This window comes from Chenopodium album, chromosome 7 (genome assembly GCF_948465745.1).
Source record: "Chenopodium album chromosome 7, dcCheAlbu1.1, whole genome shotgun sequence".
Lineage (NCBI taxonomy): Eukaryota > Viridiplantae > Streptophyta > Magnoliopsida > Caryophyllales > Amaranthaceae > Chenopodium > Chenopodium album.
The window spans coordinates 67,710,993-67,766,455 of NC_137840.1; the positions used below are offsets into that span (position 1 = coordinate 67,710,993).

General features: G+C 36.3%; 6 protein-coding genes across 8 annotated transcripts in view; 2 read left to right on the plus strand and 4 right to left on the minus strand.

Moving 5' to 3' along the window:
• The window catches only part of LOC145639259 (uncharacterized), a 2,428-nt gene extending 539 nt beyond the window's left edge, over positions 1 to 1,889 (plus strand). Inside the window, exons 1-4 of the mRNA XM_081690448.1 lie at positions 1 to 193; positions 969 to 1,061; positions 1,255 to 1,322; positions 1,446 to 1,889. The exon at positions 1 to 193 is cut by the window's left edge and continues 539 nt beyond it. Of these exons, the coding sequence (XP_081546574.1) occupies positions 1 to 193; positions 969 to 1,061; positions 1,255 to 1,322; positions 1,446 to 1,599 (508 nt within the window). The 3' untranslated portion in view covers positions 1,600 to 1,889. The remainder of the gene's footprint in view (positions 194 to 968; positions 1,062 to 1,254; positions 1,323 to 1,445) is intronic.
• Positions 1,890 to 8,105: 6,216 nt separating this feature from the next.
• LOC145639261 (uncharacterized) lies at positions 8,106 to 11,016 on the plus strand. Of its 3 annotated transcripts, none has more exons than XM_081690450.1 (8): positions 8,106 to 8,227; positions 8,447 to 8,510; positions 8,663 to 8,909; positions 9,519 to 9,671; positions 9,860 to 9,965; positions 10,083 to 10,197; positions 10,532 to 10,595; positions 10,679 to 11,016. In XM_081690450.1, exons 2-7 carry the CDS (start codon positions 8,463 to 8,465, stop codon positions 10,571 to 10,573), a joined length of 711 nt encoding a protein of 236 aa, XP_081546576.1. In that variant the 5' UTR covers positions 8,106 to 8,227; positions 8,447 to 8,462; the 3' UTR covers positions 10,574 to 10,595; positions 10,679 to 11,016. The 3 variants fall into 3 exon arrangements, with proteins under 3 accessions (XP_081546576.1, XP_081546575.1, XP_081546577.1); XM_081690449.1 differs by having other exon boundaries at positions 10,745 to 11,016; XM_081690451.1 differs by having other exon boundaries at positions 8,121 to 8,207; positions 10,745 to 11,016.
• A 578-nt stretch (positions 11,017 to 11,594) lies between these two features.
• On the minus strand, positions 11,595 to 16,078 carry LOC145639258 (5'-adenylylsulfate reductase-like 4). Its single transcript, XM_081690447.1, has 4 exons — positions 15,417 to 16,078; positions 13,139 to 13,326; positions 12,926 to 13,050; positions 11,595 to 12,370 (listed from the first exon to the last, which is right to left on the minus strand). Exons 1-4 carry the CDS (start codon positions 15,594 to 15,596, stop codon positions 11,907 to 11,909), a joined length of 957 nt encoding a protein of 318 aa, XP_081546573.1. The 5' UTR covers positions 15,597 to 16,078; the 3' UTR covers positions 11,595 to 11,906.
• Positions 16,079 to 20,089: 4,011 nt separating this feature from the next.
• Positions 20,090 to 31,907, minus strand: LOC145639254 (uncharacterized). The gene is made up of 4 exons (XM_081690439.1): positions 30,932 to 31,907; positions 28,929 to 29,070; positions 25,834 to 28,848; positions 20,090 to 20,892 (listed from the first exon to the last, which is right to left on the minus strand). Exons 1-4 carry the CDS (start codon positions 31,843 to 31,845, stop codon positions 20,536 to 20,538), a joined length of 4,428 nt encoding a protein of 1,475 aa, XP_081546565.1. The 5' UTR covers positions 31,846 to 31,907; the 3' UTR covers positions 20,090 to 20,535.
• Positions 31,908 to 32,098: 191 nt separating this feature from the next.
• Positions 32,099 to 32,497, minus strand: LOC145640559 (uncharacterized). Its single transcript, XM_081691814.1, has one exon. It carries the CDS (start codon positions 32,495 to 32,497, stop codon positions 32,099 to 32,101), a length of 399 nt encoding a protein of 132 aa, XP_081547940.1.
• A 2,307-nt stretch (positions 32,498 to 34,804) lies between these two features.
• On the minus strand, positions 34,805 to 36,166 carry LOC145640560 (uncharacterized). Its single transcript, XM_081691815.1, has 2 exons — positions 35,298 to 36,166; positions 34,805 to 35,216 (listed from the first exon to the last, which is right to left on the minus strand). Exons 1-2 carry the CDS (start codon positions 36,164 to 36,166, stop codon positions 34,805 to 34,807), a joined length of 1,281 nt encoding a protein of 426 aa, XP_081547941.1.
• Positions 36,167 to 55,463: the final 19,297 nt, after the last annotated feature.

Sequence of the window (55,463 nt, forward strand, 5' to 3'; positions counted from 1 at the left end):
TGTGATATGTTGTGCTGCTGTTTGTATGGAAGAAAAAGATTTAGTTGAAGGGAAGTTTAAGGTTAAGGATTTGGAAGATGCTGCTGATATTTTGTTGCCTCAGACTCCTGAGAAGTTGAAGGAGCTTATGAGTTTTACTATGATTAAGCCTCCTAAGATTGTTCCTAATTGCTTTCTCAATGATTTTATTCATGTAAGTTTAATTTATTTGGACCAACCCTTTTTATTTTATTTTTTTATATGATCAATATTGATTTGTTTTTTCTTGTATGATCTAGAGTAGATTAGGTTCTTGGTTATATTCCTTAATGAATATGCCAAAACACTTAATGTGGTTGATCTTTCTACATCTGTGCACTCGGGTGTACCTAAAGTTTTGATCAGTAGAAGGGCAATTATGGGTAATCTTACCGGGTGTATAGTACTAAATTTAAATTAATAATTACATGTTTTTTGGGGGGTTCAACAATGTTTTAGTGATTTATACTTTGTGATTGACTGATTGTGGTTGATTCACACTGTAAGCACATACATGAAGCTAGGTTGAAGGTTTGGTAAATGGTAGACACATGATATGACATAGTAGATCTAACAATAGTGAAATGTAAATTTTGAGGTCAAGATTTCAACTTGGACTAAAAATGTTGTTGAAATTACATTCACATGATTTACAAATTTAGCTGATCCACTCTTCTATAATTAGAACCTGTTAGGTTTATACATTGAAACTAATCTTGTTAACAAATTTTATATTTAGTAATTATGTAATCCTACATACGAAAACTAATGGTTAATGTTCCACATTGGAGAAGACAATAGATAAACGTTTGCTAAATAGAATATACAAAGGTGGTAGTTAGTTTCTAATGTTGTTAGCTTGAGTTTGACTAATTATGTTGGAGATATATTCTGGAAATTTCTGGTTATTTTGAACTTTATCTAAAGTGACAAGGGCATTTTCGTGGCAGGCCATGTGTACAGAACATTGTCAAGAGAAAAGGGAATTAATCCGGGCTATTCCAAAAGACCGAAAGATCTCCGAAATTCCTAAAATCACTCAGGTTTACTAAACTACTTTTGTATTCTTTATGTCCAGATTTAGTTGTCACATTATTATTTCACGTTACACTACCTGTGTGACAGCTGATTTTCGATAGAGTTATTTTTTCTTTTCTTGTTATTGGATTAGTTCGTGTGGATAATTTGACATGAATATGAAAATATGTAAAACGGTTGAATATTCTTGGGGTGCAGCCTACATTGATAATCTGGGGAGATCAGGATCAAGTATTTCCAGTGGAATTTGCTTATAGGTTGAAAAGGTATGTATAAATCAAAACCAAATTGTTTAGCTTAATCATTTGCTATTTTGCTCTGTTTTTTAACAGAGGAATAGTATATGATCTTCTTAGAATCTTGGTTAAGTATGGTTTCTCAATATGCAGCCATCTGGGAGACAATGCTCAGCTAGTGGTTCTAAAGAAAGCCGGGCACGGTTTCAACGTCGAGAGGCCTAAGGAGTTCTACAAGCACTTGAAGGCTTTCTTGATCGGTTCCCAAACATCTCAACATAATCACTCCAATAGCAATGGCAAATAAATGAACACAAAATTCAAGTGGTAGATCGGCTTTCGCCTACCAGAGCTTTTATTGATCAGTTGTTCACGAGTATTTGACTGATAATTTACATTCTTAATTGTGATGCATTTAACACAAACACTAGGCCACTGCCTAGCTAATTAGCATCACCAATTCATTGTTGTTATAGGCCATAGAACTGGAATCTAGGATGTTCTGGGGCAAGCTATGCATCATCTATCTCTTGTAATAACTTTGTACATACTTCTATAATTATGCCTACATATATAAAAGTATCTAACTTTTTTTTTTTTTTTGAGAACAAGTAATCGGAGTCTTATATTGATAATGAAAGCTTGTCCATGAGTACATAAGGAGCAACCTCACAAGGGCTTTGGTTCTCCCAAATTTGTTCACTACCAAAAGGAATTAAGCGAGCAAGATTATGAGCAACTACATTGCCACTTCGCTTTACATGACTCCAATTAACAGAAGAAAGAGAAGAACTAAAGAAAAGTATATCATCCAAGAGAGAATCAAGATCAGAGAAATATATAGAGCCTTTGCACAGACGTTTGATGAGGACTTCACAGTCGGTCTCGATGATGATATGCGACAGGTTGAAGCGTTTGGCTAGCCTTAATGCGAGCAGCACGGCCTTCCCCTCGGGGCCAGTGAGCCCTGTACCTGCGAGAGGCAGCGAATAGAACCTCACCCTCTTGATTCCTGGCAACCACACCCGTTCCAATCCACCCATCTTCAGCTAATGAGGCGTCGCAATTGAGCTTGACTGACCCATCTGGTGGAGCTCTCCACGTCTTTGAGCTACTGCAGGGGTGTTTTCTAATCCCTCCATAAATTTTCTGAGTAAGACAAACAATCAGTAGCTAGACGCGAGACACGATCAACAATTGTGGGGTGATATAATTCCTTCGCATTAAACACCATTTCGTTTCTTCTGAACCATATGTTCCACAAGAGAAAGGCTCCCCTACATTTCTTCTTGTTGTCTAGCTTGGACCATGTGCCAATTAAGTCTAGAAAGGTCATACCAGCAGGCCAAAAGGACATCTCTACACAATCACATTCCACCCATAAATTACGAACAGTTGGGCAATCAAAGAGAGCGTGGCAGACGGTTTCAGGACAACCAGCACACCACGGGCAGTCCGTTACCTCAGTCATGTGTTTGTAATTGAGGTAGTCACGAGTAGGGAGGGTACCTGTGCAAATTCGCCAGAGAAAATGTCGGACTTTGGGGATGACATCCATGCTCCAAATTTCAACCCACGCCTTGTGAAAATTATCGAGATCACAACCTTTCCCGAGCATATAAGCAGTCTTAACTGAATAATTACCATCCATCGAAAAGGCCCATGAGATCGAGTCGGTGTTGCCAACAGAGCTTAGGGGCAAAGCAAGGATGCTTCGCACCTCCTCCTCACTGAAAATGCTCTCAATACGAGGGATATCCCATTCCCTTGAGGCGTGGTCGATCAGGTCACTCACATATGTGACCTCCTCCGAGTGAGGAGTAGAGATAAATCTACTCTCACCATTGCAAATCCACGGGTCAGACCAAATATTCACCAAAGTGCCATTGCCAATGCGCCATAACATGCCTTCTTTAATCAAACTTTTTGAGGACCAAATGCTACGCCACGAGAATCTCCCACCAACACCAAGATTTGCATCAAGGAAACTCTTTCCCTTATAATACTTAGCACTGAGTACCTTGTTTAAGAGGGAATTCGGATTGGAGGCAATTCTCCAAGCTTGACGCCCAAGGAGCGCGTCATTGAACACTTTCAAATCTCTAAACCCCATACCCCCTAAGCACTTGGGAGTACAAAGATCCTTCCAGCTCTTCCAGTGAACTCTTCTTTTAGCATCGTCATGACCCCACCAAAATCTTGCCATCATGGCATGAATTTCATCAATGACTCCAGAGGGAATTTTGTAAACACCCATAATGTAAGTCGGGATAGCCTGAATTATCGACTTTAGAAGCACCTCCTTCCCTGCTCTAGAGAGAAATTTTTCCTTCCAACCCGACATTTTCTTCCATATCCTATCCTTGAGGGCTGCAAAGATCATCTTCTTGGATTTCCCGATTATGGTCGGCACTCCAAGATATTTATCATGATTGTCCACTCTTCGCATTGCCAGAATCCCCAACAACTCATCTTGGACTGTTGTGCTAACTCCCCTGCTGAAAGAGACTTCCGATTTTTCATAGTTAATTTTCTGACCGGAAGCTTGCTCATATATGTCAAGAATTTCGACAATTTTTGCACACTCCCTTCGGTTAGCTCTTGCAAAGAGGAGACTATCGTCCGCAAAGAGAAGGTGAGAAATAGTAGGGCCACTCCTACTAGCTTTAGCCCCATGAATGGAGTTATCCTGTAAAGCTTTCCCAAGTAAACCTGAAAAAGCATCAGCCACCAGAATAAAAAGATACGGGGATAAGGGATCACCTTGACGGAGACCCCGGGAGGGAACTACCGAGCCACAAACATTGCCATTGATTATAAAAGAGTATTTCACCGAAGTCACACAATCCATGACAATATCAACCCATCTGTCCGCAAACCCCATTTTCAGAAGCAGTTTTTCCAGAAAATTCCACTCTACTCTGTCATAAGTCTTACTCATGTCGAGCTTCATCGAGATCGTTCCTTTCTTTCCCTTACTCTTCATTTTCATGGTATGGAAAATTTCCAGAGCAATAAGAGCATTATCAGTAATAAGACGCCCCGGAATGAACGCACTCTGATTCTCCGAAACAATGTTAGGGAGAATTGATTTAAGCCTCATTACGATGGCTTTTGAAGCAATTTTGTAGAGCACATTACACAGAGCAATAGGCCTATATTCAGACATCGTAGTAGGGGACTGGACTTTCGGGATCAAAACAATGTTAGTAAAATTAACAGAGCTAATGGACTCATTACCCTGCAAAACCTTACTAACGAACCCAGCAATGTCATCACCAATAATATGCCAAAATTTCTGAAAAAATATAGCATGCATACCATCGGGACCAGGAGCCTTACAAGGGTGCATCTGATTGAGAGCTGCAAAAACTTCGTCCTTTGAGAAAGGGCGTAAGAGCTCTGCGTTAATCTCATGAGTAATTAGGCTTTCAGTTGATTCGAGGACCTTCTCACAAGCGTCATTCGAGGGAGTACCAGCCGAGAAGAGATTTTGGTAGAAAGACTGAACCACCTTTTCCAAATCAGCTTCCTCCTCACGCCAAACACCATCAGAGTCAAAGAGACCCAGAATACTATTTTTCTTTCTCCTCTGTGAGGCTTTGTGATGAAAATATTTAGTGTTACGGTCTCCATCTTTAATTTCTGACGCCCTCGACCGAAGATACCAATAAGCTTCCTGTTTCTCCAAAAGAGCATCAAGATGCTTTTCAAGAACGGCACACCTCGAGAGAGAATCATCAGTCACATTTTCACTCTGAGCCTCCTTTAGAGCTTTTTCAATTTTGTCAATTTGCGTTTCAAGACCATTGAATTTCTTCTTACTCCAAAATTGCAGCCCACTCGCCACAGACTTTAATCGGTCCTCAATGCGACCATGAACCCCCTGCCACGAACCCCTTACCACCTCTACACACTCATCCTCCAACAACCAACAAGTCTCGAATCGAAATCTCTTCTTTTTCTTTTTCTTCTTTTTTCTATGCGCCCCAATCCTTAGAAAAATTGGAGAGTGGTCTGACTTTGAACGAGGCAAATTTTCAACAACCAGATTTAGAGCAAGATTAAGCCAAGGGCCGTTAGCAACATAACGGTCTAATCTCTCTCTGATAAGGGTGTCGACAGTCAAGCCTTTCTCCCAAGTGAACCACTGGCCGACATAATTAAGGTCCCAAAGATCACAGTCACGCAGAGTATTACGAAAATCAGTCATATCCCTTCGTTCAATATCTGCACCTCCTTTCTTCTCATCATAGGATAAAATCTCATTAAAATCACCTCCAATAAGTAAAGGGCCATCATAATTATCACAAAGATTCCTGATCAGAGACCAAGTTTTGCACTTATTAACAGATTCCGGCCAGCCATACAAACCAACAAAACGCCAAGTCAAACCAGAGCTAATCTTGACATCCCCACACACATGATTATGAGAAAAAGAAATAAGAGAAAATTCTACATTATCATCCCAGTATAAACAAAGGCCACCAGACCTCCCAACACTACTAACACCAAAAGCATAAGGAAAACCAAAACGAGTTTTATTATTCTCAGCAACAGCTTTATTGACTTTAGTCTCAGACAAAAATAAAATATTAGGGGCTACAGAATTGCACAACTTACGGAGTGCTCGAACTGCACGAGAGCTAGCCATCCCTCGGCAGTTCCAACAAAGAGTATTCATTGGAGTTGGCGGGGTTGATCCATGTCAACCTCCGCCGGACTAGAAGAAAGATGAGCCAACCCAGAGATGGATTTAATCCGCTTCCCAACTGTTGCCTCAGTCTTATCCTCTTTAGGACAATCAGAATTCTTTCTTTTGCCATGTAAAACAACCTGCTCTTCCATCGAAGTGTCAAGATATCTATCCACTCGCTTCCAAGTTTTCCCCGGGGGGATCCCAGACCTCTTATCCATCGGTGTAGCTTCTGCAACTAGAGATGAGGGTGGGGTTATTGACTTAAAGTTACTCGGTTGCTGCTGCTCAGAGTTCGAAGGGAGAGGATCAGCTGTGATTGCAGGGTGTGTCACAGCCGTGATTTGAGGAGCCACTTCTTGCAGCCTGGTCTCCTTGAGTACCTCCTCAGAGTTATCAACACTATGCTGGGGAGAGAAAGCAAGCTTGCGTGCTACACATGGGGGCATCTTGCGCACCACTTGAGGGTCATTGTAGCCTGGAAGTTTGGTTGGACGAGAGCCTTTGATGCTAGAGAGCCATGCTTTTTCTCTTTCTCGCTCAAAGATAAAAGTTCTAGCAGGCTTCTTGGGTGAAGCGCCAAGCCATGGGCCATATTCATACACTACTCCATTCTTCACCTCGTCCTCATCTACGAACTGGCATTCGAAGTCCGTATGGTCCATTCTGCCACAGTAATAGCAAAAATCCGCAAGACGTTCATATTGAATGGAGCACCACTTCGAAGAACCAGGTCCATTGCCAATTTTAATCCCTCTCCGCAAAGGTTTGGTTATGTTAACCCAGATTTTTATTCGAAGAAACTCATCCCATCCAAGAGGATCTGAATTATGAAAATTCAATGAACCCCCCTAAGTGTTCTCCAATGTCATAGGCAAAGTCCGGGTTTCGTTTATTAAAAGGGACATCCCTTACACGAATCCAGAAAGGGGAAGTGTCGAAACGAACCTCAGATGGCTGCTCATCGCCATTAATTTCAGTCAACAGTAAGAGCTTCTTGTCGAAGAACCATGGGCAGCCTTCCATGGCTTTCTTCTTGTCGTCCTCATTGAAGAATTGAAAGACAAACAAATTTGTCTCGACCATCCTTGTAGCTATATTATTCCTAATCTTCCAAACATTCAGCAGAGTCCTTTTCATCGCCTCGACGTTGAAAGGCCTCGTTGTAAGGAGTTTCCCTACCAAGGTTAGAGAGATTTGAGCCTTGGTATCGTCATTCAAACCAGCATCTATCTCCTCTCCAATCACCTTATTTTCGTCCTCCGTCAATCTTAAATTCTCCAATTCATCTAGGAGTTTCGTTCCATGGACTGTGGCAGTGATTAAATCGAGAAAAGGGAAGAAATTGAGGAAAAAGCAGAGGAAAAAACGAAACAGAGAACCACTAGAGCGAAACCCTAGACGAGGGACGAGCGCAACCCTAGGCGAGGGACCTTAAAGTATCTAACTTAAGTTGCTATTGCTAAGAATTTTTTTTGTGTCTAAGGCAAAGCAAGTAGCTTCCAATGATAATGCAAGCATAGACCATATTCAAATTTTCTAAAAGTTATTGGTTGTATATTAAACCTGGGTGCTTAAAGACTTGTTTGGTTCAACTGATTTTGTTTGAAATGATTTAATATGAACTTATTTTATTTAAAATTATCTAATATACATATATTTTTTTTCTTGAAGTAAGATTTACAAAAATACAAAAAAAAAAAAAAAAAAAAAAAAAAAAAAAAAAAAAAAAAAACCCTCTTAATAAGTCTTTTAATCAAAATTAGAAATTATCATAAATTTTCTAACTTGAAATTATCTTTTAATCAAAAGTCAACACATTTCTTTTAATTTTTTTTTTTTTTTTTTTTTTTGAGGGGTCTTTTAATCTAAAATAGAGGGAATAAATACATTTGGATTTAACCCCAAAAAAAAAAAACACATTCTTATATGCGGCTGACCGTTATAGGGTTACTTCGTTAGTGTAATAGGATTACTTTATCAGTGTAGTATGGTTAGTTGGTCAATGGTTACTCGATCAATATTATAGTGATTATTTGGTCATTTGAAAAAAAAAAAAAAAAAATGTAAACGTGTCCACTTTCATTTACTAGTGCATAGAAAAGGCGCGAAACTGAGAAAATGTACACTAAAATTCGCTCTCATCTTCCTTTCCCCTAATCCCCAATTTGGCAATTCCCCCAAAACCCTAGCCTAAGATTTTCCAATTAAACTATCGGGCGAGCCATCGATTGATCTGGTATTGATTTCTCTCCTTTGCTGCATTACATCTGGCTAAATTTATTCAATAATTATGTTTAATTACTCTATTAATCTCTTAGTGTGTTGAAATTGGACAGTTATAATGTATTTAATTTCAAGTAAAATTTCTTCAAAATGCAATCACATTCATAGATTATAAATCAAATTTTTTAGGGTATGATTCTCGTAATTTAAGGTTATTCCTTTTTTGTTTCAGCTAGTTTGTTTCAGGAATGAGTACTGCGGTTGAAGATCTTTCACAATTTGATTTGTCAGATGAGGTTTTTTTTTTTTTTTTGTTTTTTCTTCTTTTATAATTTATTAAAGCTACCCCTTTAATACCATTTGCCCTAAATTGATGAATCAACAATTCAATTTCACTGTAAATTCGATTGTAATTATGTATGTCCTGTATTTTTTGGGGGTTTTGTAGGAAAAGGATAGGCTTGTTGCTGAGGTAATTCGTTACATTTTATTTAAAACTCACCAAAGCTCGGGTTGCCCGATTAAAAGGGAGGAACTTACTCAAATTGTTACTAAGAATTATCGGCAGCGAGCCCTTCCTGCTGCTGTTATTGATAAGGCCAAAGAGAAGCTTGCTAGCATTTTTGGTTATGATTTGAAGGAGCTTCAACGTACTCGTCCTCCAGCCAAAAATCAAACTCGCTCTTCGCAACTTAGTGAGTGTCGAATTACGTTTGTTTGATGTTTTATTTGTTTAGTGTTAGTATGTTTAGTGGTTTTTTCTATTGCATATCAGAATGGATTATATTTGACATGTTAGCTAGAGATTTGATCAATTGTAGTAGTGTATAGTTAAATATAAGAGTAACTAGGTGGGTTATAGTTTTCGATTTATGTGTTTGGTTTCAGAGAATGCTCTATTGATCTGTTGTAAATAGTAAATACCCCTTGTGTATCATTTTGTGATGAAGGTGAGAGTGAGACCTTCATATTTAACAACAGAATCATCCATGTTTTGAAAAGTGGAAATTTTTTTGTTTCTATGGTGTGAATATATCTTTTGTAAGGGTTGTAGTAATGTTTGTGTTAGAGAAGTTTCAAAGTTGGTCCTTAAGGCGGCATAAATTACATCCGTTATTAAGATCATTTACCTTAACCTTTGAGGTCTCACTGTGAAACAATCTTGTGCAACACTTGCCTTATGGTTTACATTAGCAGTGTCGTCCTCTATCATTCTTTTTACAGTTTTTTTTTCCCATATTTTGTGTGCTTTTGTTCCCCCTTTTCTGGGTGCTTTTACTGAGTATCTACCTCATTTGTTGAAGGTGCTGCTGATATGAGATCGTATATTGTCATAAGTCAACTGCCATCTAATGTATATCAGAAGCATGTTGAGGATATTTCTACAGCACACCTGACAGGATTCACGTTTGTAATTATCAGTGTCGTACACCTTGCCGGAGGGAAAATTTCAGAAGGTTCGCCGTGATTTTACTGCTTGCAAGCTTGTACTATTATGTCCTGTTTATGATGCAATAGTGGGGAATTTCTAGCCTTTACCCAAACTTCAGAACTTGCCACTGTAGTCCTTAGAGATTTATCTCTCCCCAAGTTTTTTATTTTTTTCCTATACTGGCTTTTGATTTCATAAACTTTAAATTTTCAGAGAATCTGTGGCATCACATGAGACGAATGGGACTGCAAGAAGCTGATGAAAATCATCCAGCCCTTGGAAATGTCAAGGTCTCACTGGAAGCACTTGTACAACAGAGGTTGGTATTTGCTTGATTGTGGAAGAAGAAAAATGAGTAACTTTGTTTCAGCAGGGTGGAATGCCTTATAGTCCTTATTCATTGGTTTATTATAAATCTTCGTATTCTTATTTCCAGGTATCTTCAAAAGGATAAAGTTAACGGTCCTGAAGGAACCACTGTTATGTATGAGCTTGCTGAGAGAGCATTAGACGGTGAAGTTAGCCAGAAAATTAAAGAGTACATATCACAGGTACACCCTAGTCGACTGGTGGCATTTTCCTTAATGTACTATAAATGTCTTGCTGTACCTTTTTTCGGATCCTTACTGGCCATTCCCCAATGAAATTTATGTGATCCTCTTCTTAGCTGTCTGATATTGTCTAATACCGTAATTGTTGCATCTTGACTGTAGTATAAGACGTAAGTGTGCATTTTTTTTAACAGTTGTCTTATTGCCATTATTAATCCCTTTTGATTGTTCATTGTTCAATATCCAACATATTGTACCCTAATTCATGTTAGATGTCTCTTGGCACGTCGTGCTTTCCAAACTGCCTGACAAATATTGTTCTCTTTGATATTAGATTGTAAATAGGGATCTTGGGACCGTTGAAGTTGATGATTAGTGAACATAAATTGTGTTTAGAGGTATGTCTGATATTACCTTCTATTTTCGATGTTATGTGTTTACCTTTGCAACTCCTGTTTACACTATCTTTTTCTTTACGCAGTCATTTCCCATTACATTTTCTCAGAATTAGTTTATTGGAGACTGATCTGCACTTTTGTGCACGCAGAATTGGACAGGCTCAGGCAGAAATGCTGCTAGAAGCCTAGAATATGTGGATTATGTAATTTCAATGGTCAGGAGGAAAATCAGATCTTTTTGTCATGAAGACTCCTGTATTTATAGAATTTCTGGGACTTTTGTCTTATGAATTGATTCAAGTATTGCACTTTAGACGATATACTAAGCAATCTTCTCCTTAACCATGTAACCTTTACATGTCCACGTTTGTCTATGCATGTTTCAGCCCGTAGATTTAATGAATGAGGGTTGTTAAGCTCATTTTCTCACTCCAATCTTACCTTTTACTTGCGCATATTTTGCATACTTCCAGAATGATGGATCATTCATACCAAGTAGTTGGGAATTTTGAGATAAGCAAGCTGCAATACCTGTAATAAAATCTACTCTTTGCAAGCTGTCCGAAGTAGTTTGGGATAAGTAGTTTGTTTTGTGCCAGCTCCACTCCAAACAGTTGAAGTAGGTCAGCATGATTGGGGTGGTTGCAAACTTGCAAGTAAGTAGGCGGTGTTTCAAAAAAAGTGCAAGGCTGAAGATGGAACAGCAATTCTTTGCACTTATAAGATCCCACGGAGATAACTTGCATTTAATGGAATGCAGCTGCGAGGTTTAAAGTCTTAATAGCATCAAAGTTGAAGGATGAACATAGCATATGCGAAAGGCCTTACAGAGAGTGCATGTTAGAAGATTATCATCAAAATTAGCAGCAACTACTTGCGATAGTAACAACTCAAAATCATCGGGATCAAAGTTGAAGGATGAACATATCATGTGCGAAAGGCCTAACAGAGAGTGCATGTTAGAAGATTATCATCAAAATTAGCAGCAACTACTTGTGATAGTAGCAACTCAAAATCGTCAGGTCATATAGAGAAAATTGGAGATACAACATAATACTCGTACAATACAGGAATTGACACTGTATCTGTGTTGAACTATTCACATATGGGATATGCCACTTCTTATCCTCAATCTCCAATTATGTCATTACAATGGAACACGGACAAAGAAGACTTCCTACATATTTCATTGAGAAGGCCCCCAAACAAGAACTCCCATCACCCTCAAGGTTACTCTGCTTTGTGAACCACTAGGGGAATCAAAATAAAAAATTTAAAAACGAAAAAGAAAACTGGGGTGGACTCAACATCTTAATGGCTAGCACTGATTGTCCCACCTCTGCTGGTGCTCGCATCACCAATGGCAACTGCAGAAGCGAGTGACTTTGATGCCCATGCCCTTGCCCTTGCATTTATAGCACCTTCTTGAAAATTGGTTCCCTTGCAAGGATCCCTCATGAAATTGAACAATTGCTTTGTTCTATTTAGGAAACGCATAGGGTGCTCCCATAAAGGCCTTATCCTCACATGTTGCACATATCTTCTCCAAGTAGAACGAGCAATTTCAAGTAAACATGGGAATAGGAGATACATCAACCTCAGAAGCACAAATGTGGTGGCTAAAGCCAAATATGTTTCTTGCCGAAGAAGGTTCTCAGGAGATCTCGCCCATGAGAAAGGGCAATTTTCTGGCTCACTGTTTTCAATACTTGCACGATTAGATAAATCTTCAATTTTCTCCAGCGGTAACCGGTCCCTAGGATCACTTTTAATTCCTGCAAAAAGATGTACGGAGAGTACCATAATTATAAAGCATCCCTTCATTTTAGGTAGTCCTCAGATGTCCATATCTCCATAAATTAGTCCACTTATCAGTTGTGTGAAATTGATCAAGAAATGAAGCCAACCAATATACAGAGAACAATGATGGGCCATTATGGGGTTTTCTCCCATTTAACCTTCAATGTTTCCTTATTACCCCTTTTCAGACAAAGGAAGAGATCTGACTTGAGGATTTAGTTAGTGCTACTTTTTTTGTTTGAAAACGTGCACAGTAATCCTTTTTCTTTTAATTCTTTCACAATGTCAAAAATTATTATGATAGTGTATCTTGGACTTAGGACAGATAATTGTCATCACCCTGACATCAGATTGGGCACAAAACATAAAACAAGGGATTTACGGATAATTTGAGAAAGAGATTCCGACACAAACAGATCCAAAGCTTATTTAAAAAAAAAAAAAAAAAAAATACAATGCAACATGAGGACCTAAGCCAAGATAAGATATTAGGTAAAGTAATTTTAGCAGCATTGGACAAAGAACCTTACCAGTGACATCACTATAGAAAGCGACAAGTGAACCAAGACTACGAGAACCACGATAACGAACACGCATGGTGGAGTTCAGAAGAAAAAGGGTAGGAAAGCCATGAACTCCATATTTTGACAGTATGCTGCACAAAAGTCATTGTTAGATTTGTTACACATGTTGCAAATAATCTTTTAATGTTATAAACATGAAGCCTTGATTTGAGTCCAAACCTAGGTCTGATGGATGATTCTTCAATCGCAAAATGAGGAATAGATGGATACAAGGAAGAGAGAGTTGAAAAGCTTGGTCTGAAGTTCCTAGAGAATGGGCACCAAGAAGCATAAAACAAAACAGCTACATAGTCTTGATTGAGACTGTACACCAAATGCAGTGCCTTCTGCAATGAAACTTCATCTCCCTGAAAAAACAAATGAAAGAAAGAACTATTAGATATGGTGAAGGTAGCCAATACGCAAAAAATAAATAAAATAAAACTTGATACATGTAATGTAGCTATATAAACTCTATATCCGGTTATAAAAAAAAATTCATCAGCTAAGAGCAAAACTAGTTTATGCCCTTAAGCATAATGCATGCAAGGGTCATGCTACAGCACATGACCCTTCTCATATCCAATCACAAGCAACATCCTGCTTAAAAAATGGTATGGAAAGGCCTTATGTAGCAGTTGAAGAGCCTTCAGCAGATTGTATCAGCAACTGGTTTAGCAACTTAATTTCCAAATTAAAATTAACCCTATTAGTAATTTAAATGAGATAAACATCAGTAATGTCACAATCACCCAGCCTACCCTTGAAAATACTACCCATTGAGGCCTCCCAAACCAGGCGCAACAGAGAATTTACAGAATAATAAGCAAGGGAAAAAGAGATGATGTACAATGATAAAGAAACAAAGTAACTCAAACACAAGAGAGAAAGCTACAAGTATGTTGAAACACGCACTGAATACATTCCAACAACCTTTTAAGGAAACACATAGTAAACATAGCCAAAGATACCAAAAATATTACAGCAAAGGAGATATTTTTGTGCAAGCAATCACAGACCAAAGTACAGCTGTAAACAACAGGATCTCACTCATGACCTAGATAAATAGACCTCCATCACAAGAAAGAAACCAGGGCAGAGGTTTGGTGGTATTCTGTTCTGTATTAAGGAAATTAAAGTCACACCCAGTATCCTGGATACTTTATTTAGGAACATGAATTTTAAGTTCTCCCAGGCATGCACTAAACAAAATTGATAGCAGAAGTGCACAGCAGAAATTAATGGAGCCTTCTTTAATTTAGAGCTATGACAGACATCCAAATTTCCCACTCAAATCAAAGTAGTGTAATTAAACTGTAAAAAAGACGACAAATGGAAGATGAGTAATTACACCATCATAGTGGTGTAGCACACAACAATGCTACACCACTATTCTGCTACAAGAAACAGCCAACACACCTTTGTGGAAATTTTCCTAAATCAATTGGTCAATAATTTTTTCTGTATATTCTTATCAAAGAAAACACAATGTTTCTTAAAAATTGCATAAGCAAATAATCCATCAGATCATGATAAGATGACATATGCGTCCAGTGACTTCAGTCCTTTATATTCTATGTATACAACTTCTTTTTCAGCATCTTCCTTGTTCCATAATCACCCTTACACTCTAAACTAAAAGAGAGAGTGGGGGAAAAAGGGCAAAAAGCCCTTGTCCCTCCCCCCTCCCCCCCTCTTTCTTAAACCTTCTCCAAGTGTATAGAGCCATTGAACACCTCAAAATGTAAAAACTATAGCTCCTCCAAATCCTTAATATGTTAGTTCACTGTCCTCACTTATTCCACTCATGCTTTAGACAGGAAATAGGACCTTTTATCTCCCAACTTTTCAAGCAAATGACATACAAGTCTAACTACACTAACAAATCTTCTCTAGTCATCTGACAAGAAGTTTGGAGCATTGTGGACAACCTTCAAACTGAAAACTTATCTACCTATTGGGACAAAATACTTAACAACAACGAACTGGCAAACTGCTAAAACTTCAAATATACTCATACACTCGTGCTTCGTATATAATTTATGCATACATCTATCAATTTAGCAGCACATTTTTTGTTATCCAACAAGCTAGCGTTACAAAATTTCAATTAGCTCTGCTTCAAAGTTCAAGAACTATAACTCATTAATTTTCCTTGGATCCGGATCATTCAAATAGTTAACATGAAACAGGACCAAAAATATGACCTTCATCACTTACCGACAAAACCCATATCATTAGTCAAACTTAAATTTTGCTAAAAAACAGTGTGTCCAAAACCAAACGGCAAGAAAATAATCATACACAATCATCAATTTCAAAATTTGCAAGAAAAAAAATCCCCAAATTAAAAAGAACAATACTTTTATTATACCAATACAAATGAACAAGATTAAGGTTAAAATTGATAAAAGACGAAAATTAAAATAATAATAATAGTTATAAATAAATAAAATACCTCAATAACAGCAATATTGTAGGAATGATGAAGATCGCAAATGGAATCAGGAAACCCTAAGATCGCATCAGTAATCGAGGCGGCAGGACAATAACCCAGCTCAGAAACCCTAGCCGAGTCGCCATAAATCACCCCGCCGAAAACCAAAACAACTAAAAAAACACCCCAAAACCTCTTCATCCTTTAATTGATCATTCAGCCCTTATTTAATCCCTAATTTTAATTTCCCCAAAAAAAGAACCCTAATTTAGGAACCTATATGTCACAAAATTAATCAATACATGAAACCCAGAAATTAAAACCCAAAAAAAATAAGGGAAAAATGAAAGATGAGAGAATTAGGGTTCGAAAACCCAGAAGAAAAAAAAAGGGGGGGGGGGGGGGGGGGGAATTTATTAAAAGAAAACAAAAAAGAATAAAAAAAAGAGGGGGAGATTGAAAGGAAAAATTAATGGAGGAAATGAAATGTTTGGGAAAAAGAAGAATAAGGGAAAATGATTCCAAAAAATCCTTTTAGGAAACGAAAGATTTGGGGTTCTGAGAATAAAATTTTAGGGGATTTTTGGGAAAATTTGGGTTGTTTGGTTCACAATGGTTCAAAACTCTGTCATCTTTTTAATTTTCTCTCTCTTCAAGATGTTGGAGTTGTATGACCTACTGAAATACTGACGATAATGCTTTTTAGTAATTATCTAAAGTCTACCTAGCTGACTTTTACGGCTGTTTATAGTGACACTATTAATTACAAAGTGCAATTTTATAAATACTCCATAAACTTTATAAATGCTCAAAAAAAAATTTGAGTGAGGATTCTAATTTTCATGTTGATTAATCTGTTGTTAAACAAGTGTAACATTGGTATGAAGAACAAATCTTTAATTTTACTCGTAGTTTATATGTTTTGACTTTTGACACTATTTTTACATTTGATTTGACATATTCGTCATTTTTATGTAAGCCAAAAAAAAAAAATTGTCAAACTTAAGCCATGTTCTCTTCAGCTTATTTTCGATTCAGCTCCAATCAGTTCAGTTCCTAATTTCCCTCTCTTATAAAATATTCAGTTTAGTTCAGCTCTAATAATATGTTTTTTTTTTTTTTAATATAGCTCTAATAATATGTTCAGTTCAACTCAGTTTAGTAAATCAGAATAGGCATTATTATTCTAATCAAATATGCGTCTCCTAATAAATTATAGAGCAGCGTGTCTTAAAAGGTGGACGAATTCTAATCACTCATCCTAAAAATAAATAAATAAATCTTGTTTTTCATATGCACATTTGCCAATACAATGTTTTCTATCAATAATTGTAGTTAATTAAAACTAAAAAAAGTTTATAAAAATTTTATATGCACATACATTAGAACTAATCCAATAACTTTTTTTATAATAACAATTGTTTTTTAATTCTTAAAAAATGAAAATTTGATTTTTATAGTGCAATAAATTAAAGTGAAAACTTTTTTGTGGGTTAAATTGTAGTCATGAATAGTACGAGTAGAATAAAAAATTTAAATATTAATACTTACTGTACATAATATTAGTGAATGGTCTACATAATAAATAAATACAGTGATGCAATCAATTGTGGCGACCATAAAATAAAAGTGTGTTGGTAAAACTAAAATAGTGATTATACTCAATTCATATTCATCTATGTTTCAATTAGGACAAATCACATGATTATTCTAAGAAATACAAAGTGTCTAAGCTAATAGCTAGAAGGTTTAGGGCCTGTTCACATTTACTGAACTGAGCTAAACTGAACTGAACTAATTGGAGCTGAACTGAACTGAACTGAATTAAGTTGAAATGAATATTTTATGAGAGAGGGAAATTAAGAGCTGAACTGAACTGAACTGATTGGAGCTTAACTGAACTGAAATTAAGTAAATGTGAACAGGCCCTTAATATATTTTTAAAGGTGTACCACACAAGTGAACTATTTTTAGCTGGTCTTTATTATTAGACTTAGGGTTTGTTATGTTCAGCATAATTTTAGTTCAGTTCAGTTCAATTCAATTCAATTCATGTCTTAATTTCTTTCTCTCATAAACAATTCATTTCAGCTCTATTTAGTTAGTCCAGTTCAATTCAGCCCCAATCAGCTCAGTTCAGTTGTTTTTAGTAAATCATAACAGGCCCTTAATTAGCAATTTATTTTACTCCCCTCTAGTCTCCAAGTTCTCTTCCAATTTGACTTTATAGGTGAGAGAATCACCATCAAAACAAGAAAAAAAAATATTTAGAGACGGAGAGAATAATTATTTTGTATGGAAAAAAAAAAAAAAAAAAATCGCATGTACGATTGAACTAAACGAAACACAAGCTTTGTTGTTAAAACTGCTTTCGAGGTACGTAGACTTTCAACAATCAAACCAGACAACAGAGAATGGAATGATCTTTGTTAATGTAATTATATCATACAAAGTATATGGCGTTGAAAGTCTTCATATTACATTCATTATAAGCAACTACCGTTGCTAAATTATTTATGTTCAATCTCTCTTCTGTCATACCAAAACCCTATATGCCATATCAATGGACAAATTAATAAATTCTTTATTCAACTTCTATATTGTTCTTCCACATTAAAATATAGTGAAAAAAAAATTCCAAGATCATTTAGTTTTTCAATATACTTAGAATTGAACTGATTTGTAGAATTGGTCAATTCCAAGATATCTAAGTTCTCTTTCAAGTACTCCTAAACTTTTTGTTTCAGATAAATAATGCACACGGACAAAAATATATAATTATGGTTAGATATCTTAGAATTGACTGATTTGTAGAATTGGTCCGTACAAAGCTAAAAAAAATATTTTACATATCATGAGATGGATCCATTAATTTATAAAGAGACATTAAAAGCTAAAATACATTTTATTTGCCTAGTTACCCCTAATATGAACTTAATTATACTTGCCACATTTTATTATCCGTTATTTAGATTTAGTCAGGCGGAATTTTATTGATTTGTCTCAATTAGTGATTCAAGAAAATCAAATATTTATGATTTCTACTACGAGTAATATTTATGTGCAATTGTGCACGATCAAAACTAGGCACAATTTCATAGAAAAAAAGGTGTATACAATCACAGTATCACACACGTCATAGTTACATTTTTTAGATTGAAGGAAAAAAGCCTCCAATTTCGACTTAGTGAAACCAGAAATGGAAAAGAACAAACAAATTTTGAATTTTTAACATGTAATATACTCTTAGACTCTTAGGCTTAGGGTTTGCTCTTATTTACTGAGCTGAGCTGAGCTAAACTGTTTATCAGAGAAATAAATTAGAAACTGAACTGAACTGAGCTAAACTGTTTATCAGAGAAATAAATTAGAAACTGAACTGAGCTGAACACAACAGGTCCTTAGTATATTTTTGACGACTATTAAATAAAGCAATACATAAAAATTATAACAAACAATTCAAATTTCAAAATAAAAAGTAAGAAGAATTTCATAATACAGGGAAGTATGACTGTGAAATGGTCAATTTTAAAATAAAAAGTGGGAAGAATTTCATGATAATGGCAATTAAAATAAATATTGGGTTGTTGAGTAAATTCACTAATACTTAATGTTCTTTTCTTGTCAAAAAAATAAAAAAAAATAAAAAAAAATAAAAAAAAATAAAAAAAAAATAAAAAAAAAAATTACCCAAGTAATCAAGGATTGATGATTATTCAAATTATAGTTCTTCAAAACAAGGGTTGGTGGCACCAAGATATAATTAGGTGGCCCATCAATTTTATTAAAAAATAATTGAGCATAAGCAGTAAGTTGTGAACAAGTACTTATTATTTGTTCTCTGCTTTGTCCTTTTAATTATTCGTCTTCACCTATACTCCTATAGCAGACCCCACCCCCAAAAAATACAATAATAATAAAAAAAAAAAAATGAAACAAACAAAAACAAAAACGAGGATGAATATGAATATATTATCATCTCTCTAGAAGTCGAAAATCCTATATAATGACGAATCATAATGCCTTATCTAAATAAACTTGATACCCAACTTATATGCATAAAATATGACTTGAAACTTGATTTGTCAAAAGATGTTATCCAGACTGTCTTAGTAATCTCAACTCCAATAAAGTCCATCCAACTAAACTCAGTCTATGACTCAATATAACCAGAACCTGCAACGACTCGCAAACAGCATAACCTGAACCAAAAAACCAATCTAATCTGCTTTTTTGCCATCACTACTCGAAAACTATGTAAAGCTTGATTCAATGCAGGGAAGAGGAGCAGAGAGACATTGTATCTAGAAATCATTAACTGTTGAAGTATGAAGTACAGAGCAGTTCCTCAAAAAAAAAAAAAAAAAAAAGTTCAGAGCTGAAGACAATGGATGCTTTGATCTGAGCAATGCTAATGAGATGACTATCCACATAAATTTAGCAGTTTTAAGAAAGCTATCACTCCAACTCAGTAGACATTCTAACTACGCAGTATTTGTAGAGGGACAAGTATGCCATCAGCAAAGAATATAGTAAAAAATGTCAAGAGTAGAACCACCATTCCACCTCAGAAGGCATTGTACTACACATTATTCAGAAAAGTACGAGCAAGCCATCATATAGCAAATCAAATAATATTATGCTGAACAAAAAGGTGTCATAGTTATGAATAAAGATCAAAATAGAGCATAAGATCTGTAAAACTCACCTATTAGCTTCATTCATTTTCTGAAAAAACAACAGTAAAAGTCAACCATTAAGGAACTTATATTGCTACTACTAAGTACTAAGTGTTAAACAAGATAAGCCTAAAGCCCTTCAAAACATATGGGAGTTTCCATATCAGCAGATGCACAAATCTCTATAGATTGTTGCATTCTTAGAAACTCAACTAATGTAGCATAGCTAAGTATGATTAGCCTAAGAAACTAAACGCAGCACTATACACATTGTTGCATTCATTTTTTTCCCAAAAGAAATCACACCTACTATTTCTAATCCGAGTAGAGCCGAGAACATGAATGAATGCATGATGGAACTAAATCAATTTACAACAAAATTACAAAATACAAACAGCATCAGCATCAGATGTGAACTTTACCATTTATTGAGCCTGGCCACGAATGTAGGAACAACTCATCTACAGAAATTGCCCTGACATTCTAGCCTTGCAGGTTGGACATAGATAACCAATTGAACCAGCTTGCATTTCACAACCCAGTGAATCTTGATGAAATTCATTTCCACACCAAACACATAATGTGCTAACAACATGTCCAGACATCATATTTGGCATGGCGTTTGGTTTTTGATGCCAACCAAATCCTTGATTCATCTGTGCATTGTATGACATGACCTTTTGGTGATCCAATTGAGCATTTGACTCTTGCGTAGTCATGAAACTGAATTCCATTGGTTCCACATTGGTAGGTCTCAGCCCTTCGAAGCTTGAAATATTATCAAATTTCTCATTAGCAGCATACAGATCATTCCCACCCTAAAATTAGACAACACATCAATTGTCACTCCATCAGCATATATGATGACCAAGAGTCTGATTCAGATATCATAACTAAAAAATATACAAGTCAAAAGAGCATATTATAGAGGTATCTACATTGTTCCAAAACATGGTACCTGGGCACCAAAAACTGACCAATAAAAGAAATGTCTTGAGCAAAATTAAGCAATCTTTGCCCAAATATCTATATCAAAATAATTTATTAAAAAACGTTTCTAAGAAAGCTTAGGTGCCACGTGGCATCCTCCTCCTCTTAGGCAAAGGCTTCAAATGCATGTCTACCCTTCACTATAAAAAATAATTCACTATAAAAAATAAACATTGTGTTGCAAGGAGTACGCGGGATCAAACAATAATAAGTAAGAACTTAATTACCACTTAATATGACATCAATGTTTAATGATTTAAAATGAAAGATAAAAAAAATCTTACAAAGGTATTTCTTTAAACGACTTGGGCAAGAAGATTTTATCTCAAACACCTTTATAGTAATAATAACAAGCAAATCATATAAACATAAACTTTACTCAGAATTACAATCTGGGCGTCGGTCGAGACGCACTAGTTTTTTTTATTAAACTAGGACCAAGTACAAGTTATTTCATTAACAACTAAAACTCCCCACCCCCCACCCCCCCCTAAAAAAAAAAAAAAAAAAAAAGAAACTCCCTTTGCCCAATTTAATACTTTGTAGAATCTATAACTATAATAAAGCAGAGGGCACTCAAAACAAAAGCTCCACGTGTCACTTTGTCATTAAAAATATTCCCGCCCTTATCTGCTATTCTAAATAAAGCAATTAGTTCATTAAATTTTTTAAGACTTTTTATTTCCTATAACACATAATTATAATAAAAATATCATACTTTGAATATTCTAGAATATTTTTAATTGATCTTATATACTCCGTAATATTTTTGCCAAAATAATATAATTTCTTTCGATCCTATGAGATACCGTTTTTGTCTATTTGGGAATATTTTTCTTTAAGTAGTAAATCTTTACAAAATATTGATCAATTTAATCTTTACAAAATATTAATCAATTTGATTCGTCTAATATTAAACTTAAAGTGAGTTAATATAGATCTTTTTAGCAAATTTTTAGTAAAATCCTGATATTGCACTATCATATAATTGACGAATTGTTAATTAAAAGTATTTATTTAGTAAAAAAAGTACATCCTTACCCGTGATGATCTTTTTAGTAAAATCTTAATATTCCACTATCATATAATTGACAAATCTTTTTAGTAATTTTTTTTAGTAAAATCTTAATATGTGAAACTAATAAAGTTATTAATTTGATAATTATGTGTGTAAATAAATATTAACAAAATATATAGAATTAATTTAGTTATTTTATAGACAAAATATAGTAGTTAAACAAGTATCTTGCTAGAAGTTGTTCTTTCGGTAATATATCTTAAGAATGTTTCATTTGTTAAGATTAAATGCAAATCAAGTTCTGCACAACATTATACCAATAAAAAGAATATAATGGTAAAATAAGAAAAGGAGGACAACTCTAACAAGGAGTGAAGTTTGTATGAAAGATAGTTTAGAGGGAGGGGGGGGGGGGGGGTCAAAGCTTTTAGTACTTAATATATTGTTTTGTTTCAAAAAATAATTAAACTGATACTTTTTTTATTTTTGGAATGAAATTGATACTTTTTAGTTCTTAGACGAATATAACTTTGCCTACTTTTGATTTTAGTAAATTTTTACAAAGTATTCATTATTTGATTTGTCTAATAATATAATAGTGTCTATTTAGAATTGATTTTGTTATATAAATAAGGATTATGAAAATAATACACATGACAAAATTATGCATGTCGTTGATCACAACCCTTTTGAGAATTATAATTTCCATACTCCTTCCATATGCATTTATAGAATTGAGGAAGTTAATCAAGTTTTTGATCAATGTTTATCTTTGTTTTAAGATAATTGTATCTAGGATTTTTATTTATTTTTTACTCTATCTAGGATATAAACTTAGTAACTTACTATACATAAAGGCAAAGAATACATTTATTATACTCCCTCTATCCCTATTTGGTTAGCAATTTATTATGAAATGCTACAATAGTTAATTATATTTTTAAGGCAAAAAAAAAATAAAAAATGGTGCTACAAAATAACTCAAGCACCTTAAAAATATGCATTAAGATTTTTTTTATAAAAAAAAATGCTAAATGTATAATTTTATAATGTAAAGTACACGGTCTCCATTAGATACAAAACATAAGGTTTTCGTTAAATGGATTAGGTAACTTTCATTTATAATAACATGGTAACTTCTATTTATCTTGGAGGTAACTAAAGTACCTGATTTTAAATTTTGATCACATAAAGAAAGGAAGAGAGTACTTTATTATGTTGATTAAACCAAAAGTACACATAGGGTAATATATGAGATATATGAATGGGCAAGAATTATTCAATCTAAAAGGTTAAATGTATAGAGGCTATAAACCTTTTTATTTATATCTCTAAATCTTTTTTTTTTTTTTAATTCAACATTGAATCAAAATTATGACATGTAGTACCATGATAAGATGAGTACATATTACTACCTCCGTTTTTTTTAATTGCATCACAATATTGTGAGTAGATAAATATATTATTATAGTAAAACTAAGATGGGGACAATGAAAGAGAAAGTATATGAAAGAAGATAGATATTTTTATTATTTAAGTAGGGACCATGGAAGAGAGAGAAATGATAAAATAATTTGAACGGGGTATAAAGTAAGAGAGAGAAATGATAAAATATAGTATAAAGTTACAAAAAAAATAGAAGTGATGCGTTTAAAAAAAAAAACACACTCATAAAAGGGAAGTGATGCAAATAATAAAACGGAGGGAGTATTATGTATGTATAATCAAATAAGTAAAAAAATCACTATTATGCATTAAGCTAACTTTAGTTTCGATTTTGTGATATTTAATACTTAAACTTTTAAATCCATGCAATTGCACGGGTACTACAATAGTATTTTCTAAAATATAACAAGTTAAACTTTGAACTTTCACTTATAACACTTAAAGAAAATTTTGAACTTTCACATATAACACTTAAAAAAAATCAATATGTGATACCCTTATCAAAGAATTCAATTTCATAATAATAACTCCACACCAAAATCTTATAATGAAGGGTAAATCACATTTATGATATTCCACACATTTAAAATCAATATCTGAAAATGATCCCAAGTCAAATGTGGCTATGATCCAAAAGGAGAAGGACATCCCAGTAAACTTCCCTAGTCTTGTCCCTAGAAGCCTAGCATAACTCATCCCTTAAATTCAATTGCAGATGGGAAATTCCCAGAAAATATATAGGAGTATCTTTTCTGCCACAGACACCAGAATATGGCCATAAAAAGCAAACTGAAAAGTATCCTTTCTTTATTACTCCTAGGCATACAAAACCCTCATATGTGTACTCCATGACCTCTGCTGGACAAATCCAGTGCTTCTCCCTCACCCAAAAGATACTTTGATAATCCTCTTTTTCGTTTCAATGCATATGTCAGAAGCGAGGTTCTTAAAAGGCCACACTAGAATGTATAATTTGAGTCAATTTAGAAAAACTAAGGTCAAAAGTTCAAATTTTCAGCGGAAACCTACCCAATGAGATTAGCAACAGGAAAGTTTGAAATTCATACTTCCTTTGTTCCAGATTAGTTGGCACATTTCTTTATCACATTTGCTAAAACATACGTTCAAATCACATATATCTCTAATTATCAATAAATAAAAAGTGTAACAAGATCCCACATGACTATGTTTTAAATCACAAAAGTTAGTCAAAGTTGATTTAATGAACAGTGTCAAAAGTCAGGTTGAAGATAAAACATAGGAGACAATGATACCGTACCATCATCACACCTGAACTTAACACATCGGTTAGGTTGAAAGATTCCAAGACTAAAATGACGTAATAAAAAATATATATTAAAATTAAAATCAAAAAAATTCCAAGTTCCATTCATGAGGAGGTTTACACAGATAAGGATCCCATAAAATTCCTTTGCTAGTGTAAAATGCCGAAAAAGCAGACTATGAAAACTGCAGAGGTGATAAATTAAACCAAAGAAGCTCATAAAGCTATCCCAACCAAACATCTTCAAAAAATATTAATCATACATTTGATAAAAGATGGGCAAAGAAGAAATTTGAGTAACAAATCTACCAAACTCCAACAACAAGAATGGAGGTGATGGAGCAACTGAGAATCTGCTGGAAGTGCCCAGCCCCCTACCCCCTCCTTCCCCAAAGCACCAAAAGGCTTGACTTTATTGCCCAAAATTCCAAAGCCAAGTTTGCACAGACTAACTGAACAAATGTCCTAAACCCATTTCTGTTAATTGTCAAATATGGTCAAAACTCACCAAAAGAGTCATTTCCTCAACTCCAAAACTAGAACATAATAAATTTCTCAGCAAACTCTTAATCTCCTTTGACAAACCAACAAGTAATTGTTAAGGTCAAAAGTGAGCATACATACAATAAACACAATTTGAGAGCAACATCCTTAAACTTTTATTTTATTTCATTTCATAATTGAAAAAACACTACTGCTATCCACCAATTCAAGCTTAAAGCAACCTACAAAGCAACATGATCTGAAAAGATCATAATGTGCACATTAACACCTAGTAGCAAGTCCAAGTAAGGTCAGATTCTTTACATGTATACAGGTTTATGGGAAAGAAAAGGTGATTTCTTCACTACTCTTACGTTTTTACCCTCCACCCAATCTGCTCAAAAAACTCTCTACTAATTCTACTAAGACTTTTTAGCCATAGGAACACAAATATATAAGTACATTAAAATTAACAGTTCTACTTCATACTTCCAACTCCAAAAAGACGAAAATTGAATATTATGATATGATTTATACCTTGTCTGAAAGGAAATCAAATGCTTGATAGGAGCCTGATGACTGTCCCTGGGATGGTGAAGAATCCATTAAACCACCGGGTAAAATATTTCCATCTGTTGCTCTCCATAAAAAATCATTTGCAACACCCTGACTAGGTCTTCCACCACCATTTCCAAAACCAACCATTAAGTCTCGATCCCGAGAGTGTCCAAGTTCATCTAATTTAGAAAATTCCTGCATGTTCCCCATATATCCCTTGTTCAAACTAAAACCTGTGTCACATGTTTGCTGAATGCAAGCTTTGTCCAAGCTATACCTGGTATCACATGTTTGAGGAACACTAGCTAGGCTAAGAGAGTTTCCATAAGCCACCCTCTCTTGTTTGGACTCATCGCTTGTACTGTAAGCTCCAGTTTCATTGCATTGCATGCCATAACTTTGCTGATTTATACAGGGCTTGTTCAAGTTATATCCAGCATCACATTGCTGCTGAAGACCAGCTAGATTCAGAGTGTTTCCATGAGATATCCCCTCTCTCCTGGCTTCGTTACTTTTTCTGTATACTCCAGATTCATTATGCTGCATACCATATCTTTGCTCATTCATATGGACCTTGTTCAAATTAAACCCTGCATCTGAAGGTTGCTGAAGACCGACCAAATTAAGCAAATTATTATCAGAAGCCCTCTCCTGCTGAACAATACCCCTGGCACCACTGTATATCCCCTCCCTCTCAACTTCATTGTTATTTCTGTATACACCAGTTTCATTATGCTGAACACTATACCTTTGCTCATTCATACAGACCTTGTTCAAGTTATATCCTACATCTGAAGGTTGCTGAAGACCTACTAGATTAAGTGAATTATTGTCAGAAGCCCTCTCTTGCTGAGAAACACCCCTAGCACCTCCATAAACCCTCGTTTGATTGTCTTCAATTGTACATGTTTGCTGCCCCCACAGTGAAAAAGGGGAAGTCCCTTCAGGAACAGTCTCATTCTGCACAGAACTAAGGAATCTTGCATTCATTTCAGGGATATTGTCAAAATCAAAAATCATCTTATTAGTCCTTGAGACGTCCACCTTATCAAGTTCAGGAAGCTGTGTTGTAGTTGTAGTGGAAGGAACATCTGTCACACTATTCATGGCAACTTCACGCATGTGCTCGTTAATGGAAAGGTCCGACAGAAGACCTTTTGGAACTTGATTATGCTTATCCTCTACAAAGTTACTGAAGGCCCCTAGTAGATTAGAGACATCACTATGTCCTTGATCACTGCTAGCTATAACATTAGCACCTAAATGTCTATCATTACATCCAGGAGTTAAAATTAGGTTGCTTGAATTCATAACTGGGTCATTTTTAGGCTCCTCACTTTTTTTATTTGACAGCTCCCTTGGGCTATTCTCAAGGCTACAAGTTTGCTCAATCTGAAAAACTCCTGTTTCTTTAGGTTCTATCATATTTATAAGGGGAACTGTGTGAGCCTCATTTGCAATATAACCACAACCATTATCTTTTAATAGAAGAGTTGCACAGCTTTCAGGTCTTTCCTGAGAAATACACCTCTCAACATCAACTGTTGCTTCATTGTCTTCCAAGCTACACATGTCGACCTCCGTCTCACTTACCATGCCAAAAAAATCTTTCCCAACATAATTCTGCATCATAGTTGTAGGTTGATCCCCTGATGGAGGACAAGAACTGTTCTCATTGGAAGCTGCCAATGGAGATTCCATAAGCTCAATCTTGTTGGTGGTAAAACCACATGTTTCCTCTTCCTTGCAAAGGACTTCTGTATATTCGTCCAAGCTTCCGGTATGCCGGACTTCATCAGCAGCCACAATGTCCAGATCAAGATGGCCACTGTTGTTGGAATTCTCCATCAACCTGTCATCATTCCCAACTTCCAAACTCTCACTAAAACAACTATGCTCGACAGTTTTAACTTCCAATGACCTATCTTCTGAGTTCTGATCACCTAATAAGTTTTCTTTATTTTCAGTATGCAGATTATTTTCAGAAGTCACACTATCCTTTTGCAAGAGGTTGTCAGTGACATCATTTCCAAGATCTACCTGTTTGCTATCTGAAAGGGTACAAGATTCAACATTTCCAACCAGTGCAAGTGAAGATTTTATTTCAGAATCTACACATTCAGCTGCAGTTATTCCGCCAAGGGTCTCGCATAAATCATTATTCTCACTATTATACACCTCCTCTGAAACAGAACAATTATCAGGCTTCATAGCAGAAAACTCAACTGCCTCCTCTACCTCCCTGCCATTATTATCAGCAGTGTGGGTGATTCCATCATGTTTACCAGAAGAATCTTCAGATGATATTTTATCAATTTGAGCAGCTTCCTTATTCAGCTCAGCATGAAGAGACATATTGTTTTGGTCAGATTTATCATTTCCCAAATGTGTTTCAGCCTTGCTACCAGCTTCAGGCTTGCTATCAGATGAATTTGTATTAAGGTCACTACTGGCTAGAACATTAGAAACTGAAGTAACGGGAACGACATTCATTTCTACATCTCCTACTGTCTCAGAGGCAGTTACTGGGACTTCAGCAACAGCTACAGAAGATTTTTTTGGCTTGGTTGTCACTAGCATACCTGGTGACCCACCAATACTCTTCACATAGTTTTTCACGTGTATGCCAACATGCCCAAAATAGCTGCTCCTCTCATGGAACTCCTTGTTACAAAATTGACACTCATACTTTCCATCTTTCATCACAACATCATCTTCAACAGGTTCACCAGATTTTCGTCGCTTCCTCTTGTGACATGATAAGAGGTGGCTCAAAAGCTCATCCTTTTCACCAAAACCAGAGGAACATTTGTGGCACTTCAAAGCAGATGCTGCTTGCACCTCTCCTGGGTGGACTGTTGTCAACAAGGACAGTTGCTTTTCATTATCAGTAGTTTGCGAAGAAGAAAGCAGCTTCTGCTGATTTTCGTAAGCGTTAGATTGAGGAGAGACACATAATGACGGGTACTCAGTTTTGGTCCCCAGATCTGTAGACTGTAAATATTACATCAATTCAGGCACAATGGAAAATACAAAAGAAATGGATGTGTCAAAGTACAGCAATAATGACTGACATTTTCAGAAGCAAATTTGTTGTCAGCCACTGAAGCTTCTGGGTACTGAACAGCAGTTAGCAGCTTTAAATCTTCAGGGCTAGTCAGGGAGAGCAAATAAGACGAGATTTCCTTGCAGGACACAAAATACCGTCCATTAGGACTGCATAGCATCCAGCAGACAAACTGTGTGAGTAAAGATGATGTAACAACAAAACAACATGAACAACAAAATAAATACAATTTTATGACAATAGTGTTTTACAATTATTTTCCACGATTTTAAAGCTTATATCAAAGATACAAACCAGTACTCTTATCATCAGAAGCTTTAAACATGTTACAAATTTAAGCAACAAGACTATGCAAAGAAATTCCAAATCCAAGTCAAACTTATAATGAAATTCTTTTCCGATCCTTCCCACATCCCCAAAATTTCTAAAAGGTAGGTTATATTAATAAGAGAGGAGTTACTGATAGGAGAATTGGAGAAGAACAACAATACAATAAGTCCCTGTATTACTTAATTTTCAAATTAGAGTGAGAGATCTATTTCTGCAATGAAGCCAGGAATACTTGCTACATTCTTCTTTATCTTAAAACTCTCTAGTATCCTTCTTTTAAATATTACATTAACCATTGCAAACAAAATGAGAGCTTAATAAGAAATTATTTGTAGTCTAGGATTGGTCTTATGGGCTTGTCCTTGGGTTAAAATCCTATGGAACCTTGGCATATAAGCAAAAGACTACAAAAGTGAGTATACATATCAAGAGTAAACCAATATGTCCTATAAATACCTCATACAAAGATACACTAGAATTCACTTAGCTGACAAGAAGTTAAAAAACTAACTTAACATATATGCAGGGACACAGAATAAACCAATGTAAAAAAAAATAAAAGGAGCACTAAGGTAATAAAGGTCCTGCTGCACCACATTGAATAAAAAGAAAAAGGTAATAGAGATCAATAAATTGTGCATAACTAATGAATTTTGGGCAGATAAATGAAGAAGCAGCAAAGATTATACCCCCTCCGATATTTATGTGACACTTTCCTAAAGCGGCTGTTTTTTTCATATGTATAAATCACTAGATATAAACCAACCACCTAATCAATACATTCAAAGATCATACCACAAATCGAAATCGTTACATGTATCCAACTATTACAAAGTCTTTTCAACAATGCAAAACCAGCAGCATTTTCTTCCTAGTAGCATCTTAATCTATACCATTATAAACCTACTTGATAATAAATCCATGATGAAAGTCTTAAAAGACATAAATCCTCATCATCCAAGTCACCAAAGCATTCCACCCAAAGTTGAAATAGAAACTCCAATCTTATCAAAAGTCAATTGCTTCTCCAATCTCAAAATAACCTAGGAATTGCGACTTTGTAACCTAGTATTGGATGAGCACTACTTTGTAACCGTATTGGATGAGCTCCACAAGTAAACTCCCCGATAGTTTCAACACAATCCTATCAAAGACCCATGCTAATCTTCTAAGGAAATTTAGTGCTATCTATCTTTGCCACTCTATAAAGTACTAGTAAGAACAATAAAGCTTCAAATAATCCTTTCTTGATTGAAATTAGATTCACATCTCTATAATTGTACAATTAACTCTAATCCCCCCATCAATTACAACTTATTCAATCAAAAACTAACAAAAAATATATTGATTGAACAATTACCATCCACTAATGCCTCATTACACTTGATTGAATCTATTGTAGCTCAATGCCCTAACATTGCACAGACGCACAGTTAATCACAACTCTTGATCAATTCGAGCTTTCTCTATTCACGAACACTGGTGCATATCATTCCATAATTTGCAATGCATCCACATAATCCAAAATTCAATTCTACTTCAAATTTCTTTTCCTTTCTTAATTTCTTTTGATCAATAGAAGCAAATAAAACAGCAATTGAACCACCAACATTACAATATACAACAAGATCATACGAGTATAAAATCAATCGAAAGATATCGATAGAAAAAGAGGAAAACCTTATATATCGGCGACAGAACACCCAAGCGCGACCGAGCTTCTTCTTCATAGCAATCAAAACCTTCCAACCATTAGGCAGATAATCTCCAAATTCATTAGCATCAACAATCTTCCTCTTCTTCCTTCTACTCCCCCAAACTCCATTCAAATCCCTAATAAACCCTAACAATTCATCAGGACTTTCCTTTCCTTCCGTCCGCCGCCTTATCTCCTCCCCATACGGATCCTCCTTCTTCGCCAACTCCGTCAAATTCACCACTTCTCCATTTTTATTCACCAACTCCTTTTCTCTCTCCTCCTCTAACGCCGCCTTCTCCTCCTCATCCTTCACCTCTTCCTCTACCAATGCAACCGTCGTCACTGGCGTCGCAGCCGCAGCAACACTCATCAACTCACTCTTCGCCTTCCTTCCTCGCTTCCGCTTTCTCTCTCCTCCACCTCCGCCGCCGCCTCCGCCGACGCCTTCCTCGCCAGCGAGAAAGGCGTCGCTATACTCAACATTAACAGGAACAAGCGCGGAGAAGTCGTCACCATTACCGACGCTATTCCCGGCGTCGTGAATTCCGCCATTGAAGAGCGACTTGAAGAGAGAGATTATACGAGAGTTGTCGGCGTCGAGAGGAGTGAGAGAAGGGCGAGGTTTGGGTGGTGTAGCGAGATTGTTGCCGACGTTGCGCGGCGCAAGGCGGAGACGAGAGTAGGTTTGTTTGCGACTGCCGGCGGATTCGTTGAAGACGGAGCGGTCGATTTTGGGGATGACGACGTCGTCGCAACGGCGGAGGTCGAAGGCGTGGGCGGAGCAGAGAGAGAGAGCGGTGAGTTCGGATTGAGAGAGGAGGCGGAGATCGATGGTTGGGATTGATTCGAGAGAGAGGTGATCGGACGGTGGTGGTGGTCCGACGGTGGATGCCATGGTGGGGTGAAAAATGGTGGGGGGGAGAGAATGGTGGAGGGTTTGTGTTGGTGGGTTTGTGAGAGAGGGGAAGTACGGCGTTGTGGGGAGAGAGAAATTTTGGGCTTGGGCTTGGGATTGGGCTTGTAGAGTTTTGGGCTGGGTTGAGGTGTTCTTTTAGTGTTTGGACTTTAATGTTGTTTTTGGTTTGTTTGGAAATTGGAATGGTTGAATAATTTATTTATTTATTTTGAAACCAACTAGTAGCCATCAATTAATAAAGGGACAAAACGTCCATAAGTACAAAGGGGGAAACCTCTTCGGGAACATAATTCTCCCACAATTGTTCATGACCAAAAGGCACTAGTTTAGCTAAATTATGAGCGACACAATTACCATCTCGTTTCACATGTGACCAATTAACAGACACAAACTTCGAACACAACGCAATAATATCCCCAAGCACCGTATCAAACTCCAGAGCTGCAGCATTCTTAGCGAGCTTATCAATTATAATCCTACAATCTGATTCGAGAATGACCTTGGTAGCACCATACCTCCTGCCAAGCTTCAGAGCAAATAACAAAGCTTTAGCTTCCGCAATCTCAAGGGTCCAGCAGGCCCTGCATCTTCTTGTGGCAGCAACAATCACCTTGCCTTCATGGTTTCTCATCACCCTCCAAGCCCCACCCAACCATCGACAGCTAGTCTAGCATCGGCATTAATTTTGACAGTGTCAACAGGAGGTGCGCACCATTTACTCGGGCTGGGAGCAGGGCGCAAACCCACAGCCCCATAAACACGAGCAGCATATGTTCCTTGATCTTCAACGAGCCTGTAGACGCGTAGTACAGTAGGAGCATTGGGGGTCAGCTTTTCTTGGAACACCTTGCAATTTCTATCACCCCAAATACACCAAGCAAGGAACATGCCACGTTGAACCATCTGTGGGTCTAACTTCTTCTTGCTTACTATAAGGTCGCATATTGAATCAAACTCACTCCAATTTGCCATTTCAGAACAGCAGCAATCAGCCCATAAATTACGCACTCGTTCGCAGCCAACAAACGCGTGACTCACAGTTTCAGCATTGGTGGAGCACCAGGGACAAGCCACATCTGAAGTTAAATGGCGAAAATGTAAGAGGCTTTTAACAGGGATAGTGTTCGTACAAAGTCTCCAGAAAAATTGACGAACTTTCGGGGTCACATCTGCTTTCCAAATTTCCTGCCATGCTTGATGAAAGCTATCAAGGTCACACCCTTTTCCTAACAAATAAGCAGACTTAACTGTGTACTCCTCCGATTTTGAGAAAGCCCAAATTAATTCATCATTCTGCTCCCTTTCACAAATAGGAATAGCCAATATACATTGCTTATCCCTCTCGGTAAAATGCTCATCGAGGATGTCAAGTTTCCATTCTCTACTAATCGGGTCAATTAAGTCGCTAACTCTAGAGATGTTAGAGGACTCCTCGTTCAAGATGAACCGACCCTCACCATCTGCCACCCACGGATCAGCCCACACATCAATATTGTGACCATTTCCTACCTTCCACAAAACCCCCTCCTTAATGATAGCTTTCGACGCCCAAATGCTACGCCACAAGTAGCTACCTGCCAACCCAAGATAGGAGTCAAGAAAACCAGAGTGGGGATAGTACTTTGCTTTGAAAACACGCCCAAGTAAAGAGGAAGGAGCCTTTACAAACCTCCACGCTTGCCTGCCCAAGAGAGCGTCATTAAAAACACTCAAGTCCCGGAAACCCATACCCCCAAGGCATTTCATCTCACACATAGAATCCCAATTTACTCAATGAATTTTCTTTTTCCCATCTGTCGAACCCCACCAAAATCTTGCCATGGCCGAATGAATGCGCTGAATAATCATGCTTGGAAACTTGTAAATCCCCATCAAATATGTCGGAATAGCTTGAATGACCGATTTGAGGAGTACTTCCTTCCCTGCTCTCGATAAAAGCTTCTCTTTCCAACCCTGCAATTTCTTCCAAATTCTATCAAGGACCGCCTCAAAAATAGCTTTTTTTTAGCGACCCACGATCGTCGGGATGCCCAAATATTTCTCATGTCTGTCAACTTGCCGCATATGTAAAATTTCCATCAAACCCTCTCGAATTTCAATAGGGACCCCTTTGCTAAACAAGACTTCCGATTTTTCATAATTAATTTTCTGCCTGGATGCTTTTTCATACTGGTTGAGTAAATCAACTACAAGTTTGCATTCCTGTCGGTTGGCTCTAGCAAAGAGTAGGCTATCATCTGCAAAGAGAAGGTGAGAGATAACAGGACCGTTGCGGCTAGCTTTGGCCCCATGAAGAGACCCGTCACTCACTTTATTCTGAAGCATATTAGAAAACACATCAGTCACCAGAATAAATAAATACGGGGAGAGAGGATCCCCCTGTCGGAGACCCCTGGTAGGCGAAACCGAGCCACAAACTCCTCCATTTATTACGAAAGAGTACGAAACCGATGATACACAGTCCATCACCAAGTTTACCCAACGACCGTCAAATCCCATGGTCAAGAGCAATTTTCTCAGAAAGCCCCATTCCACCCTATCATAAGCTTTGCTCATATCCAACTTCATAGCAATTGTCCCTTTCTTGCCTTTACTCCTATTTTTCATAGTATGGAACACTTCCAGAGCAATAAGAGCATTATCAGTAATAAGACGACCCGGGACGAACGCACTCTGATTTTCAGAAATAATATCAGGGAGAATATTTTTGAGCCTCATGATAATACACTTAGACACCAATTTGTAAAGAACATTGCACAGAGCAATAGGGCGATATTCAGCAGTAATAGTAGGGGAATCAACTTTCGGAATAAGAACAATGTTAGTATTATTAACAGGCTTTGGGGACGAAAAACCATGTAAAATACCACTAACAAAAGAAGCCACCTCATCTCCAATAATATGCCAAAAACGTTGATAGAAAATAGCATGCATACCATCAGGGGCCCGGGGCTTTGCAGGGGTGCATCTGCTTAAGAGCTTCTAAAATCTCCTCCTTTGTGAAAGGACGTAGAAGCTCTGAGTTTATAGCAGGGGAAATACACGGCCTCATGTTCTCAAGAGCATCATGAATGTCAGCTTCAGAGGGAGAGGAAGATGTGAATAAATTCCCAAAGTGCTTCGAGATAATTTCCTCAATTTTTTCCTCATCAGAATGCCATACTCCTTGGTCATCAAAAATTCCACCAATAAAATTTTTCTTTTTTCTCTGGGAAGCTTTATTGTGGAAATATTTTGTATTTTTGTCGCCATCCCGGATTTCAGATACTCTACTACGAATATACCAGTAAGCTTCCAATTTGGCATTCAAATCATCCAAGTTCTTTTCAATGGCCGAACATTCCTGAATTCTTTCCAAAGATGACTTCTCAAGTTGAGCCGTCTGTAAAGCTTTCTCAACATCCTCGATCTATTTTTCTAATTGATGAAACTTGGATTTGCTCCACTTCCCAAGCCCTCTAGCAACAGCAGCGATTCTCTCAAATGTAGTGACCCCAGCCGAGCTATCCCACGCCTCCCTTACTGCATTTTCACAAGAATCGTCCAGTAGCCACCCGGTTTCAAACCAAAAGCTCTTTGTCTTATTCTTTTTCTTCTTTCGCCCCTCAGTTAAATTGAGCAAAAGGGCAGTGTGGTCAGACTTATAGCGAACTAAATGTTCAACAATAGCATTCGGGAACAGATTATGCCAAGATCGAGACCTAAGGAACCTATCGAGGCGTTCTCTAATTCGAGTTTCCATGCTATTCCCCCTTTCCCAAGTGTACCAACTTCCAATATAACCCAAATCCCGCAGCTCACAATCATCAACCATGTCACGGAATTTCTCAATTTCTTTCCTTTCTCTGTCAGCACCACCTTCGATCTCCCCGTAAGAGAGTATTTCATTAAAATCCCCACCGAAGATAATGGGGTGAGGGGACTCAGCAGAAAGATGACGCATCAAAGCCCATGTTTTATGTTTATCTTCCTCTTTTGGCCATCCATAAATCCCGACAAATCTCCAAGTTCCAACCGAGTCAACTATATCTCCACATATATGATTTTGAGAGAAAGACACCAATGTAAATTTCACCTTCTCCCTCCAATATAAGCACAAGCCACCTGCCTTCCCAATACTAGCTACACCCAAAGCATTCTTGAAGCCCAATCGGTCCTTCAACTTCTCAACCTCTATTTTATTAATCATAGTTTCCGATACAAAAATTATATCGGGGGCAAATCTATAACTCCATTTGCGGAGCTGTCGAACTGACAGGGAGTTGCCCAATCCCCTGCAGTTCCAAACAAGAGCATTCATTGAGAGGGGCGGGGTTGGTCCATGCCAACCTCCGCCGCCAAATCAATTTCCATGTTCACAGCCCCCTCTACAATTGCACCATCATTATGCTTGATACGTTTCCCATCATGAGCTTCATTAATAGAAAACAAATCATTATCATCAAGTTGCCTTTTATGGGAAATGTTAGGTGTTAATTTGTTTTATTCACAATTAGCTCACGTCCCTTTTTCCTCTTCATTCGTGCATCATCAGAATTTGTGCACCCCACATTAAAGCTACTCATCTCAAGGGAAGGCATATGGGCAATAGAAAAAGTATTTAAAGGATCATGAGTTACCTTCTTGCATTCAGTAAGATTTTGGCTTGTGGATTTGAGGTACAACCTCTGTAGCTTCGCTGGAACTTTTGTCACTAGATTCCAGATTGTCAACACACAAGAGAGGCATCTCCCTGCAATCATTCGCCTCCTTATTTGCAACTGTTCCCTGGTTGTCCACCTCTGGTTGCTTAGTTACAAAGACTAAGCGTTTTGCTGACAGAAGGCTTCCCATCTCTTCTTTCTCCTTTGAGATGCCCCTCCTTGGAGTGGCCTTCAAGGCAGGGCTCCATCCGAGTTTTTCATGCTTCTCTTCTTCAGCAACCTCAAGACAATCGCGTTCGGATTGCCCCATGATGTCGTAGGCAAAGCAAAAGAAAGGGAGACGTTCGTACGCAAAATTGACTTGGAGCTCCATGCCCCTACGATCTTTGATTTTCTGGTATCTTCTTAGAGGGAGAGTAATGTCAAGCATGAGCTTCACCCGCCTAAATCGACCTACACCCAAAGCATCTTCCTCTAATTCAAGGATTTCCCCCATCCCTTCCACCAATTTCTTCACATGGGCATCCGAACGGCAATTGAATGGCAAGTTTTTAATTCGAACCCAAAAAGGGGATTCGGTTAGCTTCACCTCTTCTGGTTGTTCATTGCCATCAATTTCTTTTAAAACAACTAGCATATTATCAAAACACCATGGCCTCCCTTTTAACACATTCTCCACATCCTTCCAATGAAAAAATTGAAAGGCATACAAGTTAGGGCCAAGAACCCTAATCGCGACACCACTACTCGGAGCCCATACGTTCGTGATTGTCTTTTTAAATGCCTCAACGTTATACGATCGACGCGTTAGGAGTTTTCCAATCAGCATCAGTTCAAGATTTTTCTCCTCATCGTTAGGGTTTATCTCCTTTAGATCAATGGTTGAGTTTTCTTCCTCTTGAATACGTAGATTAGAACACAAAGCAACAATTTCCTCCGCCATTGCAAAGGAAAACAGAATCTTCAGAACAGAATACGATCGCCGGAATCCGGTAGAGTGTTATCCACAGATAGAGAGCGCACTTTTTTTCGAGCGAGGGAACCCTTTCTTTCGAGGGAGTTTTTTTTTAAATGAAAACTTGATTTATTTACTGCACTTAAATGAGGTAACTATGGAATGGTTGAATAATTTGTAGGCTGAAACTTGAAAGATCACTAGTAGAAAAAACATTATGGGAAGCGGTTCAAACCCCCAAATGGGAAGCGGGTCTGAACCGCATGGGTTTAGGGGGCTTGCCAATTGCCAAGCAAATGGCAAGCGGTTCAGAACCGCTTCCCATTTGGGGTAAATGGCAAGCGGTTTGGCGCCAAAACCGCTTGCCATTTGCACTTCACATAACATCATGTGCAGTGCAAATGGGAAGCGGTTTTGGCGCCAAACCGCTTCCCATTTGTAGTTTTTTTTATTTTTTATTTTTTTTATTTTAATATATATAATAATTAATAATAATAACATTATTAGTGACCTGTTTTGTGAAGCACATTATTCCAGTTTTTTAAAAATTATTATTATTATTAATATTATTATTAATTAATAATATTATATTAATTAATATTAATAAATAATAATTAATTACAAATATTACAAATTTTGGAATAATAATAATTCAATAAAATGCATAATAATAATAACATATATAAAACTCGTAAATAATGTATAGTACTAATTACAAATAAGTAATATAATGTACATATGGATTTACGTACGATATATAAAAATAAAAAAGATACGGTAACAACTAAATATAAATATTTATTGTTCATAAAAAAAAAAAAAAAAAAAAACTCAATCCAAGTCATTATCTAACAAACACATATATATTATATATTCTACCTAGATGCCATCAAATGTCACAAAAAAAGCCCACATGTCGCGAATTTCATCAACCTCTTCCTTTGTCAAAGGGCCTTCCCTTTTACAAACCTTTGAAAACAAAAAAATACCAAACATTAAACATCATTCATATATATTACATAAAATTCAAACTAATAATTAAAAATAATAATGTATATATGTTAAATATTTCAAACATCATTCTAACTTGCCCGATTTAGCATTCAACTAAGTTTTCTACATTTCTTATCTAATGAGCTATTTATCTATCATAACATGTCAATTACAACTAGTCTTTGGTGTCCAATGTTTGAAATCATAGCAAATTAGCATTATTCTAAGTTTTAGGACGGCTTTTACCCGAAATCGCCTATTTCACTACTACTTTGCCCGTTTTCTACATTTCTTATCTAATGAGCTATTTATCTATCATAACATGTCAATTACAACTAGTCTTTGGTGTCCAATGTTTGAAATCATAGCAAATTAGCATTATTCTAAGTTTTAGGACGGCTTTTACCCGAAATCGCCTATTTCACTACTACTTTGCCCGTTTTCTACATTTCTTATCTAATGAGCTATTTATCTATCATAACATGTCAATTACAACTAGTCTTTGGTGTCTAATGTTTGAAATCATAGCAAAAGATCATTTTACTCAGTTTTAGGACGACATTTACCCAAAATCGCCTTTTCCACTTTTACTTGCCCTTTTTTATATTTTATTCCGTGAAGTACTTATTTTTCACAAATATTGTCCATAATACACTAACAATGCAAGTACGCAAAAATTACACAAAGTTGCATGAACGGCTCGGTTTCACGAACGGATGCTGCCTGGGCTGCTGCAGCAGCTGCCTGGTGGCTGCTGCCTGTGCAGCTTCCTGGTGGCTGCTGCAGCTGCCTGTGCAGCTCCTAGGCTGCTGCTGCAGCTGCCTGTGCAGCGGCATGGCTGCTGCTGCAGCTGCCAGGTGGCTGCTGCGGCTGCCTGTGCAGCTGCCTAGGCTGCTGCCGCTGGTGCCTGGGCAGCTGCACAGGCTGCGGCTGCGGCTGCCTGGCAGCTGTTGCAGTTTGGTGGCTGGCTGCTTGCAGCTGCCTAGCATAACCCGAGGTTGTTGCCTCGGGTGCTGTAGTTGCCTCGGGTGCTCACTTTCCCAATTTCTTCATTTCTTACCTAATGAGCAGTTTCTTTATTATAACATGTCAATTATAACTATTCTTAGGTGTCTAATGTTTGAAATCATTGCAAATTAGCATTATACTTAGTTTTAGGACGGCTTTTACCCGAAATCGCCTATTGCACTACTACGTTGCCCGATTTCTACATTTCTTATCTAATGAGCAATTTCTTTATCATAACATGTCAATTATAACTAGTTTTAGGTGTCTAATGTTTGAAATCATAGCAAATTAGCATTATACTTAGTTTTAGGACGGCTTTTACCCGAAATCGCCTATTTCACTACTACGTTGCCCGATTTCTACATTTCTTATCTAATGAGCAATTTTTTTTATCATAACATGTCAATTATAACTAGTCTTAGGTGTCTAATGTTTGAAATCATAGCAAATTAGCATTATATTTAGTTACCGGACGACTTTTACCCGAAATCGCCTATTTCACTACTACGTTGCCCGATTTCTACATTTCTTATCTAATGAGCAATTTCTTTATCATAACATGTCAATTATAACTAGTTTTAGGTATCTAATGTTTGAAATCATAGCAAATTAGCATTATACCTAGTTTTAGGACGGCTTTTATCCGAAATCGCCTATTTCACTACTACGTTGCCCGATTTCTACATTTCTTATCTAATGAGCAATTTCTTTATCATAACATGTCAATTATAACTAGTCTTAGGTGTCTAATGTTTGAAATCATAGCAAACTAGCATTATACTTAGTTTTAGGACGGCTTTTACCCGAAATCGAACCGGAAAAAAGTAAAAACAAGTACCTCCTCAATGTGTTGGGCTTCAGTGCACCTATTGACTATGTCATTCATAAACCTCATCACGTAGAGGGCACAGTCAACGCCGTTGTCTTGTTGCGCACACTAAAATGACACAATGTTAAAATAGTCATGCATAGCCAAAACTCATGGCAATTTTTTTAAAAAATCAATATATCGAGGCTTTACCTTCGCATATTTCCACGTGGGACCCGCAACCGAACGACAATTCAACTTCTTCATAACACTTCAAAAAATAAAAAAAACAAACGATTTAGGAACATAGTCACTCAATCACTTAAGTGTGATTGGTAACAAAACAATATATAGGAAGCGGTATGTACCTATTCAATAGGTTATTCACTAGCAACTTCCTTGGTGGCCATATACGAGCCGAGTCAAAGTAGTATATTGTGTTATTGGAAACACAAATCACCATAAGGCTCCAATGTAGACTACATGTATATTAAAGCAAATATCATATCAATCAATTGTTATGCATCAACATCTATACTTAACAAACAAACTAAGAGTGATATATTTACACTTACTCCTCAAAACAAGGGGCTAATAAGAACTTGTTTCCCGCACGCATTGATTCTCTAATAGCCCGCTCAAGGTAATCTATCACATCACAAGGGTTATTCAAGCATTTGGTTACGGAGGTCTGCTCGGGGCATAACCACCCAACTGCTGCTTCACCATCGGGTTTACTAGCAAGGAGCTCCTGTAGTGACCTTCAAGAAAGTAATGTGTGCAAGTAATTACTAGTTGCATTGTTTTGGTATGAAAATATCAAAAATACAATATTTTTAGAAATCCTCCCCAGTGGAGTCGCCAAAAACTGTAGGGAATAATTCAAGCCTTTAAAATCCCACTAGCTTGAACCCTACTGTGATCATACACTAAAGTACGGTGGCGTCCAAAAGGGAAGAAGATAGAGCAAAAGAGTCGCCAACAAGTTTTTAAGGAACTTGTAAACCGTTCACGAGGTGAAGGTTACACCCCTTAACGATCCAAGAGATCGTCAACTCCATAAGGTCATGAACCAAATAAGGGTTCGGGGATGATGGTACAAATCCAACCTAAAAGAGATTGAACCTGCCCTAATAATAGGCCTCTACTTTATTCTGCTCGTATTCATGTGCGCTTTCTGATTAACATACAATCAATAGGTTAACCCTAAACCTGTTTAATCTATGTTGGTTGAATATAATGCACAAACAAATCTATTATTGGCGATCACTTGAATTATAATCACAATTAACCTAACAAGATTATTAATTATCTTATTAAGCGTAATTGCAAATACCAATTCCCTTTAACATGCAATAAAAGGTGATCAAGCAATAAATAAATATCAAGCAACATAATAAATAAATAATCAATATCATGAATAATAATTATAATAATAATAATATCAATCATAATCATAATAATCATAATCATGTTAAAGCATAGCAAGATCCTAGGCATGATACTAACAAGATTAATAACAAATCCTAGCATGTCCCTAAGCAATAAAAATCAAATCTTTAGCCCTAACATGATACTAACAATCATAAATATTAGGAAGAAAATAAAAGGCATCATACTTTTAATCATACTTGATATTAGAGTTACCCTAGACATGATACTAGGAATATCATAATAACAATGTAAACATGATATCTACATCATAATATCAATTAAACCATTAAAGTACTTACTTGGACGCCTCGTACCTCTTTCTAATAACAAAATACACACGTTAGTAACTTCAAGGAAAACAATAAATCAAAACAATTAAATTAAATGATTGAAATAGAGATTTGGGACCAAACCCTCAGAAATTATAACCTTTCACGTCTAGGGCGAAGGCAACTTCGAATATGACTAGGTGTTTCTAGATCTTGTGAATGCGGAATTTTGTATTAAAAAAGCAAAGAAGAAAGAAAGATGAAAGTATGCTAAAGAATTAATGTTATTGAAAAGAGATGAATTGTTTGTAGATGAAGAGAATTCATGAATGGTAATTGATGATTGTTGATGAATGAAAACGGAGTTTTTCATACGATATTTATAGAGAAAATCATCCAAAAAAGATAATTTATCAAAATAGAGTCTGAAGACCACAAAAACACATTGGCGCCAGCCCTGGCTCATTGGCGCCAGGACCAGTGGCTAGCGCCAGGCGCCAATGCTGGCATCTGGCGCCAATCCTGGTTCCAGGCGCCAAGGCCTGGCGTTGGACGCCAATTCGGATTTCAATGCGTTTTCGAAAATCTGATAATTTTACCGTACTGGAAGATAAAATAATATAATTTCAGTCGAAAATGCTATTTGATCTAATTAAACTCTGAAGAATCCTAATTGAATTAAGAATGATAAGAACCTTCTAAAATGTTCTAGAAGACTAAAACCATTCCTAATTGCATTAGGAATGATAAATCATATTAGGCCCTCCCCTAGATCATTGGGTCGTACTTAAAGCTCAAACCAGGCCCAGTTTAGTAAATTGGCCATAATTTCCTCAATATTCATCGGAATTGGGCTTATAATATATCGTTGGAAAGGTCTTTGCAAGCCCCATCCAACTACACCACTATTGGACCCATATCATGGACCAAACAAACTGGATTGGCTGTTTTCTCAAAATAAAGTTTTCAAAAACAGAGAGGAGAGAAAAGAAAAGAAATAAAACTTTCCGCAACACTAGACCTTTCCACACTTTTGTTTCATTCGATTATGATTCGACGTGAAAGGTACTCATCACTGGGTTTGGTTTTGGGGAGACACAAATGGGTGTCTACAGCGCCAAACATCCACGTTAGGCAAGAGAAAAAAAAATGAAAAAAAAGGAAAAAAAAAACCCGAGAATCGGGCAAGGCACCTGCCGAGGCAGCTACAGCAGCTAGCCCAGGCAGCAGCTGCAGCACCAAGGCAGCAGCCCCGGGCAGCTGCCGGCTGCAGCCCTCGGGTTAGGCCCGGGGGTTGTTTTTGCAAATTTTTTTTTTTTTTTTTTATATATATGAATTTAAAAAAAAAGTTTGATTGCATTAAATAAATACTTACCATAGTATCGTCCCAAAATGTTTGAAGCAACCCGTGAGGTATCTCGGCAAACTCAAGTGTGATTGGTATTTTACGAGTTACAATGCCAACTTGACTAGAAAATTTGTCGCGCCATTGGCCAGTAGGTTGACCTAACTCATCAAACTCAAGCACCATAGGAACGCCGGGTTTCTTGAAAGCTTTAGTTGCACCCCTACTCTTTCTGTTCACCGGTGGCTTTACCCCTCCTCCACCACCGGTTTTTTTCAGTTGCCTTTGCATTTGAGTTTCACAATGTGAATCACCTACAACTTCGGTAACCACATTATCATTAATAGGTGGGTCAGTTTCAGCTATACGCTCAAATTCATCAAGCTTATGTTGGAACTGGTCATAAGCCTGGTCTTCCGGTTCCCCCATATCCGTCTCCTTATTAACATCATACAACTCGTCCCCAGAATCATCATCTATATCTCACCAGAATGAAGGTTCTCATCAGGATCCATGATATGTGCACACCTACAGTAAACAAGCAAAGCATGTTGTTAGTCATCAGTAATGGCAATCAATTCTGAGGCACGATGAAAGACAAACACTTACCCAACTTCTTTGGTTTCATAACAAATTCACATATAATACTCTAAACAATTCATATATTTAGTGAATATTACATGCTTATACGTTGAAAATACAAAAAAAATAAAACACTTCCCGAAATAAAAACAAACTTGTTGGAGCATAAGATATTTAGTAAATGAAACATGCATTAATAAAAGTACCTCATTCGTGTATTCCCTCATTGTGGTCAGATCGAATATAAGTAGCATCATCATCTACATCAGTTGCTACATCAAGTGTAGGAGCAGTGAAAGGGGGAGAATCATCAAATGCATCATACTCTTCCTCGTCCTCAACCTCTCCAACCCCTAAAATTCTCCTTTTGCCAGATAGGACGATGGACCATCTTGGATCAGACGGGTCAGTTACATAGAACACTTGCTTAGCTTGAGATGCAAGGATGAATGGTTCAAGACTATCCCGCAAGTGGCCAAGATCTACAAGAGTGAAGTCATCATTTCTCACGTTGCGACTATTATTATCGACCCATTTACACTTGAATATACCAACCTTGAAGTCACGGTAATCTAGTTCCCATATTTCCTAAATTCGTCCATAGTATGATAATAGCGCGTCAACTGGTGATGTATCCTTCGCACTGGCAAACTCTCTTGATGAAGCCACAAGAGTGACACCACTATTTTGAGTCGATGAGGATTTCTGATCCCGACTTTCAGTCCAAAATGTGTACCATTTATATCATATCCCTTAAATGAATGAACATCTTCCTTCGGACCATAAGCTAGCCACTTTATTGTATCAGACACAGTCTCATCCAATTGACGCATCACACGATCATGGAACCACTTCACAAACATCTTATTATGCAACTGCATTAGTGCTCTTTCCCCTTTTGATGGATATTCAACACGCAAACTATCCATGTGCTCTTCTAAATATGGGTGAACCTCCGCAATATGATGAAGCACAAATAAGTGAGCTTGCATGATTTGATCTCGAGCAGCCCAAATCCTTTTTGACCCGATTGTGCCATGACCATCAAGTCTCCCTTCATGTCGGGATGTAGGAAGCCCAATAGGTTCGGCAACGGAAACATACTCTACCACGAAATTCCCAATCTCCTCGGACACAATTCCTTGTATCATACTGCCTTCCGGATGGGCTGGATTTCTTACTTTATCTTGCAGTGTACCCATGTGTCGTTCAAAAGGGTAGCACCACCTCATAAATACTGGACCGCACAACTTAATCTTACGAACCAAATGCAGAATCAAATGCACCATTATGTCAAAAAGTGAAGGTGGGAAAAACATCTCAAATTTGCACAAAGTTACCACAACAGTCGCCTGGAGAGCATCAAGTGTAAAGGGATCAAGAACTTTGCTGCAGATAGTATTGAAAAACCCACAAAGGCTTGTTATAACTTCTCTCATGTGCTTTGGTAAAATTCCACGAAGTGCAATCAGTAGGAAAACTTGCATCATCATGTGACAATCATGGGATTTCATACTTGTCAACTTCAATTCTCCATTTAAGGAAACAAACCTTTTCATGTTTGACGAGAACCCAGAAGGAAGCTTAATGTCATACAAACAAGCACAAAACCTTCGTTTTTCTTCCTTTGATAATGTGTAGCAAGCTGGAGGTAAATACACCTTTTGGTTTTTTCCTTTTCCATCACCTTTCTTCTTTGCGATACCCGTGGCCTTGTCCTTGCGCTTCCCCTTACGGTAATTGACCACCATCTTCGTTTCCCTTTTCCTTAACCTTCGCCATCCTTACCTTAGCTTGAACCCACAACTCCGGACGAACACCCAACTCTTGCAAATCTAACCGCGCATTCTTGCCATCCTTCGTTTTTCCAGGAATGTTAATAATTGTCCCCAGAATTGCATCACAAACATTCTTCTCTATATGCATCACATCGAGACAATGTCTAACATCATGTTTTTTCAGTACTCAAGCTTCCAAAAGATTGATTCCTTTTTAAAGAGAGCGTGTGGGTCAATTGGTTTCGTTGTTTTACCAAAAACACATGGAATACCCTTCACTCTCTCATAAACCTCCTTTCCACTCAATGGCCTAGGCGCAACCCCCTCCTCAACTTTCCCATCAAAGGCCTTTTTCTGCTTACGATACGGATGATCGCGCCTAAGAAATCTTCGGGTCCTCACGTACACATCTTTGCCATAGTGGTCAAGGTACACGTTCGGTGTGTCATCAATACAAATGGGACATGCTTTATGCCCTTTGTTCTTGTACCCGGACAGATTGCCATATGCAGGAAAATCATTGATGGTCCACATAAGGGCAGCACGCAAAAGAAACATCTCGTTCTTATGGGCATCATAAACGGTAACACCTTCGTCCCACATCTTTCTCAAATCATCAATAAGGGGCTCAAGGTAAACATCAATGTCGTTTCCAGGTTGCCTTGGCCCCGTTATCAAAAGTGAAAGCATTATATATTTCCGTTTCATACACAACCACGGAGGCAAGTTGTAAATCACTAAAAGTACCGGCCATGTGCTGTGTTTAGTACTAAGAGTGCCAAATGGATTCATACCGTCTGTGCACAACCCAAGCCTTAAATTTCTGACTTCACCACCAAATGCCCTAAACTTCATATCGATGTTCTTCCATTGTGGAGAGTCAGCAGGATGCTTCAACAAACCATTTTTCTTTCTTCCCTCAGCATGCCATCTCAAGTTCTTGGCGTCTTTTGGAATTGAAAATAGACGCTTTAACCTTGGAATAATAGGAAGATACCACAACACCTTGGCAGGAGGTCCTTTACTACCAGCATTGCAGCTTGATCGCTTGTAACGCGACTTACTGCAACGTGGACACTCCTCCAACTCTTCATATTCATTTCGATACAGAACACAGTCATTAGGACATGCATGTATCTTTTTATACTCCAAACCAAATGGACACATTAGTTTCTTTGCATAATAATAGGAATTAGGAAGTTCATTCCCATCTGGCAACATATCACATAACGCAGTCAACAAAGAAGTGAAACTAGTGTCACTCCAGTTATGTTTAGACTTAATGTTAAATAGTGTAAGCACGGCTGAGAGTTTTGTGTATTTTTTGGACCCGGGATACAAAGGCTTTTTGGCAGCCTCTGATAATGACTCAAATACATCAGGTCGGTCACCAAATTCACCTTCAACATCACGCATCATCTCATCCAAGTGATCATCACCACCACCATCCTCGGTGTCATCCCCTTCACCACCATCATCACTCCCATTTTCTTCTTCAACATGAATCTCGGCACTTTCAACATGCGTCTCATTGCCAACAACATTCTCCCTATACGATCCCTTCTCACCATGCCAAACCCAAACATGATATTGAGGCCTAAACCCATGACATTGTACATGAGCCATGATGGTATCCACACTATTGACCCTTATGACATTATTACAATTGACACAAGGACAATAAAGGTAATTGACACCCGTTCTAAGCTGATACTGTGAAGCACTCTTGCAAAACTCTTGAACCCCATTAAAAAATTCCAATGTATCACGTCTTCCATACATCCAACCGCAATCCATTGACGATTTAAATTGCCTTTAAACATACCAACACATTTCAAACAATGATAAATGTAACATATATTATGTAATCAAAGTACATAGCATATATATCATCCATAAATCGTAAAAATGAATGCTCCCAAAAGGTCCTTATCACTCCAACCTAACCCATCCTTGAACGTCTAATCTCACTAGTGAATGTATGTCAAGTTTTCAATTTTAAGGAAAATCCGGCAGCATTTCCCCCCAGTTCTCCAAGTACACGATGTAGGTAATAACTTACCTACATATGTACCCAGAGAACATGGTGAGAAAATGAGAAGCCCGGATATTCCTTAAAATCGAAAAAGAGACATACATTCACTACCTAAGTGAGATTAAACGTCCAAGAACAGTCCCAACTGGGGACTATTCAAGACTTTCTCCTATTGAGAAAGACTCGAACGGGTATCTAGGCAAATGATGATGCAAGCATTCAATTATTATTTGCATTTATTTGACATTCAACAATAAACAAGTTCATTAATTTAAATAGGGCTAATAATTAAATTAACATACATACAAAATCAAACTAAGTTTACTTATATATATATATATATATATATATATATATATATATATATATATATATATATATATATATATATATATATATATATATATATATATATATATATATATATATATATATATATATATATATATATATATATATATTCATACATTGCAATTTACTAACCACACTTAACAAACTAAAATGTTAACTAATATATATTCTATTCATAAATTTCATTCAAAGCTACTCAAATTCAAACAATTTCATTCAAAGCTACATATGAAACTTGGATTAATTACTTGAAACCCTAACTTGAAATTTTGGAATACCAAACAATTAATACTAATTAATACATATGAAACTAAAATTTAGCAAGAACTCACCCTAATTTGAGAGTGAGAAAGACAAAGATTGAAGAATGCGTGCTTAGCTTAGGCTCGACCCACCACCAGCCACCAGCAGCCTCGACCCACCACCAGCCACCAGCAGCCTCGAGCAACCACCAGCGGCAGCCTCGACCCACCACAAGCCACCAACAGCCTCGACCCACCACCACCAGCAGCCTCGACCCACGACCCCCCAAACGCAGCTTCAATTAATAGCCCAATAAAAAAAAATTGAATATGAATGGAGTGGTGGTGGTGGTGGCCGGAATCTGAAGAAGGGAGACAGAGAGGAGGAGTGAAGGCGGGAGACAGAGAGGAGGAGTAAAGTGAGAACGAAGAAGTGAAGAAGAAGTGAAGTTGGCTGCTGAAATTTCGGAGGGAGGAGAAGAAAAGGGTATATCCCGCTTTTTTTTTTAAAATGGCAGCGGTTTTGGCCAGCGGTTTGGCCTTGAACCGCTGGCCATTAGTTAAAAGGGAAGCGGTTCGCGCCAAAACCGCTGGCCATTACACTTCCCTCTTTTTTTTTTTCAATGCAAATGGGAAGCGGATTTTTTAAACCGCTTGCCTATAACCGCTTCCCATCACATTTATTCTACTAGTGGATAGAACTCATAGAACTATAGAAGGACTTCCTATTTGGAGCTTGAACAATTCATTCTAAGATATACTCCCTCTGTTATTAATAAGTAGTAATTCCTCCATTTCAGAATAATCAACACGTTTGTTTTTAGGGTTTTTTTCACTATTTTATACATTAACCTTGACTGTTGAGTTTTGATAACGTATTAAAATTAAGGTTGATTGTGAAATGTGTCATTAGATTGATTTTAATATAAAGTTTCATAATATTAAATTTTTTATATTTTCTGCTATTATTTAATTAGGTATAATTAAGGTCGAACTAGTGTATCGATAGATGTACAATTATTTTAGGACAAAACGAGTAGTTCAACTTGCTTGTGTTACACCGTAGTATTCTAATATTCTACAATGCATGGAAAAAGTGAATAGGTTTAGCAAAAAAAGTCAATAAAGTAAGAGAGAAAGGGTCAAAATACTGGTGAGTATAAGAAAGAGATGGTTATAAAATTATAATTTATGAAAAGTGTTTAAGGAGGTATTTTAGATCATACCAAATTAAATTGTACTCCGTACAAGTAAAAAAAAAACAAGTTAACCAAATCAAACCATATAAATTATCAATATACCAAGTTAAGTTTGGTCTAATGAAAAAAATAGCATCTTCCAACCATGAAATTAAAGGTTCAATTCTCACTAGTGACAATTTAAAAGGTAGGATTCCCTTATCTTCCCCAAGTAAAAGAAAAATAACAAGAAGGTGGTAGTAGACTAGTATTGGTATAAGACTATAAGGTAAGGGTCAATTTGTTCAAACTATAGGGTAGTCAATTTGTTTCAACTATATTAGTTCTGAGTTCTGAGTTTCTGACACATGCATATATATAAGTATGCAACAACGAAAACAATTTCAAGTAATTTAAGTATATATAATATTAATGTAAGTAAGCAAAATACGTTAAATCAAACAAAGCCTAAATTCTTGTTTAATTCATATTATGGTGATGAGTTATATAGTGATTATATTGTGTTAGTGGTTATAGTAAACTTATTTCATAATTTCGTGTTATTAATTGCTAATTGATTGAATCAAAGAGGGATCAAAGCTTGTCCTAGACAATTGTCCAAGGTTAAGTTAATTTCATGTAAAATTATTTTTACCTTCATACACAATAAATACCTTTTGTAAAAAAACTTTGATTGATCAATTAGTGATGATCACTTGAATTATAAAGTATTAGGGCCTGCTTTCTTCAGTTTAATTTCAGTTCAGTTCCTAATTTCCTTCTCTCATAAACAATTCATTTCAGTTCAGTTCAGTTCCGCTTCAATCAATTCAGTTCAGTTTAGTTCAGCTCACTTCACTAAATCAGAATAAGCCCTTAGTCTATACAAAGTTTCTTTTATTTATCCCTTCGTTTTTAAATATTTGCTTCATTTCTCTATGCGCGGAGTTGTAAGATAAATTGGAGAAAATAATAAAATATGAGGTTGTGGGGTAGGTGGAAGAACAAAAAAATTGTAAAAAGTTAATATAGTTGAGAGAATTGAGAGAATTGGAGGAGAGAGAATATGTAATTAATAAAACATGATTTATGTTGGCACCACAAATTGAGAGAAATTAATTAAATATTATAACAACTTTCCAAATATGAAAATGGATCAAATATTTAAAAATAGTTGAAATAGAAAAGTGAAACAAGTATTTAAAAACAACGGAGGGAATAGTTCTTTATATTTTTTCGTTTTATCTGATATTTTTAGTATTGATTATCATTATGTTCAGTGATTTTTATTTATTTTTTATTTTTTGGTTAAGGGTGCATAATGATTGGATTTCCATAAATCCAGTAAAGACAATATTAAAAAAAAGTAGGAATGTGTCAATATAAGTATTACGGAGTACTGTTAACTAGGCCCATGTCCCTTTTACACAAACAAGGGCTTTTGCCCTTGTGGCCTTGTGTGTGAACCTCGTTACTTTATAAGCATGCTGCATGCCCACTTCTGACGAAACAGATACCAATTAAATCGACATTATTATTGACAACTTAACATGTCACTCACCATGTCGACCATGATACATTTGCAAGCTCCTAGACTTGTAGGCTTATGATCTGGAATTTATTTTATACACCCGGGTGTACCATAAACCTAACTTATCAAGGTTAGTTTTTTTTTTCTTCATTTCATGATTAAACGAAAACAAAATAATTACAGGTATACGGTGCACCCGGATGTATATAACAGTCTTTCCTTATGATCGGCTACTAATGCAAGAGAAAGTCTTGAATTAAAGGCTTGAGAGCGTGTAATATTGTTTTTTACTTTAGGTTGAAACATTATATACATCCTTCATTGAGTTCATTCCTTCTAGAGTTCATTCTAGTAAATTAAAACCCATATACATACGTGTTCCTGTTCAAAAAAAAAAAAAAAAAAAAAAAACTACGTTTCACTATAAATGTGAGATTGTCATTCAATATGTTACACACTCTAAATATAATTGATCCTACCCTAATAAGTACATAATGACCCATAACCTCCTATATACTACGTATATTTCTCAATCCCCACAATTCACATGCCCATCATAAATTTTCATTATAGTGACTTTTACCAATGGTATTTGGTTGAGACATGAGTGTACTTCTAGTTTGTTTGTCCTTTTACTATTTGCCTGACACGTTCTTCACATGGCCTCATTTTCAACACAGGGTATAATCATCATGAGGATTCGTGAACGCATAAGAAATGGGTATAAATATCAGCATATGGCAACTCAATTAATCAAAACTTTAATCTCATATATAGGGTATGATCGACTATATGAACCAAATCTGATTATTCCGTGTAGTCATCGATCAAAATCTTCCTCCTTCATTCCTTACGATCCAATACCTCATTCTCATGTAAATCCATATATTTCATATCCTTTTTAAATCCATATACTTCATATGACTAATTTAATTACTTTTCCAAAAGCATGTATATATATATATAATTTAATTATAACAATTTTGAGAGATGTATTCAATCAATCAAGACCTGAATGTATGTGTGCGAGAGATTCTAGCATTCGATACAAAACCCCACATGAATAAAGTTTTGACGTTATGACAATCCAGTCCGAGTCCAACCCTATCCCGCCCCTGATCTAAGGAAAAAAAATCCGCTTTGATTCCTAGAAAAAAGTAATCTGAATCCAACTTCAAGGCGGAGGAGGGTTGAAGTCGGATGCAAGAAGAAAAAAAACTAACTCCGACAATTGTCTGACATATTTTAGCGTGGGTCATGGTGGCAATGCAGGCTCAAATAGCCCAATTTCTCAAAGTATATTGACCAACCGTAAAAAACTTGGAGGCAAGTTGGATTGGAGTTGGAGTCGGAGGCCGAATATTGAAGTCGAATCGGAGTCGACGGAATTGGATGTTGGAGTCGGATTCGGAGTTAGAATTAATCTCCGACCTCCTATAGAGTCGGAGTATGATTTAGCATAATCCGCTCTGAGTCTAACATCTTCCCATCCCTACTTTTATTTGAAAATATTCATTAGTTCGAGGATGATGATGAAAATTCTAGTCTAACATATATGGTGCAGTGGTGGTTGGTCTTTATTCGTGAGCTCATACATTTTAATTTTCTACTAATTAAAAATTTGGCAAAAATGACATAATGTGTACTACACTTTTATCAAGGTTAGTAACTAGAGTGAGGATAGTGTGCTATTAGAACTACTTCGATCCGTATGATGTTGACTTTCGTTGGTAAACATTGAGTCATTGACACATACAATACCAAACCACTACAAGAAAAATCACTTTTCGTAGCGATTATTTCGTAGCGAGTGTACATTCGCTACAATATGCAAGTATGTTTGTGAAATAATTAAGGATGTAGTATCATTTTTACAATCGCCATGGTTTTCCCATATAAAATCGATACAGAAAATATAATAATACATATCCACACTATTTTACACATTTATATAATTTTGAGAAATCGTATTATTTACAATCGCCACTAAATCCTAAAAATCGATAGGAAAAGCCTTTTCAACACTAGATATATAAATATTGTTTGACAAAGAATACATAAAATATGTCATAGTTTATTAGTGAAACATTTAAAATAAGAGTTTGAGGTTGCATGTTCGAATCTTGTAAATATCATACGCATGTTTTTTTTTTTTTTTTTTGAAGAAAATGAGTTAAACATTTATAGCGATTGTAATCGCTACAATAATCACCACGATTGGGGCAACGGGGGATATTGTATCGAATGACCATTCGTTGAGAAAGCTTTTTGTTGCAATTACAATCAATACTGAAGGTTAAAATAATCGCTACGAAAAGGTTATTTTCTTGTAGTGAACAAGCATGATGCATGTATATATGTGTTTTCTATAGATCTTTTTTTTCGTGAGTTGCAAAGACGACATTATTAGTTTATTATATCATTCCATATATAAACTAGATTTGGAAAGAAATGTCTTATAAAATACATACAAGTTAGTTGTTGAAATTTAAAGAGTAAAATTAAACTATGTATACAAATAGAGGAAATAAATACTTCGTAGTAAATATTAGTATGTGTTATATACAAGTATATTTTTTAATGTCTACTTATATAACAATTGAAAGAATGATTATAGTTCCTCAAAACAAGTTTCCTATTTCTTGTTATCGATTTTCAAAACCAAAATAATCATTGTAAACATGATTTTTGTAAGCTCATTATTATATAACTTACATATACGGATATACAATACATACCACACATGACAAATTTTATAACCCCTTTGTAGGGGTCCGGAAAAACAAATGATGCATGGGTGTTCTTAAAAATTGGTAATTATTGAATTTCAAGTAATATGCCCGCTATTACAAAACATTTAAGTTTCAAGGTAAATAACACTACCTAAATACAAATGGAAAAGGTCATTAAATTAACTACACAAACCACAAATTCTGAGATCCAAAAATATTTTCAGTTGATCTTTGAAAACGATAGACGTGTAATAATAGTAAGGTCCAAATTGCACATGCAAGTTGAAAACAACTTGGACCTTTAATTTATTCAAAATTTCTCATACTATTACATTACCATCCACATTTTATAAATATCAATTTGGACTCTGTCTTTACATTATATTATAGATGACTTTGCCTTTAATTCAAAATTGTATCACCTAACCGACTTTTTTTTGTTTTTACTCATTCGGTCATTCCTAAAATTAGATTACCGTCTCATTTTATATCAGCTACTTTAATCCTAATAAGAATGTATATTTATTTTGTAACATCAGCTAGCATAATTCTAACAATTTCTCACTATTATTATTATCTCATACTTTGAGAAATATATATACATACTTGCTCGATATTATTATTCTTAATAAAATAAAAAAATAAAGAGAGATCAGACTATTTTTAAGGAACGAATAGAGTACACGAGAGTCGGACCAATTAGGTGAGAATAGTTTTGTCCTACTTGGCCGGACCACATGACTAGTGATAAGCATATTTGGTTTTTACTACCTCAATTGATATGAGAGTGTCGTTATCAATTGTGCCAATCCAACTAAATCAAATGCCAAGAATCAGTATTAGAAGATTCCCTTACCGTGGAAATTTATGGTATACGGATGCCCATGTGAGGGCTTTCAATTTTCCGTCACTAGTACATCTTTCACGTACGGCAATTTAATTTCTCTATTCTTTTTAATATTTATAAAGATATTGCTCCTTTTTGACATTTATGAAATTGCTTTAGTCATTAATCAATATCTTGTTATCCTTGCCTAGTTGCCTCCTTGGTATAGTCCATATAGAATAATGGTTATTTAACTAATTAGTCTTTAATTAACATCATAAGATCTCATCCATCTCTTTTTAAGAACATCAATAATTAAGTTAAACTACTATGTCAAATTTGAAATAGATGATACATCACATACATGTCGTATATATGTCTCATCTTGTGATTGTATATTTGTACATAAATAGACTTGCTTTCTAATTGAGAGAATTGAACGTTTCATCTTGATTGTATGTAAATAATATTTGTTGATATTATGAGTAGTACTAATACAATTGAGTCAAAGGTTTAATATATAGGTGTGTTTTACTCCGTATTTTCATTTATATATTACACAACAAAATTGTCTTTACATGCAACAATAACAATACAAGGACTCATTAATAAGGCATCAAATTTGGCCAACGCTATTACTCCGTATTTTCAAAGAAATGAGGTTTTTTATTTTATTATTATTTTAATTCTTATATGGAGTAGATAGCAAAATTGTTTTTACATGCAACAATAACAATATACAAGGGACTCACCCCATTAAGACATGAACTTTGGCCGTTGCTGTATTATTTATAAAGAAATGGAGACTACCAATATTTTCCCAATATAGTTGAATCAATCAATTATGGAGTAATATTTTCTAGAAGTGTTAATAATCACATCTGATT

Excerpts from the sequence above, each read along its gene's own strand:
- LOC145639261 (XM_081690450.1), top strand. The coding sequence starts at position 8,463 with ATGAGTACTGCGGTTGAAGATCTTTCACAATTTGATTTGTCAGATGAG. Across the intron at positions 8,511-8,662 it reads AATTTGATTTGTCAGATGAG|GAAAAGGATAGGCTTGTTGC; the intron begins GTTTTTTTTTTT and ends GGGGTTTTGTAG. Across the intron at positions 9,672-9,859 it reads CGGAGGGAAAATTTCAGAAG|AGAATCTGTGGCATCACATG; the intron begins GTTCGCCGTGAT and ends TTAAATTTTCAG.
- LOC145639258 (XM_081690447.1), bottom strand. The coding sequence starts at position 15,596 with ATGAAGAGGTTTTGGGGTGTTTTTTTAGTTGTTTTGGTTTTCGGCGGG. Across the intron at positions 13,327-15,416 it reads ACAATATTGCTGTTATTGAG|GGAGATGAAGTTTCATTGCA; the intron begins GTATTTTATTTA and ends TTGTTTTTTCAG. Across the intron at positions 13,051-13,138 it reads GAATCATCCATCAGACCTAG|CATACTGTCAAAATATGGAG; the intron begins GTTTGGACTCAA and ends ACTTTTGTGCAG.
- LOC145639254 (XM_081690439.1), bottom strand. The coding sequence starts at position 31,845 with ATGGCATCCACCGTCGGACCACCACCACCGTCCGATCACCTCTCTCTC. Across the intron at positions 29,071-30,931 it reads TTCTGTCGCCGATATATAAG|TCCTAATGGACGGTATTTTG; the intron begins GTTTTCCTCTTT and ends GATGCTATGCAG. Across the intron at positions 28,849-28,928 it reads ACAAATTTGCTTCTGAAAAT|TCTACAGATCTGGGGACCAA; the intron begins GTCAGTCATTAT and ends TAATATTTACAG.
- LOC145640559 (XM_081691814.1), bottom strand. The coding sequence starts at position 32,497 with ATGAGAAACCATGAAGGCAAGGTGATTGTTGCTGCCACAAGAAGATGC.
- LOC145640560 (XM_081691815.1), bottom strand. The coding sequence starts at position 36,166 with ATGAATGCTCTTGTTTGGAACTGCAGGGGATTGGGCAACTCCCTGTCA. Across the intron at positions 35,217-35,297 it reads GGGAAGTGGAGCAAATCCAA|AATTCAGGAATGTTCGGCCA; the intron begins GTTTCATCAATT and ends ATCTTTGGAAAG.